The sequence below is a fragment of the Capsicum annuum genome, chromosome 7 (genome assembly GCF_002878395.1).
Source record: "Capsicum annuum cultivar UCD-10X-F1 chromosome 7, UCD10Xv1.1, whole genome shotgun sequence".
NCBI lineage: Eukaryota > Viridiplantae > Streptophyta > Magnoliopsida > Solanales > Solanaceae > Capsicum > Capsicum annuum.
In genome coordinates this window covers 164,678,634-164,750,722 of record NC_061117.1, presented here as the reverse complement: position 1 = coordinate 164,750,722, position 72,089 = coordinate 164,678,634, and positions in this window count along the sequence as shown.

The window sequence follows — 72,089 nt, the reverse complement described above, 5'->3', positions numbered from 1 at the left end:
GCTCACAAAGTTATGCAACCATTTTTTCCCAAATTTTTCACATGTTCTCAACTGCCTAAACACATCATTCTTCTCAGTTAAGCATTAAACAAGACATGTAAGAATAACAAAAACATGCTAGTTCATAAAATTTTTCAGATTGTGGCCTACGGGTTTTGAAACACGATAAGAGTAAGCCATGGTTACTGTTGTACACCCGTCACCCTCAACTAAAACCTATGGACTGTCCTCAGTTCATCTAGCAATAAAATACAAGGGGAATAAGACATACCTGGGTGCCCTAGTCTCCTTCTCAAACTATATCATCTTGGGGGGGACCCTCAGAATGGGCCCCACACTCTTCAACATTGGTTCGATAAACTGTTAGGACCATTTCAATAGTGGCATCGGTTTGGGAAACTACACTCAATGGTATGTCTATTGTCGGAGATACATAACTGCCCCTCTCAGTATTTTCACTTGCTAGTTTTGAGCTACCGACACTTTTTGCCATCTCTTGGACCCTCACCTGCCTGTCCTTCTCACTCTATATACTTGCGTTCTTCGTATTTTTTTATTTTATTTTTTATTTATTTGGGTTTATATTTTATTTCTCTCTGTATGTTTTTCTACTGTAATTCTCCAAATGTTTTCAATTTCTACCTCAAACTCGACCTCCATTATAACACATGCCGGGACAAATAGTGTTTAATACAAATCACCAACCAACTTCCATAAATCAGCTACCTTTTCTTTTCTCTCTTCAATGTCAAGGATTTGGAAACTTTCCAATAAACGTGTGATTCTCTAATCAAGAGCATCTAGTCTTTACTAGATTCTCCAGCTTTGTTCTTCTAGGTTATTTAAACCCAAGCTTGCACACAATTCTCCATCAATTTTACCTTTACTTTGACAGTTCCCAACCTTTTCATAATATCATTTAAACTATCCTAGAAAATAATCACATATCCTGGTGGTGCAGATCTTGATGATGTTGGTCAGGGCGCTGCAGTAGGTGGTGAAACCAGTGTGCTGGATGGGCCTGTTGTGTTAGATTATTGTGTCTCAAACTGTCTACCCTCAAGTAGGACCTCATCTACTTTAGTAGCATCTATACTTTGTCCTCTTCTCTACATCGCCTAAGCTAGCAATGTTGTTCTTGATTAGCCTGTATTGTCATGCGATTAGCTATATCCCGAATAAGCCCCAAGTCTGTGGTATTCTTTAGCTAAATAAACTAGCCGAACATGGGAAGTTCCTTCACCCCTGCTCCCAAGCAGATCTAAGTTATCAACATAGGAATACCATAACAAGTTTTTCTCCACCCACTGCTCAATCCCGTATCTCCCTAGATATAAACTGACCCACGTCGAACTCATAACCGCCATAAGTCCTGCTATTAATGTTTCATGACTGAGAACACCAGTAGTGGAACTCAATCTATGTCAAGCCAACGTCTACCAAACCTTGGCGTTAAAACTCAGAATGTACTTTGCAATATGTTGTGATGTCACTCTAAGCTACCAACTAACCAACTAACGTTTTCCCCATTTATAATAATCAAACCTACTATCCATCTGAAGTGCCTCAGCTTATCCTCCAATCCTATTTTCTTCTTTGTAACTTTCCAAATTTTCTCCATGTAGTACTCTATCTCGGTTGTGTTCACTGATGGCTTGAAATTTGGATCGTTCAACAACCTCAAAATAGTCAGTGGGGAGAAGTTCACCCGCACTACTCGAAGCATCAATGCTGTTATTTTATTCCTACATTTCCACAAATTTTCCTATGGATACCATCTTTTCAACTCTTTTTTGTAGGTAGCGTAGAATTTTACATCAATGCCGGACAAAATTTTCCTGGTTGTTAGGTCACCCACTGAAATTTGCACTGCTAAAGTCTAGCAACTCAGGCATCTTAGACATGCCTACTATGGTTAATTGTCTTTCCAGATAGATTTCTCTCTTTATTTTTCCCATGTAAGGGTTTATATTGATCCCATCATTATAGGTAACCTATATGTTGGGGTACCCCAACCATTTAACAGTGGGTACACAAAGTAGGTTCAATGGGTAGAGGGAGTTGCAGTGGGTCCTGCATGTCAATAGTAGTTAGGTTCTCCTCAGTCTCACTCTTATTTTTTTATTCTACCTAATAGGAACTTAAGTCCTCAGTACCTACATTGCCATTAGATTTGACTTCCTAATCATTAACATCATCCTCAGAAGATGATGGTGAGTGTGTACTCAAGTATATGATAAAATAATGCTAGTAATTTAAAACCAAAGTAAATAAACATATGCAATCACATAGATACATTTATACCATGTCGAGAGAGAGAACTGGGTTTAGAATTAATTTAAATCCTTTATCCGGGCTATGTAGCTTTTTCTTTCTAAAACCACCCACGAGATATACGGCTTAAGTTCCTTTCATGAAAGGGAACCAGTTCGTATTAGCCGCATGACCAAAGAAAAGAAGTTGAGATGACTAGTACGTCTCCCATAATATAAAGTGTGACATTATGCACACAATCACCATGACCAAACCTCACATCGGCAAACATGAGTTTCCAGTATTTGTCCCCTTAGGACCTCCACTTTCCACGACTTTGATATACACGCCCTTTTAAGCCCATATTAAAACCATTAGCACATTCTAACCATTTACCGAGGAGTATTTTATTAGGCCTTAACCATAGATATCATCATACAAAAACTTGAGCTTAAAAGTGTATCCTTTTATACAATACCAAAACCATGTAACCAAGTCGACTCCAAAGTTTCAACTTAAACAAAAATCATAGCCACCAAGGCCTTTCCAAACCATTTAAAACCAACCAAACCATTTTAAGTTCCATTACCATTTATGCAATGCAAGGATATCAAGAGTATTCAAACAATGTGACAAAATCATTCTCATTCATATATTAATAAACAGGTTGAGGGCACATAAGTTTCAAAACCATCACCAAGTAGTTTGGGGAATCCATAATAGCCCAAAATCTATTTACCATTAACATGCATCCCACAATGTCAAAATCATACTAAAAGAATGAAAGAAAGCATAATTAAAACATAAGAACATATTATTCAACCATAAAGATCCAAAACCCCCAACCATTATTTCAAACCATAATAATATCAGGAAAATCATACATTAAAATTCATGCTCTTTGTAAAATAACAATGAGGGTGCAGTAACATGCCTTAGAAACCAAGGAAGACAGAGAGAATAACTCTTGAAAGTCCCTAATTGATTATGTTAAAAATATACTGGCCTCTTTCTTGATAGAGTGTTTGAGAGATATTTTGGTTTCTAAGGCATGTTATTGCACCCTCATTGTTTCTAAGGCATGTTACTGCACCCTCATTGTTACGAGTCAAAAGGAGTTACCAATGCATCTCATTGTTTCACTCTTGCCAATAAGGGTGCAGTAACATGCCTTAGAAACAATGAGGGTGCAGTAACATGCCTTAGAAACCAAGGAAGACAGAGAGAATAACTCTTGAAAGTCCCTAATTGATTATGTTAAAAATATACTGGCCTCTTTCTTGATAGAGTGTTTGAGAGATATTTTGGTTTCTAAGGCATGTTATTGCACCCTCATTGTTTCTAAGGCATGTTACTGCACCCTCATTGTTACGAGTCAAAAGGAGTTACCAATGCATCTCATTGTTTCACTCTTGCCAATAAGGGTGCAGTAACATGCCTTAGAAACTCCTTTTGTTTCTAAGGCATGTTACTCACCCTCATTGTTACGATTTAAAAGGATTTATGAGTAACATGCCTTAGAAACCAAGGAAAACAATGAGGTGGTTACGATTCGACCCCTTGACTCATGATCACAACAGTTATCACCAAGTCATTAAGTTGGACACCCATACACTGTCCACCATATGGCTCTCTGTCCCCTACTCATGATCAAAAATATGACTTGAATAGTCCAGTCGTACCCAAGAAAAATCAAAAGGGATTGACACTGGAAAACATATGACTTGTCGCAATTACTCGTAACTTACCTTTACGTCTCTTAGTTAGACACTCATACTTAGAGCCAAGCTAAGACACTAAGTTTTTAACTGACTAAAGGATCATCTTAACGACTCATCAGCACACCTAAGGACCCATACCGTAAACTCGTAACCACAACAGTAACCCAACCACCAATCACTGTATACCTTATGAGTTGGGTCACTTGACCCGTACAATCAACATATGACTTATTTGGTAAGTCATTATAAGGACGTGAGCTCAAAGATTAGGAATTTTCCGAGGGTCAAAACCCAAAGGTGTTCAATTCTCCCCCACTTAGATCATTCATCCTCAAATGATGGGATAAGGAATTAAAAGAACGATTTTGACTCCACATGCCTCTACTCTTACCTTTAACTAAGTTAAAAAATAAAGATGTTAAAGAAGAACACATAACTTACTTACAAATTTTTGAAGCAAAAAATAGGAATGGATACTTCGACTTCACGTCCTCTTCTGCTTCCCATGGATCCTCTTCAACCTTGTGGTTCCTCTATAGACCCTTTACCGAGGCCACGTCCTTGGTCCACAACCTACAATCCTGCCAATCCAATATCTCAACTGTGATCTGCTCATAAGATAGGGAATCTGAAATACTAATATCCTTGATAGGTAAAATTTATGACGGACCACCCATACACTTCCTCAACATAGAAACATGAAATACCAAGTGAATGGAGCTCAAACTAGAAGAAAACTCCAACTCATACGCAATATTGTCAACACTCTTCAAAATCACGTATGGACCAACATATCAAGGCCAGAGCTTCCCTTTCTTAACAAACCACATTACATCCTTCATGGGTGACACTTTAAGGAACACCCTATCCCCAATCTCAAACTCTAACTTTCTTCGCCTCACATTTATATTGAACTTTTGGAAACTTCGGGAATCCTTAAGTCGATACTGAATCACCTTTACCTTCTCCATGGCTTGGTAAGCCAAATTCGGGCCAAATATCTCTATCTCACCAACCTCAAACCTCCCAATAGGAGATCAACACCACCTACCATACAATGCCTCAAATGGAGCCATTCGAATGCTAGCGTCATAGCTATTATTATTGGCAAACTCTATAATAGGAAAATGCTAAACCACTACTAACACAGTCAATTATGCTAGCTCTAAGAATATCTTTAATATTTAGAGAGTCCTTTGTGCTATCCTATACAACTGTGGGGAAAAGCATTACTAAAACTCACATTTATTCCCAAACCTTTCTAAAATGACTGCAAAAAGTGTGATGAAAATCGTGCACTGTGACCCGAGATGATAGAAACAGGTACCTCATGCAACTTTATAATCTCTTAGAGGTAAAACATTGCAAAATCCTCTATCGAAACCTTTGTCCTCGTGGGCAAGAAATAAGCATACTTTGTTATCCTATCCACGATGATCCAAACTAAATTAAACTAATTTTGAGAACGAGGAAGACCAATAATGAAATCCATGTTGATCAATTCCTATTTCCACACGAGCAACTTAATCTCTTGATACAATTCGGGCCTCATGTGCTCAACTTTCACTTATTGGCACATCATGTAGTTAACAACAAAACTAGCCACATCCCACTTTATATTTTTCCACCAATACATCTCTTTAAGGTCATTATACATTTTAATTAACCTGAGATTGATAGCATAACGTGACTCATGCGAATCAACTAAGATCCTCTCTCGTAATCCATCTATGTTTGTTACATAAAACCTCTCTTAGTACCATAAGGTACCATCACTGCCAATCTCAAAATCCATTACCTTATTCGCATCTACGTCACCCTTGATCCTCATCAAGACAGGATCCAACATTTGTTTCTCCTATATTTCAGCACCAAGAGATAACTGCGCCACCTTTTGTACAAACACATTACCAACCTCAGAGTCCAAGAGAAAAACTCCAAGGATAGCCATATGGTGAATATCTTTCACCAACTCCCACTTTCCTTCTCCCACCTGAGCCAAAATTTCTATGGATAACTTGCTAAGAGCATCAGTAACTATATTTGCTTTACCTTGATGGTAGTAAAGACTCATGTCATAATCCTTGAGCATCTCAAGCTATATCCATTGCCTGAGGTTAAGCTCTTTGGGTGTAAATACATATTGCAGGCTCTTATGACCAAAAAGGATATCCACATGCATGCCATACGAAAACCATTAAACCAAGTCTACTCAAAAGTTTCAAATTAAACATAAACCATGTCCACCATGGTCACTAGGTCTTTCCAAACCATTAAAAACCAACCAAACCAATTTATGTTCCATTTCCATTTATGCAAAGAAAAGGATATAGTGAGTAGTCAAATAATGTGACAAAATCATTCACATTAGCATTTTATCAAATAGGTTGAGGACACAAAATTTTCAAAACCATAACCAAGTAGTTTAGGAAATCCATAATACCCCAAAATCCATTTACCATTAACATGCATCCCACAATGTCAAAATCATACTATAAGCATAACAGAAAACATAATTAAACCATGAGAATCATTATTCAACCATGAACAACAAAAAACCCCAATCATTATTTCAAACAATAATATCATGAAAATCATTTAATAAAGCACATTCACTTTGTTTAATAACAATAAGGGTGGAGTAATATGCCTTAGACACCAAGGAAGATGGAGAGAATCACTATTAAAAGCCCCTAATTGATTATCTTGAAGAAACCCTAGCCACTTGCTTTAAAGAGAGTTTGAGAGAGATTTTAAGAGTGTTTGATTAATAATAACTGGTTAATGAAGTCCTAAAAAATGTTTTATGTCTTGGTATCGAAACGACTTACAAAGGAGAAAATCTCCAGAATACCCCCATCTTAAACTGAAAAAATACCACAAGTGATTATGAGTCGACCTCTTAATGTGCGACCACAACATACGACTCATACCATGGAGTCATCACCAAGTCAGTGAGTTGGACACCCATACACTATCCACCATATGACTCCATGACCCCCACTCATGACAATACTATACAACTCATATGGTCCAGTTGTACCTCAGACAAATCCAAAGGGATTGACAGTGGAAAACATACGGCTTATCACAACGACTTGTAACCTCTCCTCAGAGCTCTTAGTGAGCCACTCCTACTCAGAGCCAAGTCAAGTATCTATGTTTTTTATTATGTAAAGGATCACCTTATCTACTCATCACCACACCTAACATCCCATAACACCATAGCATAACCACAACATAAACCCAACAACCAATTAGTAAACACCTTACAATTTGGGTCAGCTAACCCATACCCACATTATATGACTCGTATGGTAAGTCGTTACAAGGATAAAAAGTTCATAGCTCAGGACCATTCAAAGGGCAAAAACATAGGGTGTTTCAATACTCACTTTTTAAGTGAGCTTATGAGTCGATAGGAGTCCCTTATTTATTACATAATTTGGATTTAGATCAATTAGTTCCAATACTCAATCCCATAACACAATAAAATTAACTACCACTACATTCATCCAAAAATACATATTAAGGGCACAAAGTTTGAGCTCACTCCCAATATCACATTACGAAGTAAAAATTTGAAGAAATAAGGACTCGACCTTCATGCACACACATATTCAATTAAGAAAATCCAAAACCATGAATCATTTTTTGAATTTAACTTGATACATATAGAATTTAAGTAATACAACTTACTTCACTTTAAGAGATTCTGATTTCTTGAGTTTACCCATGTTTTGGGCCCTAATTCCTGATGAGTTTTGAAATATCGAGAGGAACTACTTGATTAATTTGTGTTTTAGAGTAATTTTGCAGATTTTAGAGTTTGAAGCTCGATCAACAATGGAGAAATTAGCCATTTGGAATGTTGGATACCTGATTTTGGTTCCGTATTTTGTTTAAAAATATATTTGAGCCAGGTTGATTCGCGACCCCTTAGCTGGTAAGTTTGGTTATGAGTTATGTATACGACTCGTAACCAGTGCTTATAGGTATCAAATTCCCCTCATAAAGACTTAGAACCTCACTTGGGTCTGGAGTCCTTATGATTAAAGGTTACAGATCATAACTAGAGGTTATGAGAGTCGTATGGACTGCAGTAGCCACTTACCCTAATATGATCTTCCAGGTCCATACGACTCATGCTCACCAGTCGTAATGTTTGGTTATGACTTGTGAAGAGTCCATATGACCTTGTTTATACAGTTTATTATTAAGTCCTGCAATACTTAATCCTGATCACTTAACACACATATTACCCTATAAATTATTATGTAAAAAACATTATTTGCCTCCCACACTGTGCTTGATTTAACATCGTGGCATGATTGGGCTAAGTTGGATACTCAGACTTTACCAACTAGCCTCATATGTTGCCTCACATGTAGCACTTGGTTTTACATCGTGACATGATGTAATTGCCTTGGTTATTCAGACTATACAAATTCCATCTAAACAATCATTTTAATTTCCTTATTGGTACCAATTTAATGCTTTACTCTTTGCCCATTTACTATGAATAGAGCTTCACCATCACTTTTCAATTCCAAAGAACCATATGGAAACATCTTGTCACATAAATGGACCATACTCCCTAGACTTCAACTTACCTAGAAACAAACAAAGTCTTGAGTTATATAGCAATACCTGCTAACCTTACTCAAATATATTTTTCTTAATTTTACGGTCATGTTGCAACTTTATATTCTCCTTCAAAAGTATATAACTCTTATAAGCCCTGAGTCATAATTAATCAAACTTATTCATCTTATCTATCCTTGACATTGTTGCATCTTCCCACTCTAAAATTAACTTTTTCAGCACCCATAGTGCTTTGTGCTCAAGTTCAACAGGTAAGGGACATGTCTTGCCATACATCAGCTGATATGGAGAAGCACCTCTGGGAGTCTTGAAAGTTGTTAGGTAGGCCCATAATGCATCACCTCACTTTCTTGATAAATAAATCCTATTGGCATTCATAGTCTTCACCAAGATGGACTTAATTTCTTAATCTTACACCTCAACCTATCCACTATTCTATGGATATAAGGTCTTTCAACCTTGTGCTTCACTCCATACTTCTTAAGCAGAATCTTAAATAGACGATTTCAGAAATTCAACCCACCATCAATAATGATTGTGCATGATGTGGAAAATCAAGAAAAGACATTTCTTTAAGAAGGAGGTGACACTTCTTCCTTAATTATTCAGGAGCGCAACCGCTTCCACCCATTTCAGCACATAATCCACCACGATAAGAATGTACATCATGCCAATGGAGCTCACAAATAAATCTATGAAAACAATCCCCCATTAGTCAAAGAATTTTAACTCCCGAATAGGTATAATGGGGAGTTCAGGGCATCTAGAGACGTTAGCTTGACATTGACATTGGTCCCATACTACAAAAAAAGTCATGAGCATCCTTGAATATTGTAGGACAATAGAACCCATATTGTAAGATCTTGTGGGTTGGGTGGGCTTCTCCATAGTGACCCCCAACTGGTGAATAATGACAAGCCTCAAGTATGCTTATTAGTGAGGCATCTAAGAATAACCCTATCTACATAGATTTAGAATAACTAAGGCTAATCCAAGAGAAACATACTTAACTCATGCATAGATTTCTTCCTCTATTGGAATGAGAGATCTTTTAGGATAGATCACTGGCTAGATAATTTACATAGTAAACAAACCATGGAATTAGTCTTGAGAAGCAGCCAATACCTGCTCTACTGGAAAACTATCACCAATCTTGATCCAATCTTCTATCTTCTGCCTAGCTTTCTCCTCAAGTCTAGATAAGTGATTTGCAACTTGATTCTCAGTGCCTTATCTATCCTTGACCTCGAAATCAAACTCTTGAAACAAGAGAACCCACATAATCAATATAGGCTTTGCATTTTTCTTTCCATTAAATATCTTAATGTTGCATGATAAATGTGTACTATTACCTTTGTCCCAATCAGATAAGATCAAAATTTCTCAAAAGAAAAACCATTACTAATAATACTTGTTCAGTAATTGTGTAGTTCTTTTGAGAAGGGTTTAACGCCTTATTGGCATAGTAGATGAGATGGGGAATCTTTTATTTTCTTTGGATTAGGACAACACCTAAGGCTACTTCACTTGCATCACACATGGTCTGAAATGGAAAGGACCAATCAAGGGACACGATGATGGGAGCCACATCAACTTCACTTTTATTCATCCAAAATTCTTGAAGAATGCTTCATTGAAATCAAACTTCATATCTTTCTAAAGAATATAACAAATAGGATTGGCAATAATCAACAAATCCTTGATGAATTGCCTATAGAAACCTGCACGTCCTAAAAAACTTTGAATAGCCTTCACAGAAATTGGTAGAGGTAATTTCTCAATCAGTTTAATTTTTTATCTATCTACCTCTATACCATTTTTCAAAATCGTATGCCCAAGCACAATACCTTATTTAATCATAAAATGGTACTTTTCCCAATTAAGTACTAAGTTGTGTTCCTTACATCTACGAAGAGCATTTGCTAAATGTATCAGGAATCCATCAAAAGAATCACCAACTACCAAAAAAAATAATCCATGAATACTTTAATGGAGTCTTCTACCATGTCAGAGAAGATTGACATCATATGACATGACCAAAAATTGGGCCTTGTAATACAGGCATCTTAAGCCCAACATAAGTTGGAGATCACCCTGTCAACCTATCCTAACCATCACATCAATCCACTAGTATCAGAGGAACTCCAACTATATCAAGAACAAAACTAGAAATCATAACCTAGACAATGTCTAAACATTTCATTTACATCAACATACTAACAAACATACGCAAGTCCATAGTAATCCACAATGCCTCTACATAAATTCGATATCTAAATATGTTGGGACAATCCCACAAAAAATATCCAAACCAAATCTAAATAAGTCTATCACCAAAGATAAAAGACTATGAAATGTATTCCTTTTGATATAAGGAAGCTAACAACTTCAAGTCAACACACGATCTACTTCTATTATCTAATGACTGAAGAAGAAGAGAAGAAGAAGCTCTAACCCCTATGTCACATGGGGACATAGCATCCAAAGATGGTTAGTGGTTGGAGAGCTAGCATATAACTCAAGGATAAGGATAACATAGAGTGATCATTAAAAATAAAGTCAAATCATCATTCTTAACCACATTCATATCCATAGGCATACACGAAGATATAATATATATATATATATATTGTATTTTCATAACATGATAAAGGAGACAAGACTTAACAAGCATTCTTGATGCATTTAATCATGAGTCATAAAGTGGAGGACTGCGACCTTCCATACTTATAGATTCAAACATTTCTTAGTAGGCAAGGGACTTCAACCACAAACATTTTTATTAGGCAAGGGACTTTAACCACAATCCATTTTGTTGGGAAAGGGACTCTAACCACAAGCCATATTAGATAAGGGACTCTAACCAAAAGACTGCATATTTAGAAAGGGACTCTAACCATAAGCCGGCGTACTTAGGTAAGGGACTCTTACCTCAAGAAATTTCACTAAGCAAGGGACTTTAACCACAAGCAATCACGACTATCATTAGTCTATATTTGTACTCTAAACCTTTTCCATACTTCCACATTTATTTACTTTCACACTTAGGGACTCTATCTCATTTAACAAATTCATCACCATATAGGACCACGAGGTCATCATAGAATAATTTATCAAACAAACACTTTAATAAGCCAATGTCTTAATTCAATTCAACATTCAATTCAATTTATGAACATCAAGCCCCTTAAAAAGCATTCATTCATCATTATCAATCTTAAACCATACTTTAGTTCAACATACATCAATTTCATGTTTATGGACTTTAACCCCTTTTTATCTATCAAACGAACAAGGTCATAAATGAACTAATTACATGGATAATAAAGCATTTTCAATACCATTTACAAACCATTCACACTTATTGGGCCATTTCCCTAGTTCAAAACATTAACAACATGTGACTAAATATTTTTGCAAACACCTTGTGTGCATGCCTTTACCAAGGCCAAAATCAATGTAGAAATCATCATTATTAGGGTTTCACAAGACCCATTTGTTAAACTATAACAAATAGTTCCCACATATGCAATTAACCACCACTTTCATATAAAAACACAAGTCTAAGTAAGAAAAAACATTTCTCATCATTAGGCAACAAAATCCTTATCATTTGATTTCAATATCATTATTTACAAATATTAATACATGTCTAAAATAGATGGTTTTTGGGTTAATAACAAGGGAAAGAGTCATATTCCTTAAACAAGATGATTCACCAAAGAAACTTGACTTTTATTTGCATTCGATGAACACCCCTTCGAACCCTAGCTTCAATCTTGAGGGAAAAGTCTTTGAAATGAATTTTTTTATGCGTTTTGATCTTGTAATTGTGAAGAATAAAGGGCCAAAAGATATTAGATACTAACGATTTTAAGGATTTTAGGGTAGGGAAATATCCCTAGAGCCCTTAACTTAAAAGCTAGAAAGTGACTTCCCAGGTAGGTAGGACTTACTTAGCTCAACCCTACCCTAGGGTACGCGTGGTACCCTAAATTATACCGTAAACCTAACCACGGACCCCTAGATTAACCAAGGTATGACCACACACCCTTGATTTACATCCAAGGGTATAAATGTACCCATAATTGTACCCATAAACTGTACCTAAAATAGTGTAAAATAGGTCCAAGTACCAAACATCATACGACTTAACTTTGTATGACTCGTACACTAACATATGACCATGTGGAGTATAAGTCATACCTTGAATAGTGTGTAACCCCCACAGACTTCCTATGATATGAGAGGGTGTCACTAAGTCATATATAAGTGTACGACTAGTACCCTAAGTCATTCCTAGTCCAGAAGCATCAATTAAGGGAATATTTCTAAGCGTCCAAAACCTAGGTATTTCATCATAAATCTCTCAAATATTATTGGAGTGTTACACAACCTAAATGGCATACATCTAAATGAAAAAGTCCCATAACGATAAGTGAAGGTTGTCTTCGTTTGGTCTTTAGGAGCAATAGTTATTTCGTTATGCGTGAATAACCATCCAGAAAATAATACCACCCCCTGCTCGTAAGTCTATTTAGCATTTAGTCTGTAAATGGCATAGAAAAGGGGTCTTTTTGTGTCCATGTATTCAGTTTCCTATAATCCATTCACACTCTCCATCCTGCGACTGGTCACATTGTTACTAGCTTATTTTCTCACTAGGAACAATAGTAATACCGCCCTTCCTTGAAACAAATTGTACCAAACTGACCCACTTGCTATTAGTAATAGGATATACTACACCAGCAACTAGCCACTTGATTATCTCTTTTATCTCCACCTACTACATAGGAGGATTAAGACCATTCTGATGTTCTATACTTGGAACACAATCTGGTTTAAGTTTAATTTTGTGAGTAAAAAAACCTAGTAGAATACCAATAATATCTGTAATGGAACAACCAATGGACTTGTTGAATCTTTGTAGAACTGATATTAAAGTTTTCATTGTTGCCTTTATTAGGTCAGTTGTAATTATTACTAGAAAAATGTTTTTATTCCCCAAAATGCATATCGTAAATGTGAAGGGAGGGCCTTCAACTCTAATATTGGTGTCTCCTCAATAGACGGACGAGCAGGTAGAGTAGTTCTATTCTTTAGATCCAAATCAAGTTTTTTTGGTCAAAAATTATAAGAACCTTTCCCATAAAGTGCACACACCATCTTATCATAGTCATCAATACCATCTCTGTTAAAGTTCATAAGCATTATTGCTAAGGCTTCAACCCCAAGTCTTTCTTCAAAAAGGACAACCACAAAAGTATCATCCTAATTAGTTACTGCATCAAGATCATGGTATGAGACCATCTCCTCATCAGAAAAATCAATCATAAATACTACCTTTAACTCATCCTGTTATCGAATGGACTTGCATACATTGAGTATTACCTTCTCATCGTTGAGTCTGAAAATCAAATAGACTAACTTCATGTCAATCAAATTCCTTACTATAGCCAGGAGTGGCATACCTAAAATAATTAAAACATGAAAATCTGCTTCGCAATCTAATATAACAAAATCAGCAGATAAGATGAATGAAGCCTCCTTTACCAATGCATCACATAAAATGTCAACTGGATTTTTCATTATTCGGTCTGTCATCACTAGTATCAAAGATGTGGGCGTGGATACTCCCAACCCCAAATACTAAGACACTACTAGCGGCAAGAGATTGATACTAGCTCTTAGATCACATAGTGCCTGAGCAAAGTTAAAAGATCCAATGGTGCAAGGGAAAGTGAAAGCACCAGGATCCTCCTTATTCTCTACCAATGATCTAGTAGCAACAAAACTATAGTGATATATATTTTCAACTGGCTAATAACTGACTGTCAGCTTCTTGGTGACTAAATTCTTCTTGAACTTTGCATAGCCATGTATTTGTTCCAATTTCTCTACAAGTTGAATGTTAATAGACAACTTTTTGGTCATGATTTCTCTACAAGTCATGGGTCTATTTAAACTATTGTTTAGTAATCAGTACATTTTGGTCATGATTTCCTACGTATCTAAGTGGATAAAAGCGACAATTCTCCCTATTGATCATGCAATGGTAGTGAAATTTGTTAATAAGAAGATTTTTCTAAATTAAAAACCTCAAGAGAAATAATTAGTAATGGAGGATACCATTTTCTGAATAATTGGTTAATATGCTAGAGAAGTAGGGTTGTGACCTAGAATTACTATAGCATACTATCTCCAAACGAGTGATCAGGTTGAAGTGTCAAACTATGAAATCAAGTAAATTCTCTTAAAGACTGTGAATTCTCAATGTAAGGACTTTGCCATCAAATTAGATGATGCATTATAGGCTTATAAAACTGGTTGCAAAATGTCCATTGGAACCTCACTGCATTGATTGGTATATGATAATGTTTGTCATTTATCTATTGAGCTTGAGCATTAAGCTTATTAGGTAGTGAAAATGTTAAATCTCATTCATGAGATTGAAGGGAAAAATGATTGTTTCAGTCACATGAACTTTATGTGGTTTGCTTGCATGCATATGAGAATATAAAAATCTACAATAAGATGAAAGGATGGTATGGCAAACATATCGTGTCCCCAGTCTTTTGAGCTTGCCAAAAGTGTTATTGTTTAGTTTGAGGTTAAAGATTTTCCTAGGAAAGTGATGTAAAAGAGATCTGAACTATTTCAGGTTGTTCAAATGACCCCTCATGCAGATATAGGGTTATTATCTGAGGATAGGAGAGTGAATTTTCTTATAAATAGGCAAAGAGTCAGGCATTATTGGGTCGAGCATGAGGATAGGTAGAAGACCTCTATCACATTTACAAATGAATGATAGTGAGTTATATTGTGCTGGAACATTAAATTATGCGTTACATGAGAGCCAATTCATGAATATAAAGTACTGACATAGGACTTTTATTTGAAAAAAACAAAACAAATGAGAAATATAAAAATACTAAAAATAATATCGAGCCATGACTAAAACTACGATGCATAGTGGGAGGCAACCAACCCTTCTTATTTATTTTTAAATTGTTTTGTAGGGGTTTTATGTGCTATGAGGCAAAAGGTAGCAAGGTGAAGCCAAGATAATAATATAAAGGTATCAAGGTATGCAATAAAACATGAAAAAGTGCCCTTCAATACATGACCAATTCCATGCAATGGACCTACACCGCATGTTTAGAAATATGCAATGGGAACCGCACAACATGTCATAGCACAAGGTTTAACTTGTTGTATCTTGCAATTGGCCTTGTATATAACAGGACCCAAACCAGGTCTTGGCTATATCGGTTATCTCAAGTCCTATGTGAATCAGATTTCACCCCCTTCACCTGACAAAACAAAACTAAAACACCAAAAATCAGATGAATTTCAAACAAATAACAAGATAGCATGCAATAGCTTAACAAATTTTAAATGCATGTCCATGACCAACCACTGTCGATTAGCAACTTGACCAACTGACACCACTCAATAATTAGAGTATTCCAAACAATGCCTTTTAAGCAATGGTCCAAAAATAAATATTAATAAATTATTGGGACATGCTCCTGACTATAGCCAAAAATAGTATCTAATGTTCCAGAACTCAAAAGAAAACATAATCTTGAAATTGAGCCTTCCGAAGCATGGAAGCTCACCATTTCAAGTTGACTCTCGACCAATTCACAATAACTGAACATGAGAAGTAAAAGTAGAAGTATATCCAAATCCTATATCGTGTGAGGATATATCGTATGTAGACGGTTAGCAATTGAAGCGCTAGCATATAACTCTAGGATAAGGGATCACATAATGACATTATCTACAGTTCAAAATCATTCTAAAAATCAATACACAAAAGTAAATGCGTAAACAACTATCTATATATATATATCACATGTTGGGATAGGAAATAAAATTTTACATGCACTTTTAAAACCTTAACCTGGATTGTGTAGATCAACCATTTTGAATATAATACCCATGGGCAATATGGACTCCAACAATCACCCCTTGGTCAGTCCCCAGTATGTGTAGACATACAAATTATAGAATAATCTTATATATAAACACACGGGGGACTTGAATCTCCCAACGTTTACTAAGGTGACTTTAGTACCCAATCATGTAATGATTTATGGGGGATTGAACCAGCCTAATCATGAAATAATAATTAGGGGTACTCAAAATTCCCTGGTCACTTTGACCCCCTTATCATCAACTATGACTTCCAGTATCTATAAATCAAACCTCTACATTCACGACTCAGCTACACCAACCAATTTATAGCCTAGTTAAAGGATTTACAACACAATCTCATTCTTGAACCACATTCAACATTAAGGCATTCCTTGTTGGTATCGCCATACCAATTACACTTGCAAAGTAACAATAACATGCCAAGACTTAGGAAAAATAACTCCCTTTGTTCATTAATACAAGTGGAGAACACCGAATCCTTTTGTTCATTAAATCAGACCAATGTGTTTTAAATACCTCTTTATATCATGCAATAGTTCAAGACTACTTTTATTGTACAAATTCTCACCTTTCTCATAATCAAAACCAATTTCCTATTTTGAGGTTGGGGTCATAACCACTTCAAAAGTCATAAGTTTTAGAAATTCACCATTCTTTAATTCATCCACCATACCCATGCACCCACAAGTTCAAAACCATATTTAAAGCACAAATAATCATGGAAAAATATTGTTCAATAATAAGCATTCAAAACCCACAACCCTTGTTTTCAAAATCAAAATAATTATATGTGAATAACACTTTAATACATATGCTTTTTAAGAAATTGACAATAAGGGAAGAGTCACATGCCCAAAATATTAAGATGTAAAAAGAGAGATTACCCTTGAAAGCACTAATTGATCAACCTTTGAAAACCCTAAGTGTTCTTGACCTTGTGTATTTTGGAGTATTTAAGAAGATAATGTGATGTGTTCTGATTTCTAATGAAACTCTAAAGGGGTTTATCACAAAATCGTGGTTTCCCAGCTTCTAATCGTCTACCTAACTTTGACATTACAACTACATCGTTGAGCAGGGATGCAATAATCCAATTAGATGTATTAAGATATCATCCAATATGTGAACCATTCAAGGCTTCTACATATATCCCTATCCTATTCGCTAATTCAAATTCCTTATTTCATAAAAGAATAAGAACTTACTCTATCTATCCCACGTTCTATCTTCATAATCCCCCTCCTGGGATCACAAGGTTAACCATATATGTATTGTAAGGATAGATACTTCTTAAAATAGTTAAAAAAAATGATAAACAAAAAACCAAACATGATAACCAATCCAAATAATCTTAATGTAAAGTGACAGTAAGCATGTTCTTGTCCTTAACCTCTAAATGGGGGCGTTTAGCAACTAGTAGACATAATCATAATCAAGATTCTTGAATACATAATATAATCCATTAAAACTATAAATTAAAGAGATATAACCCTAAAAAAAGTATTGAACAACCTCTCTCCAAATAACCAAGACATCCTAGGTGAATAAAAATAAGTTCAAGGGTCCGATTTATGGAATAGGGCTTTTTGCCATCGGTGGAACAAGGAATGTGTTGTGGGGGTCATTCCGTCTGGATGGGGGTCGCACCTAATAATGCTTAACTTACTCCCATGATTGAGGGGTGAGGTGTTCATTACCAAGAAACTAATTTGAATCAGGGGTGAATCTCAAAGAGCAAATTATAGACCTCAAACACTATAGGTGCTCAAATTACTACGAGATTACCTAGAATGGTAACAAAAACTACATGTAAAATAAAATGAGAGGATTTTTTGGGGAATTTTTGTGCGATATTTAGCAAATGATCAATAGATAACACTTTTATTTTAAGCAATGATGTTGGGGAAAATCTTGGGATTATGTCTACCTAAAGGTAAAAGCATGTGGGTTAATGATGATTTAGCACGAAATTTAATTGTTAACTAAAGGATAATCTAGGTCGAAGGTCATAGTGGTCCATATTTTGATAAAAGCACAATGATATCACCTATTGACTCTTTTGAGAACCTAATAATTGTGAAATTCGTAATCACCCAAAACCTCAATCACACATCCCTATTTCTAGGATGATGCTCTTGACATGATTTGCACTCCTAATACACTTATTTCTAAGATTGCAAAAGGGAGCAACCCATACGCTTAATTTTCCACCATTGCCTTATACCCCTTGAACTTTATTTTAAGGATGTTATGGGTTACCTCATATTCACTTTCATCTCTCTTTCGATGATGATAAAGGGTTTCTAGAGTTTGGGGTTTTCACCCATCGAACCCATTTGGAGATTTAGGGCTTTAATAAATTAATTTCATCTCATAAGCTCAATCAATAGTGAAATTGTTACTCAACAAATAATAATCATGCAACACAACAGTACCCACAAAAAAACACACTCTAGTTCAACATAATCCCAATACTAAATTACATAGCTACTCATGAAGAAAGTAAAGAGTGATAGACCATAAGGATTATGCAAGGCATTCATTCTTCACAAAAATCCTCAGAAATTCATAGAATTTGTGGAGCAACCATGTAACAACTACTAACACTCTAAAAATGACCAGATGTTGACTATAATTATTTAATACTTCCGATTATATCATTGTGCAGAAGATGAAAAAATAACCCACCATAACTTATTCACATGTCTCCTTACAAGAAAGATAAAATTCACCCACCTTGTCAGCAAGCATGTAACAAGGAATTTTAAGTGTAAACACTTACTCTTTTAAGAAATTTTTCATATTGACAAGTACCATGCCATAAGCTTGCCTCTATTTTCAATCACCACTACAATGACCACACTTAGTTATGAATCACAAAGGGCTTTTTGTGCTTGTAATGTAGGTTTAGGGTTGGGGTGGGATATCATTTAGGAATAACATGCTACACCCCTCCTTGAACATTAACATCACACTTTTTAATCCTCCTTTTTTGATAAGGGCCACTCTTCTTTAATTTCTTTCTTTTCCTATGCCTACTAAAAGCTTTCTTTGTATACCACTTTTCTTTAGTTTATTTTTCTTGCAACTTATGCAAACTTTATTTCTTTGATGGACTCATTCATTTTTCTATTTATTTATTTTCATGTTTCAAGATCATAAGAAATTTCACTAACAACCTTGTGGCTTTACACTTTTTTCCATCAACCTTTACCACCCCAACTAGGCTTTTAGCCTCAAGTTTCATTTTCACGTTCAACGAAGGGTTGGTTCATAAGAGAGATAAAAAAAAAAGGGTCATGAGTTGTAATCAGTTTGCCAAAGAAAGGTCCCATAGCTCAAATTAGGCAGTAAGGATAATTATGCATGGTTAGGCTTTTTAGGTTGGAGTGGGCTTCCAAAATCACAAGATGGCCTATGATCATTTTTGCAACCAAGAACAATCAAAATTTAGCTTTGAAAGATTAATATGGCAAGTTCTAGATGGTACAAGTACCCATGAGACAACGACAATTAACCTAACACACATGGCATGTGAACATTGTTAGCGGGTTCGATTGTTCTACCATCTCGAGACAAAAATAAAATATTCACTATTTTCAAAAGTTACTTTTAGAGTCATAGAAAGAGGAAAAATTTTGTCATAAAGTTGCTCATGTCCATGACTTTGAATTTCATAAAAGTTTTGGATGGAGCAGTTGTTTTGTTTTGTACTCACACCACACATAATTTGTTAATCATTGAAACCACCCAAGATATCATCTCACATTACAAATCATAGTACGGGAGATCCACCATATGGTTACTCAGACTTTACCAATGGACAATAATACAATCCCAAACGATCAATGCTATAGGTACTCAGATTTCCCTTGCATTTTATGGCCTCAGTGCTATGGGTATTCAAACTTTCCCCTACACCTATTCTTAGAAACCCAATCACGAATCATCCATTAGAATTAAAATAAAGTAATAACTCACAGATAAGGTATTTAATACATGCAAGTGTGGGCACAGTCATAGTGACTGAATCTTACAACCCGAATAAGAATAAAGACCATCTAGAAAAGCAAAAGAGTATGCAGAAATATCAATACTAAAACCCTAGTTTGAGTGAATAAGTAAACAACCCCAACTAAAAAGGTAGCAGTGTCTGAACTGTGTAAATAACGAAGAATAATAATGAGATAAGAATGCTCCCTGAAACTCCAACAAAGACCACTATCATTTTTAGATATTTTACCATCACCATTTCCCTTGGGGTCAGGCCATTCCTATATACAAAAACTTGAGCGAGATTGTGAGGGAATTAGGGAGGTACTTTGTGAACCAACTAGCTTCTGTGTTCATGAACGCGGTTGACTGACCGCGATCGTGGATAGTCAGTAACTGCGATTGCGCTTGACAGCCGTGGTCATGGTAACCTTGGGATTTATGCTCCCTAATTTTTACTCTATCTGGATTTTCTACTCACTTGGTGCCTATTTATTCTCCGATTTGTTTTCAACTCAAATTTGCATACTTCTCCCTTTCTAAACTTATTTAAAGTACTCCACAGTGTCACACATGCATGAGTTATTTATATGGAAAAACTAACATCAATACTATAAAAATATGATAAAAAGGATACGAGCCATCCTCGTGGTATTTTTGGGTTGCCTCCTATACAACCCCTTACTTATTGTCGTGGCACAACATTTCTATGCATCAATTTGTCAAGGAGGGTTCATAGTTCCCCACTTATTAAACTCCCCTCCATCAATTAACGTTCCAATAATGCTTTCTACCACTTTTTTCTTTTTGTCGATTAAACTTTGGGACAACCTCTCTTTTCACTGAGTGTTGGCAATTTTTCTTTTCGAGTCCTCTATCAAGTGCTCTACTTTTGTTTTTTCAATCCTCACACGTAATGCCAAAATTTGATCTTCATTTAGGGGGTTAGCAATTTTGTCAATAGTAGGAGTTCCCCTCGGTTTAGCATTCAGTCGTGTGAAGATTTTTCCTATTTGGATCTCAAATTATTTGATATAGGTTGAGTGGGAGACCAAAATTTTAGAGAGTGAAATGAATTCCACTTTTAATTCGCTGACCACTCTGTCCATTCCATCAACTCTATTCGAAGCTCTAGCAAGGATATCCTTCGTTCTACCTCGGTCGACGTCAGTAGAGCTTGCCTCTTTGTTTTAATCCCTAATGGTAAGGCATGAAATGGGAATACTCATGTTTCTAATATCTCAAAACTCAAACCCCACATTGGTTTATCCAACCTTTATTCCCACCTTGCCTACTATAGGCCGGGTGAGAACCCCCCAGTGGTTATCTAGGAACCAAATTTCATCCTCTATTCTCCTAGATTTTTCTTCTTCACAATGGAATCTTGGTGTCACTAAGTTTGGCATTTTCATGGGTGCACCCATAACATACTTGGTTAGGAGCTCATATTGGGTCAAGTTCTTTGCCATGGTTTGCTCTTGATCCTTATCTTGCTATCTTGTTTCTCTACTATCCATGTGCTTGGGTAGAGAGCAATTTGAAATATTAATGTCTTCGGTATGACATTACCAATTATATTTAGTTACCTCTCTCAATAATTTTATAGCCACATGGAAGTAAAAGTGTAAGAGACAACCTTCCACTGCATTGTTTACCACTATTCAGTTCATTGGATCTAGTGCCCGATAGAATATTTAGAGAAGTGCCTTACCCAGAATCTTGTGGTATGGTCATTTAGCCAACTTTCTATGAAATCTCTCCTATACTTCATGAAGTGGCTCCCCATTCCTTTGTCTAAATTCATGATTTCATCTCTAGGGTGGCACCCCTTGGACAAAGTGTAGTGTTGATCTAAAAATATCCTTTTGAGCTCATTCCATGAAGTGAGTGAAGCCTTATGGAGTGTGCAAACCACAACAATGCTTTTCCCATTATTGAGAACGGGAAGAGACGAAGCCAAAAGGACTCTTGAGTGATATGAGAAATGTTTAATGGTGTACACACCTCCGAAAAATTCTTTACGTGAGTATATGGGTCCTCATGAGCTTGACCTCTGTATATCCCCTTTACTTGCTACAAATGAAGCATTATACTAGTCACATGGAATATCACATTTCCATCGTGAGATGGGATGCAGGTTTCACCCATTTGACCCCCTCTATTTAGTTTGATCTACCCAAAAAGGGGAATATCCAATGTCATCACGTGAATAGTTCCTTCACTCATAATTTTGTTCATACTAGGATTACCTACAAAAGATCCAAAAATAGAAACCAGAATAAAGAATGCTACTCTGAGTATTCCTAAGTAAGAATAACAACACACAAGCAAAATCTATATTTCACTCCCCGGAATTGGCGCCATTTTGATAATGCTCAATTCACTCCCATGATCGAGGGGTAAGGCAGTCATTGTCAAGTAACCCAATTCAAATTGGGGTCCAATCTCAAGGAGATAATTATAGACCTCAAACACTATGTGTGCTCAAATTACTACGAGATTAACTGAAGCTAAGAAAAACAATATGTAAAATAAAATGGGGGATTTGTTTGGGAACTTTTTGTACGATCTTTAGAAAATTATCAAGCGATAACACTTTTATTTTAAGCAATGATGTTGGGGGAAATCATGGGATTATGTCAACCAAAATATAAAAGCATGTGGTTTAATGATGGTTTTGTCATGACCCAAACTAGGGCCTGGCCGTGATAAGAATTTTGAACCATGGAGGCCCGAAACACCCCTATCTTTATGGCAATCATGCACCTAATACATATGATCAAAGTAATGAAGAAGAAACATAATATAACAAATACATGGTCAAGAATCATATGAAAACAATAATGGGGAATAATGTCCCATGATCTCAATCAACATCTCAAAAATCATCTGCGAAATCTCTACTACATGATGGAAATAAGTAACTATCTAAAAAATGGGACAAGGTGCCCAGCAGACCCAAAACTAATATAAGATAAAAGGACTGTAAGACATAAGACCTTCCAAAACATAGAAGGTTCACCACTTGTCTCTGCAACTCTGTCTAAATGATCTACTGGTTCTCTTGACCCCTAGACTGGGCCTCTGAACCTAAGAGGCTGGAAAGGGGAGGGGGTCAGTACAAAAGTACTGTCACATAGAGCTATCAAAGTAAAACATAATATTTTTACAAAATATAGTTGAGAGCCATTATAAAGATATTTCGTATCAAATCATTTGAAAGCACAAGGGTGTAACGCAATAGTTTTTCTTAACAGCAGTAAAGTGCAACTGAGTTAGGTGGAATACCCTACATAATTTACACCAACTGTCAAACCTCAGTTTCCACTGAGATTAGAGTATAAGTGAGGGAGATACACTCAAAACCACACATCATGGTGTCTCGACGCAATAGTTCTGCCCAAGATCACTTGGCTCTGGCTCCTACCTATAGTCCCAATTTGGGATTAATATGAAGTCAAGTACACAGATCGCTTAGCCTGGTACCAATATTCCATGTTAGCAAACACGTTATACCAGCAATGAGCCCTTGTGTCTTAAACGCCTTCTTCGGGCATCCACCTTTCTCATGTAAAATCAATGCATACAAATTTCATTTTTTTATTTTCAATCACATATCGTATTTTGAAGGGTATCATCATACCCAAATTGAAAGTCATCAATGTCACTTCCACATATGCATAATCATGTAAAAACCAAGGTTCTTCATCATTTACAAGTCATGAACAATATTTATTTCAAATTCAAGCTCTCTTTTGTTGATCACAATATAATATAGAGTATCGAAACATTATCATGGAAATTTGAAAACAATTTATCATTCATATTTATCAACTTCCATGGAAAATCTAAAATCACATATGCATGGTTTCAACCATTGAAGTATATAGGCAAACAATTCCCATGACATAAAGAAAATGACTTAGAAATCATATTAAAAGCAAGATATTAGCATTTGATTGAAAACCCCCATTTAAGAGCATGCATTTTCATAAACCTACACCCATGAGATTTTTGGATAACCCCACGTACCTCTATTTCCAAGTATAATAGATGTTTCTTGAAGCTTGCGGATTGGTGATTCCAAATATGTAATTATCTTTGAAAACCTACGGTCAAATCTTGAACTATTTGTGTTTTTATTTTTGAAACCCTTAGGAGAATCTTGAGCACTTTTGATGAAAGAATATGTATTTTGGGGTCCTTAGAACTAAATCTCGTGTTTTAGGGCTAAGTAAGGGTGGAAAAGGACCATTTTGTCCTCATAAGCGAGTGTTTAAATCACTAGAATTCCTTACATAGGCGCCGCCCATCCCATTTCCTATGTTCACATAGGCGCCGCCTAAGCTATCGCCTATATTTACATAGGAGCCGCCTAGGCTATCACCTATGTTCACATAGGCGCCGCCTAGGCTATCGCCTATGCTTTCCAGTGGCCATGGGCGATTCGTTAGGTGTCGCTTATCACTTTAAAAGATCATAACTTCTTTCTCGGGTGTCAGATTTTAGCCAAATTTGTATCGTAAGAAATATAACTTGAATACCTATCATTTGACATATAGTAGGTTCCCTAATTCGACATATACAGAGATATATGGTTGGAGGAAGTTGACACACTTTACAACGTCCACTAAAACTTAGTTGATCAAAATAGTTTCGACTCATCCTTGAGTTAAAGGACCTGTATGGTATAAATTCAAGCTTGAGTGGATTTCACATGCCACACGATAATTAACATGCCGTATTGGCATAGGATTTTATGGCTTCGGGATTAACAACGCATCGAAATCATGGTCTATATTGTAGCTCGAATTGAGGAATGTTACATTATGCCCCCCTTAGGATCATTCATCCCCAAATGATGATTCGGGACACAGACAGACACGATTTTAAGCATAATAAAGGACTAGGAAAGATAAGATAGGAATAGTACCTTCTGTCTCCTCCTCCATCGAAGCAAACAAATTGGGATATCTAATTCTCATGTCATCTTCTGACTCCCAAGTTGCTTCTTCAACTCTCTGATTCCTCCACAGTACCTTTACTGAGGCTATCTCCTTGCTTCTCAGCTTTTGTACTTGGCGATCTAAGATTTCAATGGGCTCTTCTTCGTAAGACAAGGAGTTTGTCACTTTGATTCCCTCTACTGGAAATACCATAGAATGTTCTCCAATGCATTTCTTCAACATGGATACATGGAACACCGGATGAACGAAACCCAAACTTGTAGGCAATTCTAACTCATATGCAACTGTACCAATCCTTTTCAAAATCTGATATGGTCCTACATAATGAGGGCTCAATTTACCCCTTTTTCCAAACCGCATAACACCTTTCATAGGAGAAACCTTGAGAAACACCAAATCACCAATTTCAAACTCTAGTTCTCTTCTCCGAACATCGGCTTAGGACTTCTAATGACTTTGGGTAGTCTTAAGTCATTCTCTAATGATCATCACTTTCTCCATCGCCTGATGAATAAGATCTGGCCCATACAACTGAGTCTCACCCTCTTTATACCATCCTATCGGAGACCTACATGTCCTTCCATACAAAGCCTCAAAAGGGGCCATCTTGATGCTGGCATGGTAACTATTATTGTAACCAAATTCAACCAGTTGCAGGAGATCTACCCAACTATCTTTGAAATCAATAAAGCATGCCCTCAACATATCTTTGAGGCTCTGAATGGTACACTCAGATTGCCCATCCATCTGAGGGTGGAAAGCTGTGCTCAAATTCACTTGTGTACCTAAACCCTTCTGAAAAGATCTCCAGAACTGAGATGAAAACTGTGTACCTCTATCGGATATAATAGACACGGGTGCCCCATGCAATCGAACTATCTCCTCAATTTAAATCTTAGCATAAACCTCTCCCGAGTAATTAGTTCTCACAGGAAAAAATTGTGCTGACTTGGTCAACCGATCTACAATCACCTATAAAGAATCATACTGGTTTTAGGATCTCGTAAGTCCTATAATGAAGTCCATATTTATCATCTCCTACTTCCATAAAGGAAGGGCTATCTGTTGGGAAGTACCACCCGGCCTTATGTGTTCCACCTTTACTTGCTGACAATTCAAACACTTGGACACAAAATCAGCTACATCACATTTCATGTTATTCCACCAATACAAGGTTTTCAGATCATGGTACATCTTAGTAGATCTTGGGTGAAGGACATACCTCAAAGTGTGCACCTCATTAAGGATTCTTTCCTATATCCCATCAACATTCAGAATGCACAACTTACCCTAAAATATTAGAATACCCTCGCCACCAATTTCAATTGACATAACCTTTTGTTGACTTACATCTTTCTTAATTTGCATCAAGATGGGATCAGCAACCTACTTCTTCTTAACTTCAGCACAAAGAGATGACTTAACTAACTCATGAACAATCACCCCTCCATCTTCGAAATCTAACCGTCACACTCCTAGATTTGCAAGGCAGTGAATATCCTTCACCATCTCTTTCTTTCTTTCTTCTACATAAGAAAGGTTGCCATAGACAACCTGCTGAGGGCGTCGGCTACAACATTTGCCTTGATCGGATGGTAATGCAGACTCTTATCATAGTATTTCAAAAGCTCTATCCAACGCCTCCGTCTGAGGTTCAATTCTTTTTATGAGAAAACATACAATGAACTCTTATGGTCAATATAAATATCAACATACACTCCATAGATATAGTGCCTCCATATTCAAAGTAGAAACACCACGGCTACTAACTCCAAGTCATGAGTGGGGTAATTGCGCTCATGCACCTTTAGTTTCCTAGATGCATAGCTATCACCTTACCACGCTGCATCAATACACAACCAAGTCCCACATGGGCATATCACAATAAACCACAAAATCATCTACACCCTCGGGAAGGGTCAAAACAGGAGCAGTAGTCAGCTTGTCATTCAATTTCTCAAAACTGTTTACACACAAGTCAGACAACACAAACTTCATCTTTTTCTGAGTCAGTTTAGTAAGCGGAGCAAATATGGAAGAAAAAACTCTCTACGAACCTTCTGTAATACCCCGCCAAACCCAAAAAGATCCGAATATCAGTTGGAGTCGTAGGCCTGGGCCATTTTCTCACTGCTTCAACTTTCTGGGGATCCACTCTTATCTCGTCATTGGACACAATATGCCCCAGGAAGGCAATAATATCTAACCAGAATTCACACTTAGGAAATTTGGCATACAACTGATGATCCTTAAGGGTTTGAAGGATAATTCGGAGGTGATTGGCATGATCTTCTTTACTCTTAGAATAGATAAAAATATCATCAATAAATACAATAACGAACAGGTCAAGAAACTGACAAAACACTCTATTCATAAGATCCATGAAGGCTGCAGGGGCGTTAGTCAACCCGAAGGACATGACTAGAAATTTGTAGTGATCATATCAGGTTCAGAAGGCTGTCTTGGGTATGTCTGACTCCCTAACTTTCAACTGATGATAACCCGAATGAAGGTTTATTTTTGAAAAACACTTGGCACCCTGAAGCTTTTCAAAAAGGTCGTCAATCTTAGGAAGAGGATATTTATTTTTAATTGTGACCTTATTCAGCTAACGGTAGTCTATGCACATTCGAAGGGACCCATCATTCTTTCACACGAAGAGCATGGGTGCACCCCATGGGGAAATACTAGGCCGAATAAAACCTTTGTCTAGGAGGTCTGCAAGCTATTCCTTTAACTCTTTTAGTTCCATGGGAGCCATTCTATAAGGAGAAATAGAAATAGGACGAGTGTCTGGCAACACATCAATGCCAAAATTATCTCCCTATCAGGGGGTATCCCTGGGAGATCTTCAGGAAAGACTTTTGGGAATTCATTCACTATAGGGACTGACTGCAGAGAAAGGTTTCCAACTTTTGAATCCTTTACTCGAATTAGATGATACATACAACCTTTGGAGATAAGCTTTCGGGCTCTAAGATGAGAGATAAAGTGACATCTAGGTTCCACAGAACTCCCTGCCCAAACAACTGGTGTCTCATTTGGGAAAGAAAAGGTGACCTTTCAGGTTCTGTAATCAAGGGTGGCATAACACGAATGGAGCCATTCCATCCCAAGGATGGTATCAAAATCTATCATATCCAGTTCTATAATGTTTGCCACAGTTTCCCTACTATGAATAGGCACGACAAAATTTCTATATACCCTTCTAGCAACAACAGAATCACATACTGGAGTAGAAACAGAGAAGGGTTCTACAATAACTTCGGGCTCAAACCCGAAACCAACAGCCACATAAGGGGTCACATAAGATAAAGTAGATCCAGGATCAAGCAATACATAAACATCACGAGAAAAGATTCGTAACATACCAGTGACAACATCTAGTGAAGCTTCCGCCTCCTAGCGGTTTGTCAAAGAATATAATCGATTGCGATGGCTTTCAGCAGCTGAAGCGGCACCCTTAGGAAAAGGAGCTGTGGAGGCGGCTTAGGACTTAGCCCCCCCCCCCCCCCCCCCCCCCGCCCACTATATTTATTCTAGCAGATGGACAATCTCTTTGAAGGTGACCCACTTTGCCATAAGTATAGCAGTTTCTCCCCTCAAACCAGCACTTCCCCAGATGATTCCTTCCGCAAACCTCACACCACAGATGAGTACGACGCTGCTAGGCCACACTGCCCTAAGACTGCGTACCTAGAGATTTGGACCCATAAAGAGTCTGAAAACTCTGAGTTTGTCTGTCTATAGATGGTTTGGTTGTTGGGGCACTGGACGCTTACTGTGTACTATTCCAAAACTTCTTCTTCTTCGACCACTTATTACCCTAGTTACCACTCTGTGGCTGACTCTGGTGCTGGTCCGCAGATCTAGCTCTCTTAGCCTATCTGTCTTTCTCTCTAGATTCAACAATCTTTTTATTCTTCTCTTCCACTTAATGTATATGAATGGTCCGTCGAGCAAAGTCTAACTCCTTATTCAACATAGCCCCCTGGAACTCAAGTATCAGGTCATCAGTAAGGCCAGATATAAATTTTCTCATTCAGGCCCTCATATTACAAGTCAACTCTGGTGCATAGCGGGCTAGTTTATAAAACTTCAAAGTGTACTCCTAGACACTCATATTGCCCTGCTTCAGATTCATAAACTCTTCTGCTTTGGCCTCCCTCAACTTTAGAGGAAAGAATCGATCAAGCAAGGTGTCCACAAATTTTCCCCAAACTGTGGGCTCAGCACTTTCACCATTTTCATCTTCCCAGTCAGCATACCTCTGACTCGCAATGTCCTTGAGCTGAAGGGTTGCTAACTCTACCCATTCAACCTCATTCACATGCATCACCTTAAAGATCTTTTCCATCTCATCCATAAACTCGTATAGATCTTCCTCTACCTTGGTTCCAATGAACTTAGGTGGGTTCATCTTCATGAAATGTCCGATTCTAGTAGCCTCAGATTAAACAGATACAGACCCAACATCTTCCGATCATTGAGCTTGGTTGGCTACCAACTATGTCAGCATAAGAATAGACCATCTGAATTTTGCATTTGAAATATCTCCCTGAGCAGTTGGGGGACGGTTGACATTAGTCCGCGGAGCTCGAGGTAGACTGGTCGGGACTGGAGGGACTCCCAGAGTAGGGACAAATTTTAGAGTGTGAGCCCTATTATGGGTCTGCATCTTATGGGTGGGACGAACCTCATCTCCCTGAGCATTCTGATCAACTATACGACGTGGAGGCATAACTATATTTTCTGAAACACAAGTGATCATTAATTAGGGGATAGTTCAGACTCAGAAGCACGAACTAAATCACAAAGAAGGGAAATATTTCCTAAATGTATAGTACCATCCTACTTATAAGTGTTGTGCGCTGAACACCCATAAACAAGACTCTACCCGATGCGATTTCGCAGATACCCTGGGACCAGGAATCGTGCTTTGATACCATGTTTGTCACAACCCAAACAAGGGCCTGGACGTGATGAGCATTTCGAACCATGAATGCCCAAAACACCCCTATCTGTGTAATAATCATACACCTAATTCATTTGATCAAAGTAATGCAGAAGAAACATAATATAACAGAAACATGGTCAAGAATCATATGAAAACAATAATGGGGAATGTTGTCCCACAATCTTAATCAACATCTCGAAAATCGTCTGCGAAATCTCTACTACATGACAGAAACAAGTAACTACCTGAAAACTGGGACAAGGCCCCCAGCAGACCCAAAACTAATATAAGGTAAAAGGACTACTGGACATAAGACCTTCTGAAACATAGATGGCTCACCACTTGTCTCTGTAACTCTGTCTGAATGATCTTACTGGTTCTCTGGACCCCTAGACTGGGCCTTGAACCTAAGAGGTTGGAGGGGGGGGTCAGCATAAATGTACTGCCACGCGGAGATATCAAAGAAACACATACTATTTTTACAAAATATAGTTGAGAGCCATTATAAAGCAATTTTGTATCAAATCATTTGAAAGCACGTGGCTGTAATGCAATAGTTTTTCTCAATAGTAATGAAATGCAACTGAGCTCGGTGGAATACCCTACATAATTTACACCAACTGTCCAACCTCGGTTGCCACTGAGATTAGAGTATAAGTGAGGAAGAGACACTCAAGACCACACAGCATGGTGTCTCGACCCAATGGTAGTGCCAAAGATCACTTGGCTCGGGTTCCTACCTATAGTCCCAATTTGGGAATGACATGAAGTCAAGTACACAAATCGCATAGCCTATTACCAATATTCCATGTCGGCAAACACGTTATTCCAGCGATGAGCCCTTGTGTCTTAAACGTCTTCTTCGGGCATCCACCTTTCTTATGTAAAATCAATGCATTCAAATTTCATTTTTTAATTTTTAATCACATATCGTATTTTGAAGGGTATCGTCATACCCGACTTGAAAGTCATCAATGTCACATCCACATATGCATAATCATGTAAAAACCAAGGTTCTTCATCATTTACAAGTCATGAACAATATTTATTTCAAATTCAAGCTCTCTTTTGTTGATCACAATATAATATAGAGTATCGAAACATTATCATGGAAATTTGAAAACAATTTATCATTCATATTTATCAACTTCCATGGAAAATCTAAAATCACATATGCATGGTTTCAACCATTGAAGTATATAGGCAAACAATTCCCATGACATAAAGAAAATGACTTAGAAATCATATTAAAAGCAAGATATTAGCATTTGATTGAAAACCCCCATTTAAGAGCATGCATTTTCATAAACCTACACCCATGAGATTTTTGGATAACCCCACGTACCTCTATTTCCAAGTATAATAGATGTTTCTTGAAGCTTGCGGATTGGTGATTCCAAATATGTAATTATCTTTGAAAACCTACGGTCAAATCTTGAACTATTTGTGTTTTTATTTTTGAAACCCTTAGGAGAATCTTGAGCACTTTTGATGAAAGAATATGTATTTTGGGGTCCTTAGAACTAAATCTCGTGTTTTAGGGCTAAGTAAGGGTGGAAAAGGACCACTTTGTCCTCATAAGCGAGTGTTTAAATCACTAGAATTCCTTACATAGGCGCCGCCCATCCCATTGCCTATGTTCACATAGGCGCTGCCTGGGCTATCGCCTATGCTTTCCAGTGGCCATAGGTGATTGGTTAGGCGTCACTTATCATTTTGAAAGGTCTTAACTCCTTGCTCTGGTGTCGAATTTCAGCCAAATTGGTATTGTTGGAAAGCTAACTCGAGTACCTATCATTTGACACATAGTAGGTTCCTTAATTCGATATATACAGAGAGTTATGGTCGAAGGAATCTGACACACTTTATAATGTCCACTAAAACTTAGTCGATCAAAATAGTTTTGACTCATCCTTGAGTTGAAGGACCTCTATGGTCTAAATTCAAGCTTGAGTGGATTTCACATGCTACACGATAATTAACATGCCGTATTGGCATAGGATTTTATGGATTTGGGATTAACAACGCATCAAAATCATGGTCTATATTATTGCCCAAATTGTGAGGCGTTATAGGTTTATTATGAAATTTAGTTGTTAACTAAAGAATAGGCTAGATTAATGGTCATTGTGTTCAATCTTTTGATAAAACCACAATGATTTCACCCGTTGGCTCTTTCGAGCGCATAACAAGTGTGAAATTGTAATCACCCAAAACCTCAATCAAGCAGCCTTATTTCTAGGACGATGCTCTTGAAATGATTTGCACTTCTAATATACTTATTTTTAATATTGTAAAAGAGAGCAAAACATAGGCTTAATTGTCCACCATTGCCTTGTCCCCCTATAACCTGCTTTCAAGGACGTTATGGGTTACCTCATATTCAACATCATCCCTCTTTTGAGGATGATAAAGGGTTTCTAGAGTTTGATATTTTCATCCATCAAACCCATTTACAGATTTAGGGATTTCACCCATCAAATTCCATCTCATAAGCTCAAGCAATGGTGAAAATAATACTCAAAAACTAATAATTATACAAACACAACAATACCCACAGACAAATACACTCTAGTTTAACATAATCCCAAGACTAAATTACTTATCTACTCATGAAGAATGTAAAGAGAGATATACCATACGGATTATCCAAAGCATTCATTCTTCACAAAAATTTTAAGAAACTTAGTCTCCAAAGATAATTACACACTTTCCCAATTATGGTTTCAAGTATAGAATTCAAAGATATCTTATGAGGTAAGCAATACCCAATGAAGAAAGGGTTTTGCTTATTATGCTTTGGGATTCGTCTAAGTACTTTTGCAAACCTACCCTTGGTCAAATACCTATGTGACAGCGATCACGCATGTCTATCTACGAACACGTCCACACTACTGCGAATGTGTTCTCGACCACATTGTGTTGACCATCTTGACAAACTATGACCGCGGATTGAGGATCGCGGTCGTGGTAACTGAGGCTAATGTAGTCCAGGTCTTCAGTTGCACTCTTCTTTGCTTCCTTTTTATCATTTTCAACTCCATCCCACATCTTTTTATATCCTTAACTCTATTCTTACAAAGAGTGGATATTAGTGCATTTTGTCACGAATATGTCTCATTTATTCATTCAAAACAAGGTAATGTACACGAATGTTGAGTGAAAATAAGTGGTAAATTCACCACTCATCAACGTCGTAGATTCATCGTGAGGGAAAACGATATTTGGTCCCTTAGGAAGCTTTCTATGTATATCACACACCCCACAGACCTTGGTAAAATCCTACACACGCTGGTGACAAAAAAAGTTTCCACTTTACAGCAAGTTGTGCCTTGTGCTTCCGTTGATATATTCCAAGACTTGTGTTGTTGTTTCCACTTGATTTCCATATTTTATATCATACATATATCATTATAATAAACTTATCAAGAATCCTATATCATATAATACCGCATATTAGAGCTCAAAACAACACAATATCAAGGACGGTGAACTAGAAACTCGAGCTAATACTAGGCTTTCCCACGTTGATCTTTAACTTATTGTTTTGACTCTTAGCTTTATTTAATTGACCCTTGAACGTTATAACAAGTTTGTACACACATAATTACACAATAATACAATTATTAACTCATTAAACATAATAGAATCCATCGTGATCAACTAGACAAATACCTAGATCAAGCTAGTAACACTAATTTTCACATTTGAACTCTGACTAACCAATTTAAGTATAAACTTGTTTGAATAACACCATGAACATTGTAATCAAATACTTAGGCACTTAGATGATCAGTTAGATCATCATTTACTCATTAAGAACAAAAGAAGTTCTCAAAAAAATAATGCATAAGCTATGATAACAACACTATGGTGCATAAATCCACCTCAGATCACCGCCCCACACTTAAAACCTTGTTCGTCCTCAAATAACTCTTTACTCTGAGAATCATATAGTGAGGTGACCCTAAACTTCTACTAATGCAAGACACTGAAGATATTACTACAATGATAACATAGAATTCATGTTTCTACACTAAGCATGTTACATACACAATTGACAGTTCAAGTATACTAACTCAAAACATCCTAGCCTAAAGAATTGACTCACCTAGTTAGCAAACTCATGAACTTTGTTCAATCAAAACATCATATAATTCACTCAACATTCATCAACCATGTGCCCTAAAAATAATAGAGTTACCCAGAATAACTCACAATCATGCAATCCATAACAGAATAGGTACAAAAATCAAATTGCACTCACTCTCATGAAGAATTCTCACGTTACAAATGATGAACCATATGTTTACCCTTAGTGTGGTACTCCACTAATATCAGATTGCTAAGCTTAGGATCAAATAGGTCTGTAAGGGTGGTAATGTAGGCTAAGGGATGGGTATAACTATTATGGCCAGTAATAGTGAATATCTTCCCTAAGTGCTTCAATACAAAACCATATACAATTAAAAACAAATTTCATCTCTACTACCTTCACACAGCTTTTGTTTTATCCTATTTCATTAATTTCATTCACATACAATATGGTAGGATTATTCTTTATTCACAACTTATTCAATTTGAACAAATTTTTTTTCTTTACATTACTCAACTCCCAACCACAACACATAACATTTTAACACATCAATAACTATCACTTTGGGGATTCAATTTCACCTTTCTCCTACTTAAAATTCCAACTCCTCACTTAATTAATTTTACCCTAAAGTACTTAGGAGCTTTAGATTCATAATAAGGTCAATCAATAATGAGGATTAGACTACATATAAGCTGCGAAAGAATAATCTAAAGACTCAATGTAGTTAACTAGGATAATGCACAAGGGTAGGTAAAAAGAAAGGAATAAACTTGGCTATCAAAGAAATACCTATATCATCTCCTAAACCCACACTATTTATTTTGCTTTACACACACAGCCGAAAATTTTTAGACATCGCATGCAACAAGAAATAAACTACAACCTCATATTACACATCGCACATGCTCAACACTAGTAGGATCATCATAGACACTCAATCAAACAATAGCATGAATTCCAATTAAGCCAATTAGTACAAGAGTCATAAACATCAGCCTGGGAGTCTTAACAGTAGCAATTAACATAATGAACATGCTTTATACCATCAAAACACTTGCATCATGTAATAAAATATGGAACCAACAAAAATATCTCACATATTCCTAACACAAAAAATTTTAGAGTTACCCTAAGAATGGAAATTTCTCCACCCCACACTTAAAAATCTACTTTATCCCTAAAGTATACTTCAAAGTAGAGATAGAAAATATTTATTGAGGCCTTCAGGCTTATCTAGTAGCATCATTACACATCAAAGGGGTCTAGGGACCCCACACTTAGTCTCCATCATGCTCCTTAGCTCAGGTTTTCTGGTGCTCAAACATCCCATCAACCTGTAACTCAACAAAAATAAAATCTAGTAAAGTATAAACTAAAATACTAAAAATAAAACATACCTTAATTTGGGTTGCCTCCTAAGAAATACCTGATTTAGTATCACGGCATGACGCAATCAACGTTTTCCTCCACCCTGAGGATATGAATTTCACCTCCAAATTCACATCTATCTTCGTGCTTCGCGCGTAGGACGATGGTACAAAGATTATGGAATCAAGTAATGTATGGTACATGGTAAACCACTCGGCCTTAAAGTGAGGTGTATTTTTATGTTGCTTATCTGATGCAAAATCAAGAATAGAGGATTCTTATTCCTCTTCATCACACTTTTCCACTATTTTAGATGACTCCACAGATAAGAAATCATCTAAACATAACATAGAAAAGTGCTTTGAGTTATGTCAAACCAATCCAACTTCAAAATTTACATAATCCACAACCCCTTCACTATTATTCACTTTCTCAATTTTAGACTTAGAAAGAAAGATGACAACTGAATGGTTGTGATTCTTGTGTTCATTCCACACATTGGATAGTATCCTCCTTTTCTTTATTGGTCTTCTGTAGAGATGGTATTGGTTGTATCTCCTTAACCTATTTTACAATTTTAGTTTTTGAGTACTCATACTTCCTTGAATTATCAGCAACTTTGTCTGCATTTGGTTGGAGAATCAACTCTGCATCTACCTCTTTAGTTGTCTTTGGAGGTTCTTTATTAAGCTCTTTATCATTCCTCAAAGTTATTGTTACTACTTGGTTGGAAAATTCAGTGTCACTTGGCAAACCACCTTGAGTTCTGGTATTTTTTGCCTGCTGCATCTGCCCTAGCTTATTCTCCAACTATTTTACAGTCACCTGCTGGTTCTTCATATTTATTGCCAACTATGCATAAGATGCAAAAATTTGATTTAGCATATCTTTCATATTGCTAGTTTGAGTCATGGCCTGATTTCCTTGAACCTGTTGTTGCTGAACTGTTGTTACCGGTTGTTCTATGATTGAATTAGTCAATGATTTTACCACGTTTGATTGTAGTTGTTTACATAATATGTCCATTGAGCATATCCCATAAACATTTTGAATTGGGATTCATAGAACACATTGCTGCACAATGACCACTGTTACCACAAACCATACACCATCTTATGGTATGCTTCACAGATAGGAAAGTATCCACCTCATATTGTGAAGGTCCTGTCCACGTGTTTCCATCAAAATCTGGACAAAAAGCTTCTCGATGCGATTCCTACAAAAATAACAAGAATCGACATCACTTGAAAACATCTATCCTAGGTTGACATATCAAGAAGTGTGAGAAAAAAAGTAAAAGAAACTAAAACGAAGAATTACTAAATTATGTACAACTCAATATAGCAAAACTAAAAACAAGATAGTTGTATACATAGAAGTCCCTGGCAATGGAGCCAAAAACTTGTTACTAAACTAACAGACATGCAAGTGCATACGATCGTACAAGTAATATAGTGACTAGAATAGTCGGATAACATACCCACAAGGACTATGTAACTAGAAATTCAACAAACTTTCATTTTTGACAAGAATGTATTAAGTGTTCAAAGTATCAAGATGATTTTGAAGTTTCAAGTAAAAATATAATTGATAACGAAATAACAAAATGGGACAATAGCAATGTAAGCAGGGTTGTGAACAATAATAGTGAGAATTCCATGGTTGAGACACTTTCAACAATCTTATAAATGTTTATTCTTATTGTAGTTTAGTTGATTATCGGGATATTGATTTGTAGTGTTTGTAGTATAATTGAGTCACTTTCAACAATCCTACAAAGCTTTATTCTTATTTTAGTTTAGTTGATTATCGTGATATTGATTTGTAGTGTTTATGTATAATTATAGCCTCCCGACCTCTAAACGTCTAACTAACTAGGACATTACAGCTACATCATTCAGCGAGGATGCAATAATCCAAACAGATGCATTAAGATATCATCATATATGTGAACAATGCAAGGCTTCTAGGTATATCCCTATCATAGTCGCTAATTCAAAATCATTATTTCATAAAAGAATAAAAACCTTACTCTATCTATCCCCATATTCTATCTTCCTACTACCCCTCCCCAAGATCACAAGGTCAAAAATATATGTATTCTAAAGTTAGATACTCCTTAAAATAGTTAAAACAAGATTAAAAAAACAACCAAATATGAGAAGTAATCCCAAAAAACTCAATTCAAAGCGAAAGTAAACAAGTTCTTGGCCTTAACCCCTGAAAGGGGGCATTTACCCACTAATAGATATAACCGCAATCAAGGTTCATAAATATATGATATAATCCATTAAAAAGTTAATGTAAAGAGATATAAACCCTAAAAGAACTGTATATCATCCCCTCTCAAAATAAACACGATGTCAAAGGTGAATAACAATAAGTTTATGTGTCCTATTTATAGGACAAGGCTTTTTGTCATCTGTGGAACAAGGGGTGCGTCGCGGTGGTCATTCCGCCGGGATGGGGATCACACCATAGGTTCATCATGAGGGAACACTATTTTGGGTCCCTTAGTAATCTTCCTATGCATATAACGTACCCTACTACCCTTGCTAATATCCTATATGCAATGGTGACATCAAAATTATCCATTTTACATCAAGTTATGTATTGTGCTTCCGTTGATCCATTCTAGTCCTTGTGGTGTTGTTTCCACTTGATTCCCAGAATTTATATCATTCATATATCATCATAATCAACAGAAAAAGAATGTTATATCATCTAACATCACGTATTAGAGCTCAAAATAACACAATATAAAGAACGGTGAACTAGAAACTTTAGCTAAGACTAGGCTTTCTCACGTTGATCTTTAACTTACTGTTTTGACTCTTGGCTTGATTCAATTAACCCTTGAACATTATAAACAAGTGTTTCCATAAAAAATTACACAATAATACCATTATGAAGTCGTTAAACACAATAGATTCCATCGAGATCAATTAGACAAACACCTAGCTCAAGCTAGTAACACTAGTTTTTACATTTGAACTCTAAGTGACCAATTTAAGTACAAACTTGTTTGAAAGACACCATGAACATTGTAATCAAATACTTAGACACTTAGATTCTCAATTATACCATCATTCACTCATTAATCACAAAATAAGTCCTAAAAAAGGTTAAATAAGCTATGATAACAACACTAAGGGGCATAAATCCACCTCAGATAAAATACCATTAGCAAAGCACATATTGTAGCTCGTTAAACTAGTAAAACGCTGAATCTTGATGCGAGAAGTAGGTCTATCCCATTCACGAACCACTGAAATATCATATGGATCGACCATAATACCATCATTGGTTATCACATGAACCAAGAAAGAAATGATTTCCGAACAAAACTCACACTTGGAGAACTTAGTATACAACTTCTCACCCCTCAATCTCTGAAGCGCCAGGCTCAAATGCTCCTCAAGATTGGCCTCGCTCTTGGAATAATCAAATATATCATCTAAAATACAATGATAAAAGAGTCAATATACTATCGAAAACGTAGTTCATCAACTCCATGAGTATCACTGGGGCATTGGTTAAATCAAATGACATGGAGAAGAACTCATGATGACTTTATCAAATCTGAAAAGTTGTCTTTCGAATATCTAAAGATCTAATCCTTAACTGGTGTACCCAAACCTCAAACCAATCTTTGGAAACACCAAAACAACCTGAAGATGGACAAATAAATAATTAATATAAGAAAGAGGATACTTATTCTTAATCGTAACCTTGTTCAACTATTAATAATTAATACATATATGCATAGACCCGTTCTTTTTCTTCATAAACAAGATAGGCTCACCCTAAGGCGATACACTAGGTTGGATAAATCCCTCATCCAACAACTACTGCAACTAATTTATTAATTTCTTCAACTTTACTGGGCTATCCTATAAGAAGTAATAGAAATGGGCTTAGTATAACTCAACATCAACCGAAAAGTCAATATCACAATTCGGAGGCATACCAGGCAAATCCATAGAGAAAATATCCATGAACTCAAAGACAACATCAACAGAATCTAAAGAAGGAGAGGAAACAATACTATTATCATGAATATATGCAAAATATGAAAAACATCCCCTCTCTACCAAATGAGTATCCCGAAGGAAAGATATGATTCTCTAGGGATTCGAATGAAGCACACCCTTATAAGTTATCTATGGCACACCCGAATAAGGTAAAGTCATGGTTTTAGGATAAGAATTTAGGCTAGCAGGATACGGAGCTAACCAATCCATAACTAACAAGAAATCAAAATTTACCATATCAAGGACAATCAGGTCTACCTAAGTTTCACGCCCAAAAGAAGTCACAACTCAAGATTAGTACACCTGATCAACCACCGAAGATTCTCCTATAGGGGTAGATACACGGATAGGCACATCAAGAGGATCATAAGTAAAATCAAAACCCAAAGTAAAATATGCAGACAGATAGGAGAAAGTTGATCCTGAATCAAATAACATTAATACAGATCTAAAATAAATAGAGATGCTGCCTTTGATAAAAGAATCGGAAGCCTCTACCTCTAGCCTAGAAGGTATATCATAGCACTGGCCATGACTACCACCACTACCTCTTTCTCGCATACACCTAATAGAACCTCTACATCTCACAGTTGATATAGGAGTACCTTTGAAAACTCAATGGGGACAGTCCTTGGCCAAATAGACAATCTCATTAGACAAATAGCAAACCCTGCGATCCGACTTAATGAAAAAAGGTCTGGCTAAACTAGGAAGACCACCCAAAGCAACAAAAATAGAATACCGACTACCTAATTCTTCAATTATGTCTACACTGGTTATTATGATACCTGCAGAAGCCTATAGAATCTCTACCTCAAGAAGTGTGAACTCAGAACTCGCCCTAATAATGGACTTCTTGGTACCTCCCTAAGACACTTGAAGGATAGACTTAGTCATCTTAGCATAATCCATAATGATCTGAAATGATTATCCATACACACCATATGATTCATATAAAGTTGAAGAGAAATATCAAACCCCTTCACAAACTTCTGAATCTTCTCAAAATCAGTGGTAATGCTAGCATAAGAATAACTAGGCAAGGCATAGAAATATACCTCATACTCTACAACATCATGGAGCCATTCTGAAAGCGATCAAATAGCATCTAATATCTGATCCCTCAAATTAAATGGCATAAACCTATCCAAAGAGGCCTCAGTAAATTGATCCTAAGTCATCTCAGGAGAATTGAGAGGTCTGCAACTTAAAAGCAACCTACAACAATCTTTAGTTCCATCACTCAACTTATAAGTAGCATAAGAAATCCTATGTAACTTAAGCGAACCAAGGTTATATGACTTCTCGCTACAGTCAATCAAGAATCCATAAGCTTCCTCGCCTACAACTCCACTAAACATAGAAGGACCTAAGCGAGTGTAAAACTCTTTTAATTCTCATAATACATAAAAATACTCATAATAAGAGGAGGCATAGTGAATCTGTCTATCTGAAACCCGACCTAAGGAGGTAACACATACAAAGGTTGAACTCCTAATCTTGAAATACCATACTCAAATATAGGCACCAAAAATATTAAAACATTATTTAGACCACAAGGTATGGAGATCCGCACAACGAGGAACAAAATAAGGAAAGTTTCTTAAAGAAATCTTATAGCCTCTGAAAAATAGATACGAATGCCTATGTATCGATCTACGAGACTCTATTAGACATCCCATTCTTACACTGTTGAGACTAATAAACCTGACAGCTTTGATAGAAATTTATCATAACCCAAAAACCAAGGTCATGATGGCACTTGTCACAACAAGCCTTGAAAACTATGCCGATCAGCCAAATTAATATTAAATGGGAAATTAATGCTAAAAACCTAAGGAAAAGCTTCTAGAGTTAAGTCATATCATACAAACACAATAGTAGCAAAAATATAATCAACAGAACTAACCAAATCCCAAAACCTATTGTTACAGTGTAAGAACTAGTAAATATATCTCTAATGTCAAATATACAATAATAGTCTAAAAAGGATAAAATACATCTTTAAGTATTAAATAAGATATGAAAATAGAGAGGAAGAGGTAGTAGACTAACTGCTGAAGCATAGAACGTGCCTGAATCTGCTATTCATATAGTGTACTCATACCTAGATCTGCACCAAAAGGCCACTGTAGGGATGAGTATGATCTACTTGTACTCAATAGGTATAGTAGGCCAACTCAGTACAGTAGAAAATAAAGCATATAAACACAAACAATAGGTACATCACATACAATCAAAAATATCCCAAATGGTAGCACATAACGTCTTCACTAATAATTCTACTATATACACGTATAAAAAAATTAATACTATAAAAAACATAGATTTACTCATATAGCAGGTACAATTAGGAGAAAGGAATTCAAATACATAGATCAAGAATAGTAATACAACGTAGAATAAGCATAATATATATGGAATACAATAAATCTAACGATGATGATGATGATACACGAGGTCATCATACAACCTCCATATACACCTATAGAGTTGTGCTCCTAAGGTAGGACCTATGGGGGTTCATCAACCAGTATGTAACAAATATATAATACCAATATCCATAACTTTTTTAGCACATAAATCGATAGAAGGTTTGTAAAGAATTAACATTTTAGTATTTCCAGTATTTTCATAGTGGTACCAATGTTTCATGAATGAATATGATATGAGGATGTAATGGTCCCAACCAACTAAAAATGATAATATCTAATATCTAACTAACATACCAACCATGTGAGCTAAAATCCAGCAAAAGTAACCAACCATCAATGACCCAATATAATCCATAAACCATCATGGAAAACATGCAAAAAAATATCATTAATATCATATACATCCCAAAATCTAGGTATTTTCCCACCAAAAAGAATGCAGTCAATCATAAATATATCAATACCAAACAAATAACATCATAAAAGACCTCACACAGTCACACGTAGCAAATAATGTCTCAAAACCACTAAATGTTATCCACGTAGGCCCCACATGGGTACATATATCACCTAAACACATTTACCATGATATAACCCCATACCCATAGAATAATATTACATTATTATTAGCTACCTCATCTAGTCTAAAGAACTTAAGCCATAACCTACCTCAAATGCCAAAACTAAAATAAATAAGCCTTTATCACTAGGATTTCACCACACGTACGAACTTGGAATCAGCTAAAACACACAAATATTGAATCTACACATCAAAAGAAAGCCAATAATTCCCATTATATCCACTTCAAAGTCACAGTCAAAATGGACCCTGAAATGGGTATTCAAAAATAGAGGGTAAAACTAATGTTTTTTCCAAAAACATATTTTTCAAGATTAAAGGAAACCATAATTGAAATTAGGGTTTGAATCAAAGAAAATACTAACTTAGGCTTTCCATGCCAAAATCCCTAAATTCCACCTTTAAATTCAAGTTTAAATATGATCTAAATGGTAAAGATCAAAGGAAAATAGTTGAAATAGGAATTTGGAGCTTAGTCAAGCTTAAAAATAGAAAAACTTCCTAAAAACTTAAATCCCAAGCTCAAAGTTTAGAAAATAGTGAAGAAATCTTAAAAATGAGGTGTAATCCACCCACACATCACCTAAGAAACAATCGTGTCACTAAGATACTATTACTTAAGAAACCAAGCATCACATAAGTGAAGCACGCCTTATTGCGTAGGGGACTTGGTTATTGCTTTAGCGACAACTTTCTAGCATACTAGTGTTGCTTAAGTGACCAAGCTATCGGTTAAGTGGAAACTGCTTGAGCGAGTCTGGTGTAACTTATGTGACACTTTGGATGTTAGGTCAAGTCGCTTAAAAAACCAAAGCATTGCTTAAGCGAGTGCACCAGTTGAGCGATGCACCAATTGGAAACTTAGAGAATTCCAAATCTCCGTAGATTCATCTGGAATCTCGAGTACACAAAGTAAATATGCCCCCTACTAAGTTTGATTCTCTAGAATCAATGGTGATTTTAGATTTTAGAAAAAAATTCATTTTCACAAAATTGACCCTCTAGACCTATTCTGCAACTTTCCAAATCGAGGATCAAAATGAGATATTAAAGTCATAAAATCACACCAACCATGTTACCAACCTAAAATCAATATTTGGATCTAGTGGCATAATCTTTTTTCCATATAATGCACAGATCAAAATACGTTGTTCGAAGTCATCTAATTTGCCTTTTAGACCATCAAAATTCACAATCTTGCATAAAATGCACTGAAATGCATTAGGAACCATGTCAATCATCCCCACACCTCAAAAATACTACAACGCAACCATGGAAAGGCTTAAAATGGTCAAATTACATAGAAATAAATATTTTACACTAAACTCACTAAAAATTAGTTCATTACAAAGCTTGTGGGAATCAAGTGTTATGTGTTGGTAAAGGTAGAATCTTTTATATTTCTAGATAATTATATCATTAATGATTGTGAGGTTTACTTAGAGAAGAATACCTTTCCTCTCGAATGTGCGGGCATTAGTTGACATGGATATGGGATAAATGAATTTTGGTTAAATAATGACCATGATTTTTAATGTATATCAGTACATAAATCAACCAATGATATATGTATGAGCTCTTTTATAAATACCATAGATAAAGATGAGTTGGTAGACCTTATTAAAGAAAGAATCAGTGTTGAGGCACTTGTAGTAGTAATAATGAATTTTTATAATGATGGTATTAATGAGTATGATGAGATGGTGAGTACACGTATTGCTAGTGGCTCATACATTTTTGCATCAAAGAAGATAGATCTTGATTTGAATAATAGATTAATTGAACCAGCTAAACCATTAATTAAGGAACCACTTATTTGAGAGATTAATTCCCTTTATTCTTATATGTGATATATATTTTTAAGGGTGACAATACCTTGTCAGTTATCATTGTAGTTGATTTATTCGAATGTCAGTTTGAGGCCTTAATATCAATTTTGTAAAGGCTTAAAAGGGCCATTGGTTAGTCCATTGTCAACATTGTTGGAATTCTACTAAGGATTTGTACTCACAAGATCAACTCGAGCTAGATTGCATACCTATAATTATGCACCAACATGGATTAAATCCACCCATTTAAAAGGTTATGAAAAAAATATCATTAAGTGGTTAGATGCAAGAGTGGTTTATCCAATTAATGACAACCAGTGGGTGTGCCCAAATCAATGTATGCTAAAGAAGGGTTGAATAATTATGGTTACTAATAAAAAATATGAGCTAATTCCTATGAGGCCAATCACCAAGTGGTAAGTTTGTATAGGACATAGGAAGTTGAAATCATAGATTGAGAAGGATTATTTTCTTATTCCCTTTATGGACCAAATCCTATAATTTCTTGTTGGTAAGGGATGGTATTATTTTCTAGATGGTTATTCAAGGTATAATCAAATATCTATTACCCCTAAAGACCAAGATAAGACCACTTTCACTTGTCCATATGTGATATTTTTATTTAGGGAAATATCTTTTGGCCTATGTAACACCCCCACAACATGTTAGCTTTATCTAATATCTATATTTTCTGACATGGTAGAGGACACTAGTTAGGTTTTCATGGATGACTTTTAGTTATGGATGACTCATTAATAATTTTTTGGTATATTTTACTAATATTTTGAGGTGATGTGAGGAATGTAAGATGGTGCTAAACTGGGAAAAGTATCATTTCGTCATTAAAGAATGAATAACACTTGTTCAAATGGTTTCTAACAAGGGAATGCAAACATTCATAATTTTAAGACACGCAGGTTTCTATAAATGATTCATCCATGTTATTAGAGATAGACGTAAAATTTGTGCTTGATGAAACATGTCTAAAAGGAATTTGAAAGTCTGAATAAGAAGTATATTTAATCCCCAATAATTGTTTCTTTAGAGGGGTTTTTTCCATTTGAGGTAATATGTGATGCTACTGGTGTGTCACTGGGAGAATTCCTAAGCCAAAGGTGAGAGAAGATCTTACATCCCATCTACTATGCTAGTAAAGCACTAAATCCTGCTTAGAAGAATTACATTATGACTGAAGAAGAGTTGCTTGTTGTGGTTCTTACATTCATGAAATTTTGATCTTACTAGGTTAGAAAAAAATTCATTATGCATACTAACCATGCAGCTCTTTAGATAACTTATAATGAAGAAATATACAAAGCAAAGGTTGATTAAATGGGTACTTTTAAAGTAATTCAACTTTGAGGTTGAGGATCAAATAAGGACTAAGAAATATGTGAAGCCAATGTTGATTGGATATGTACTTCTATTATAGGAGTCCAACTTTAAGGTCAAGGATCAAAAATGGATTGAAAATTAGGTGGCCAGCCACTTGTCATACCTTGAGAAGGAGGCAATTGTAAAACTTGGGGATGCTCTTAAAATTTATGATATTTTTCTAGATGAGCAGTTCTTGGCAACATCACATAACTTAATCCTTTGGTTTGTAGATTTTGCCAACTATTTGGAAAGTGATCTAGTGCCAAATGATATGTCATTACAATAGTAAAAGTGGTTTATGCATAAGGTGAAGAAGTTCTTTAGTGATTATTTGTACTAGTGTTTAGTTTGTGTGGATGGGGTAATATTAAGATGTGTTTCAGAGATTGAAATGATGTGTATCTTAGAGGAATGTCACTCCATTCCCGTTGGGAGTCATCATAGAGGTGTAAAAGTCGCAAATAAGATCTTGTAATATATATATTGTTAGCCCACCATTAAAAAAGATAGCGATAATTAGGCTAGGACATGTGACCAATGTGAAAGGATAGGGAACATCTCATGAAGATATTAACTTCTTATGATTGCTATCCTTGAGCTCAAACTATTTGATGTTTAGGGTATTGACTTTATATGGCTATTGGTAAGCTTGTGTGGCATGAAGTAAACATTTGTTTTGTCAACTATGTTTTTAAGTGGATGGAGGCAGCTATGTTTCCCAAAGAAGGAAAAAGTGTCATAACTCTGTTAAAAATAACATATTTTCCAAATTTAGGACATTAAGAGTTATCCCTAGAGATGGAGACTCCTATTTTTAAAATTGTCTATTTAAGGCCCTACTTAAAAAATACAAAGTTAAAAACAAGGTGGAGACACATTACCTTCCTCAAAAAATTGGGCAAGTTGTGGTATCCAATCGGGAGAAAAAGTGTATTTTGGCAAAGATTTTAAATGCCAATAGGATGGATTGGACTAGGAAATTATATGACCAATTATGGTCATATAGGACAACATTCAAAAACCCCATTGGTGCATCCCCATATTAGTTCATATATTGCAAAACATGTCGATTGCCTATCGAATATGAGCATAAAGAATTGTAGGCATTAAAGAGGCTTAATTTTGAAATGAGTGATGTGGCAAAGATGAGATTACAACAAATTAATGAGATGGATGAATTTTATCTATGTTCTTATTAGATCTCAACCTTATATAAGGAAAAAATAAAATTCTATCATGGTGACAATATTAAATGAAGAGAATTTGATGTGGGCGATATGGTACTCTTGTTTGACTCATGGCTAAAGCTATTAACTAGGAAGTTGAACTTAAAATGGAAAGACATATATAGAGTGGTTACTGTGTTTCCCTATTGCACAGTCAAACTTGAAAACAAAGAGGGGATGAAATTTAAGGTCAACGGCCAAAGGATGAAGCAATACTTGGGTGAAAATAAGGAATCAAGATTGGTAAGTGTAGCAGATTTAAAGGAGGCTTCAGTAATCAAGCTTAATTGAGCCATGTCATGATGCTAATTTAGACACTTAAGGGGAGGCGACCCATGGGTTATTTAGTGAAGCCTTAGTAACCAACTTAGCCACGTTACGATGCAACGTTTAATCAAGTGCTTCTTGAGAGGCAACCCATGTTTTGTACTTTATACTTTATTAGGTAATATTTGTTGTTGGTGTAGGGAATATATAGGAGAGAGAAAATATTAAATTAGTCTTTGGACTAAACCCACAAAAGGATTGTACGATCGTGGAAAGATTCCATGATCAAGGGTTCAGGCATTTAAGCAACATGGATGAAATTCCTGTGTATTTCTAAATTAAGAGTTATCCAATGATGGGTCATCATGATCAAACATATAGTATCATGATTGTTCTACCGATCATCTGACCGAATTCCTATAAGTCATCAATATGGTAGTTTAACCGATGAGTTTAATGAACAATCGTGGTCCGATATCATAATTGTCCTTAAGTTTTGTAGGTTATCAAGTAAGTTTTCTTAAATGCCCATTATTCGAGAGAAATACATGATTGTTATTATTATGATGGTGGTATAATTGCTCCATCTTTCGGGCCCTTTAGTTAAATAAAATTGCGACCCGACACAACCCGACTTGATTCTATAACCCTAAGACGCAAGATGCATCTCAAATAACACAGAATTACAATTTCTCTCAATTCTGATTACATTTATGGCTAAATATACGTATTTGATACACATTTAAATCAAATTATAGATTTAATTAAAATTTAGTGAGAGAATTACCAAGCTTTGTAAGTTCCATTAAACTTTGTCAACTTTCTCTTCTTACCCATTTTTGCGTGTAAATTTTTTTGCGTAAATTATAATTAATTATGTATACTTGTTTATTTGTGACTGATAACCAATGGAGAAGTCTTGAGTTCTCTTTGTTAAATTATGGTCAACGAGGTTTGAATTATAAGAGATTATGGTCAACTGATAAGTTTGAAATCTGTTAATTGTTATTTAACTCCACGACACAACCTACTATCGTGGTATCTATATATGGTCATAATTTAGGTACATTGTGAGGTGATAGCTCAGATCCTATATGTACTTATCCAACGAGAACATTCCACGATCATCTTATCTAGGTACGATCATGATATGTTCTCATCTAATGTAACATATCCTCAGTACCTTAGTGATGATCTTATGATCAAAAGGTACGATCATACCTTCATTGCATGATCATAAAATCTTTTTATTTCAGGGATTGTTTTTCCAGTACTTTTGGGGAACTTTTCCTTTGACAAAGAGGTATGATCGTGCCTGTATTACACGATCGTGTGAAGGATCATCTGATACAACTGCTGAACATGCTTAAATTTTTTCAAAATGGATATTAACTTTTTACGATGCATGTATGATATCGCTCACCTATACCATGTAAAGGGGTAGAGGATGGTCGTTGTCAATATCCCAACTCAATTTGAGTCGAATCCACAAGGAGTGAAAGATAGAGTTCTAGTAGTGTGGGTAATTATGTCCTATTAGTATTAGTAAATTAAATAACATTATTGAAAATTTGGTGGGGGGGGGGGGTCTTAATTAATGGAGAGTGCATATCGCTAGTAACTTAGTTTCACAAAATAAGCAACAAACTTTGATTAAAATACGATATTTGATTGATCCTGGGATCATGTCTACCTAAGGGAAACTTAGGTATGGGTGTGTGAGATTTGATTCATATGCTAGTAAACTTCTAATATGGTAGGCTAGGTATTGGGCACTTGAGGCTAATTTCTGAATAAAACCTTAAGGATTTCAATTTTTGACCCTTTCGAGTACCTAACAAGTGTGACAATCATATTCACCCACTACATCAATGAGGGCATCCCTATTTCTAGGATGATACCCAAGGAAAAAATCACCCTTATGTCTAAGATAGTGACAATGAGTAGATTAAACCCAACAATTGTATTCTATTTACTTAGTTCCCAAATCCCTCTATTAAGGATGATGAGGGTTCCTATATTTTACCCAAAACCCTTTTTCAATGATTATTTGGGCTTTCAAGGGCATGGAGATTTCACTCACAAACCCATGTTGGTATTTGGAGTTTTCACCCACAAATCCTAAACAATTTAATCAAGTAATAGTATAACCCATATCTAACTAGCATGTATACAAATACATCCCAACCCATAACTAATTTTCACCTTAGTTCAACATAATCCTAAGACTAAAAGATTTAGCTACTCATGAAGAAAAGAGAGAAACATATACCAAATGGGTTGTTCAAAGAATCCATTCTTCACAAATATCAAAATCAAAGTCTTCAAATCAACTTTACAATTCTTGCCCAATTTAGGGTTTAAATTTCAAATTGGAATTTTTGCTACTCTCAAGAATACCCAAAATGGGCAAGGGTTTGAAGCTTTTACAGGATTTAGGGTCAGCTGCTAAAAATAATGAAACTGCCCTTGAGCTATATCCCGCATGAATGCGATCGCACTAGATTCAGTACGATCATGGCTACCACGATTGCATGTAGATCAATGCAATCGCAGTTTCTGACCATCTTCACTAGCTGCAATCATGATAACTGAGGCCCATTTTTGCTCCAAGTCTTCTAGCTGCACTTTTTATCTCTTTCTATTATCCTGATGATAATTGGATATTAGTGCATTTAATCATACACATCAGGAGTAAATAAGCGGTAAATTCACTGCTCATCAACACCCCCAACTTAAAGCTTTGCTTTTCCTCAAGCCACATTACCCCTTGCCATGTGACTATGCATATTTATGCCCACATTGAATGACCCATGTGATCATCATGACTTCAAGCCTAGTTAATACCATAATTTAGCTCTTCAAACATGGACAAAACTATTTACACAACACCCCTCAACATAAAATGTGATTTTTCAAGGACGCATGAGGTTGTAAAAAGATACTATGCAACAACTAATAAAACTCTAAAATTGATTGGTTTTTTACCCCAACTACATTATACTCCTTTTTGTGCATTTTTGGGGAGATGAAAAAATTATCCACCTCAAATTATTTAAATACCTCCTAAAAAAAAAAAATTCACACACAAAGTCACCAATTATGAAACAAGGAATTTATGTGTAGAACACTTCCCCTCTTTCCCAAGAACTCTCAATGCTAACAAGTACCATGCCATATGATTGCCCCTATTTTCAATTGCCACTGCAATAAAATACTAGGTTTGGAATCACGAAGGCTTTTTGTCCTTGTAATGTATCTACAGGGTAGGGTAAGATTTATTTTAGGAACAACATGGCTAAACCCTCCTTGAATACCTACATCACATAGGCCACTTCTTTTGTTTTCACTCTTCAAACATTTGCCCACTATTTCTTCCTTGTTTCACCCATTTTCTTTCTTTTCTTTTTCTTGCAATTCTTATGCAATTTGATCCTTTATTGGGTCCTTTTTTTTTTCTCATTCATTTGATTCAATGATTAAGCACATAGGCATTCACTTAACACTTTGTGTCCCAAAGTTTCCTCTTTCAACCATCACCAGCCCCAACTTTAGGTTTTAGCCTCAAGTTATAATTTTATGTTCAATAAGGGTAGGTTTCAAAGAAAGTATAAAGATTGAAAGGCTCACGGCTTGTAATTTGTTTACCAAGGAAAGGTTTAAAGGCTCACAATGGTTACTAGGGATAAAACTATGCATGGGTAGGTATTTAAGGCTAAAGTGGACTTTCAATATCCCAAAGATGGCCTAAGATCATCACACCAACCAAGTAGAATCAAAATTAGTCTTGAGAGACCAATGGGGCAAGTTCTAGATGGAACAAGTACACATGAGATTTGGACAAACAAGCTCACCATACACGGCATGTCAAATTTGCCAAGGAGGTTCAGTTACCTCTTCTGCTAGAGATAAAAAGTGGAGTATTTGCCAATATTCACAGTCAAAATTTTGGAGTCACTATAAGGGGAAAACATTTGTTACAAGGATGTTCATGTCCATGCCCTCGATCTTTTTAAAAAAAATTTGGACAAAGGAGTTGTTCACTTTGCATGGGTACGACCCATGATTTGCTAATTATGGAACCAACCCAAGCCTTAATATCATATTCTAGTTTTCAGATGGGACAACTAGTTATTCGATATTTTCCATAGGTATAAATGTGATCCCAAAATCCAAAGTGCTACAGGTACTCAGACTTCCCTTGCATTTGTTACTTTGATGCCATGGATACTAAGACTTTCCCTGAATCCATGGCTCCAAACTCAAACATGATGCTTTCCCCATAAGAATGTCATCACTTAATCTATCATTGGGAAAATATTGCTCAATTTATAATCTAAAGAAAAAGTAGAAATCTAAGAACAAAACAATTAATCCATGCAAATGTGGGCACCATCAGAGTGCCAGTATATTACAACCCAAGTCATGAAAAAGAAACATAAGAAAAATTACCAGAAATATCAATACTAAAGGCCCGGATCAAATGAAACGGAGATAGGAACCACCAACCAAAGAGGTAACAGTGTCCTCACTATATAAATAATAAATCATAAAGAGAGATAAGGGTGCTCCCTGAAACCACATCAAGAGTTGATGCCGCTGTCAAACTCTGCATCATCATCAGCCTTCTTAGGATTAGACCACTCGGTTGGGGCCTCATCATCACTCTCCACTTGGGATGAAGAAAGTCGATCACGGGGTTTCAGGACCTTTCAAAGGCCCTTCACCCCCTTTCACATCTTATTAAAGAAACTATCTCTCTTTTTCTCCCTTATGACCATCTTTTCATGTGAAACCCGAAGATCACGATATGATGCCACTAAGGCTGATTAGCCTTTCTTAATCCTAGTAATGCTAGCTCCCTGTGTCTTCTGTTTCTCTTGATACATTGAATTGTCAGCCTGTGACACATATGAATGTTAAGTTATGGAAGGTTCTCCCGGTCCCCGGGGTAAACCTAACACGAGTTCCTCAATGGCTTCAATATCAACTCCAATGTCCTTAAGAGGTCCAGCGGTGGATGGCCTACAAGACTCAGGCTCCTCGCATGTTGACTTTTCCAAGTTTATCTTTCTCATCTAGCTTTTACCTGCTGTGCCCTCGACTTGAATTATCAGAGGATAGATGAGGGTACCAAGGCGCACCCAAGTATCTTTGAAGTATTCTTAAACCCCAACTTTTCTAAAAATCTCAATAATAAAATAGCGGAAGAAAATATATGAACCACATTGATTCTAGGGGAACTTCATATTTGAAATCATAAGCTGACCAACATTCAAAGAAATGTCATCTAGAATACAAACAATCATCCAAGACTCTAAGTTGGGAATTGATTTCATGTGGGTGCAAAAGGAGACTCGGCTACATAATATGTTCAACCAAATACGTTCCTCAAAAGTGAAGTCATTCATTTGGATGTTACTCTTGCTTTCCTTCAATGAGACCTCCTTTTTGGGACATAATTTTCCTGCCAACCAGCTTCTCGGTTCATACCCTTTTTCATCAAACTCACCTATGTTTTCATTTGGGATCCTATAAATATCATTAATTTGCTCCACCCCAAAGTTCACCATTTTCCCCTAGATCTTGATAGCCATGTTAGATGGATCCGAGAAAGACACTACACTAAGTTTGGCGTAGAATTCACCGACTCATTGCTCATTTTCCTTACACGAATCTGGGGAAAAATGCCACCACCTTGTGGCCTCAAGCCTATCATGAAATGCCGAAAGATTTTTTGGTAAATATCCAAATATATTCCTCTCTCGGGGAGTAGCTTTTTCCTCAAAAGATCACCATAGTAGTGAGTGTGGCACTCGAATGCCATAATTCAGATGTGGTCGTATTTGTCAATTAGTTTATCCTAAAAACAAGCATACAACACACAACACACACAACCATCATTATCGTTTTTATGTACAAGTATGCTATATAGCTCACCAAAGCCTATTAGATAGTTGCTTGGTGGTGTTCATGCAAAAATTTAAAGTGTAGGATTTTTGTGCAGGGCAGCAAATTATACTCGATTACCTCGATCGCGGACCATGAAGTTGTGATCGTGTGGCTGCAAACACAGCCCTCAGACCATGATTATGGTAATTGAGAAGAGTTTCTGACAAATTTTCCATGTCCCAAATGTTCAACTTTAAGGGCACAAGCATGCTCTACAAGTAGACTCCACAATAACAGCGCGGACCAGGCCTACTAGGTACTCGATTATTCCTTTAAAATTCAAAACCATTAGTGAGCATTCATTTGGGCATTATATCGAGCATTTGGTGTGTACTCTTTATTTATCTCTACTTCCACACATATTTTAGGTACTAAATACTTCCCCACTTATGTGCACACCATAATCCAGCATCTAAACACCACACAAGAACAATTTATGAAACAATTAAGCATGAAAATAAAGGATTCAGGCCCTCTCTACAGCATGCATTCTATGTCCTATATTCAACAATTAAAGCATAGATTCATAACACCTTTTGAGTATGTGATGAAAAAGGGATGCAAGGATATTGTTGGAGAGCTTACAATCTTGGCCAGAAATAGGTCCAATTAGTGAGTAAATTTGAAATAGAGTGTGAGAAAATTAGTGCATTAGATGGCTATATAGATAAGACCGCGATCACAGTTAAGTTTTTGCGATCGCAGATATGTAAGTGATAGCAATCGTGGCCTAGGTCCCACAATCTCAGTAACTGACGGAATTTTTGCACCTTTTTTTCCCCTATTCAGCTTATTTCACAATTTGACGGATTTTCTATCTGACCCGAATGAGGGCCAGGCCGTGAGGGACATCCCGAACCATAAATGCTCAGAATGCCCTTCTCTATCTAGTAATCATGTACAACATTCATATAATAAAAGAAGATGCGGAAACATAATCTCCTATGGAAACATGGTCAATTCTGAACTTAACACAAATATGGAAACTATAAATCAACTACATCTAAATAATATCAGACTCAAACTGCGAAATCTCTACTATATGAAAATCTGACCACTATATAAAATGGTGACAAGGCCCCCTGTAGACCAAAACTAAAATAAGTGACATAATCTGAAAAAACAGGCCTTCTAGAATAGAGAAGGCTCACCACTGCACAATCTGATCAGCTGTCTAAATTATCTACTGCTTATCTAGACCCCTAGACTGAGTCTCAAAACCTCAGAGATAGAAGAGAGGGGGGGTCAATACTGATGTACGGGTACATAGAGCATATCCAAAATAATCATTTATTATTCAATATATATGAGAGTAATTTAAAATAGTTCATAAGTCTATCATATAGTAACAATTCACTTGGGCATTTTAAAGACTGTAAAAATCATCTCAACTCTGAGAAATCTGTGTTACTTAGGCGCTAGGTGGTATACCCTACAACTCTAAAAATTTCCATAGGCTATATGGAAATTTCCATTAACTCGGCAGCAAAGGCCCCAACCCAAGTGTGCTGCAAGGGTCGGATTATCTAAATCTACTATGCCAGACGACCGTCGCCAGTGTACAATATAGTTGACCTATATCGGGAAATACAATTCCAGGCTAAGAGTTTCTTGAACTCGCGCCTTCTTCGGGTAACCACCTTACCCTATTTAAGACACTTTTTAAAACTCTATTAAAACATATAGTCTCTGACAACATATTTTGAAAACATGCTCTGAAAACATATTCTGTTATGGCATAAATACATATAGTATTGTCATACCATTGACTTGCAAGCAACATCTCAGAACCATTATTAGTCTATTGTACATCTCTATTTTAAAACACAAGTTTTGGGACCACCATTTCAATAATTAAATTCAAAGAAACTCTCTCAAACCTCATGTAAACACATGTAAGGAACTCATCTTTGTCCAGCATTTCAGTAGAACAGCACAAGGTGGTTATGTTAAAGTTCTCAATTCATATGCAATCCTTTCTCTTAAATACAAAAACATATTTATATCAAGAAACACCCTCTCAACAATTTCAAATCATGCTCAAATGCTATAATATTGAGAAAATATTTTTCAAATCACAAAACCATAATCTTTAATTCAATACACGAGAGGGTATTTATAATTTATGCTCTCAATGATCTTAAATCACAAATTCCATACATATATGTATACATGTAAATCAATTTAGGGGATAGGACCACAAGGTCAAAACAATAGTAACATTAAAACATTCGAAGTACGCAATTTAGAACATAGATTCAAAAACTCTTCGAAATTCATGCATAAAAATCTTAAAATCATCCTCTAATGGTTTTAAGCCAATGTAGTTTTTAGGATAAACCCCACATACCTCTATCTAGAAATTTAAAGAATTCTTCTTGATGCCCACGGCTTGGGGATTCCAAATCCTTAATATGTTTCAAAAACCCACGGTTGAATCTTGATTTATTTGGATTATTAATATGGAATCGTACAGAGTGTTCTTGAATATTTTTGGTAAACGTATGAGTAATATGCTCAATTAGGGTTGAAGTCTCATGTTTGGACTGATAAGGGTGTGGGAAAATACCCAATATACCCTTAATAAGACTAGTATTAAAATATAATTAGGAGCCCAAGTTCACGGGCCACCACAATGCGCCACTTTCGAGGTGGCTCACTAAAAATTGACGAATGGGAATTTGGCCCACTCCGCGATGTGCCACCATCGCGGAGTCCTACTAGAAATTGACCATCGTCATTTACACCATCTCCACATTGTGCTAAGGACAGGAATGATGGTGTTTTATGAATAGGACTTAAATTAGCCATAACTCCTTCACCGAGTGTCCGTTTTGGACGCATCTTATGTTGACGGAAAACTTATTCAATTATCTAAAAAATCAAAAAGTTAAAATCTAAGGGATTCCAGTGGGAAAGAAAGTATAAATCTTTATAGAAGCCAATGCTTGATATTTTAGGGACAAGATTTAGCTAAGAAAAACTTTGGGGCGTTACAATATCCCCCCTTTGGAACATTCATCCCCTAATGTTGACGCGGGATACAAACAAGTATAATTTCAAGCATACTAAGGCATAGAAAGAATAATGAAAGGATTGCACCTTCGATTTCGTCCTCCATTGGATCAAAAAGGTTTGGGTATCTAGCTATCATGTCAACTTCTGATTCCCAAGTCGCTTCTTCAATTTTCAGGTTTCTCTACAACTCTTTACTTGAGGCTATCTCTTTGTTCCTCAATCTTCTAATTTGGCGATCCAAAATCTATATAGGCTCTTCTTCATAGGATAAGGAGTCTGTCACTTTTATTCCTTCGACAGGCAATACTAAAGAATGTTCTCCAATACACTTCTTCAACATAGATATACGAAATACCGAATGAACCAAACCCAAACTTGTTGGCAATTCTGACTCATACGCAACTCCACCCATCCTTCTCACAATCTGATATGGTCCTATATAGCGAGGACTCAGCTTACCTTTCTTCCTGAATTGCATGACTCCCTTCATAGCAGAAACCTTAAGAAACACCCAATCTCCAACCTTAAACTCTAGATCTCTTCTCCTAACATTGGCGTAGGACTTCTAATGACTCTAAGTTGTCTTAAGTCGTTCTCTACTGACTTTCACATCCTTTATTTCCTGATGAACAAGATAAGGCGCAAATATTTGTGTCTTACCTACTTCATACCATCCTATCGGGGACCTACATCTTCTCTCATACAATACCTCAAAAGGAGGCATCTTAATATTAGAATAGAAACTATTATTATATGCGAACTCTATAAATGGAAAGTGCTCTACCTAAATACCTTTAAAATTAATCACACAAGCCCTCAACATATTCTCAAGGGTCTGAATGGTGTGCTCAGCTTGCCCATCTGTCTAAGGGTGGAAAGCTGTGCTCAAATTCACTTTGGTACCTAAACCCTTTTGAAACGATCTCCAAAACTATTTACCTCTGTCAGATATGATGGACACAGGTACCCCATGCAAATGAACTATTTCTGCAATGAACATCTTGGAATAATCCTCTCTTGAATAATTTGTCCTGACAGGTAGAAAGTGAGCTGACTTGGTCAACCTATCTACAATCACCCAAATGGAATCATACTAGTTTCGGGACCTCGGAAGTCTTGTAATAAAGTCCATATTAATCATCTCCTACTTCCACAAAGGGAAAGCTATCTCTTGAGAAGAACCACCTGGCCTCAAATGTTCCACTTTAACTTGTTGGCAATTCAAACACTTGGCAACATAGTTAGCCACATCATGCTTTATATTATTCCACCAATAAATGGTTTTCAAATCCTGATACATCTTAGTAGAGCCAAGATGAACAACATACCTCGACGTGTGAACTTCATCAAGGATTCTCCTCCTCAGACAATCTACATCTGGCACACACAATCTACCCTGGTATCTAAAAACACCATCACTAATAATTTCAAAAGACAGTACCTTTTGTTGACCTACATCTTTCTTGATCTGCATCAAGATGGGATCTTCAACCTGCTTCTCTTTGACTTATGCAAAAAGGAAAGATTTAGCAATCTCATGAACAACCACTTCTCCATCCTCCGACTCCAAAAGTCGCATTCCTAGATTTGCAAGTCGGTGAATATACTTCACTATCTCCCTCTTTTATTTCCCCACATGATAAATACTGCCCATAGATAACCTGCTAAGGGCATCGGCTACCACATTCGCCTTCCCGGATGATAGTGCAGGCCTATGTCATTGTTTTTTTAAAGTTCCAATCACTGCCTCTGCCTGAGATTCAGTTCTTTCTATGAGAAAACATACTGTAAACTCTTATGGAGGGTAAATATATTAATATGTACCCCATACAAACAGTGCTGCCAGATCTTAAGTGCAAAAACCACAGCCGCTAACTCTAAGTCATGAGTAGGGTAGTTTCGCTCATGCACCTTCAACTGCCTAGATGCATAAGCCACTACCTTATGATGCTGCATAAGAACACACCCAAGTACCACTCAGCATACATGACAGTATATAACGAAATATTTTGTACCCTTCGGAAGAGTCATAACAAGAGCAGTAGTCAAATTGTCTTTAAACTTTTCAAAACTATTCTCGCAAGAGTCAGACCATAAAAACATTACCTTTTTCTGAGTCAACTTAGTAAGTGGTGCAGCTATTGAAGAAAAGCTCTTGACTAACCTTCTATAATAACCCACCAAAACCAAGAAGCTTCGAATGTCGGTTGGAGTCGTGGGTCTGGGCCATTTTCTCAATGCCTCAATCTTTTGGGGATCAACCTTTATCTCTTCATTAGACACAATATGCCCCAAGAATGCAATAACATTCAACCAGAATTCACACTTGCAAAATTTTACATAAAACTTATGATCTTTAAGGGTCTGAAGGATGATTCGGAGGACATTCGCATGGTCTTCCTCACTCTTAGAATATACCAAAATGTCATCAATGAATACAATGTCAAACAGATTAAGAAACTAATGGAAAACCCTATTCATTAGATCCATGAAAACTGTAGGGGCGTTAGTCAACCCGAAGTACATGACTAAGAATTCATAATGGTTGTATCTGGTTCGAAAAGCTATTTTGGGAATATCTAACTCTCTAATTTTCAACTGGGGATATCCCAAATGAAGGTTTATCTTTGAAAAACATTTAGCACCCTGAAGTTGATCAAACCGATCATCAATCCTAGGAAGGGAATATTTATTTCTAATCATGACCTTATTTAACTGATGAGAACCTATGCACACACGGAGGGAACCAACTTTCTTTCGCACGAAAAGTACAGGTGCACCCTAGGGAGACACACTGGGGCGGATAAAACCTTTATCTTGAAGATCTGTTAGCTATTCTTTCAACTCTTTTAGCTATGTAGGAGCCATCCTATATGGCGGAAATAGAAATAGGACGGGTATCTGGCAATAAATCAATACCAAAATCTATCTCCCTATAAGGTGGTATTCCTCAGAGATCATCTGGAAAGACTTCTAAAAATTTATTCATTATGGGGACAGACTGAAGAATGAGACTTTCGACACTAGAATCTTTAACCAAAATAAGATGATACAAGCAACCTTTGGAAATATGTTTACGGGCCCTAAGATAAGATATGAAGTGTACTCTAGGTGCTAGAAAATCTCTCTCCTATTCTATCACAGACCCATTCAGAAAAGAAAAGGTGACTCTTTAGGTCCTACAATTCAAGGTAGCATAGCGCGAATAGAACCAGTCCATCCCTAAGATGGCATCAAAATCAACCATGTCAAGTTCTTTGAGATCTTCCTTACTATCCTGACTAAAAACAGACACAACACAATTTCTATACACCCTCCTAGCCAAAACAGAATCTCCCATTGGGGTGGAAACCAAAAAGGTTCAACAATCACATCAGGCTCAAACCCAAAACCAATAGCCACGTATGGGGTCACATAAGACAAGGTAGACCGGGATTAAGTAATACATACACATCATGAGAAATGATTTGAAACATACCAGTGACTACATCTGGTGAGGCCTCTTCCTCCTGGCGGTCGGTCAAAGCATACATCATTTTTTATCATTTCTGGCGACTGAAGTGGCACCCTTCAGAGGTGGTGGTGCAGATGAATTTTCTTGTAAGTTGGATCCTCCAACATTATTATTTGCTGATGGATAGTCTCTCTAGATATAGCCTAGCTAGCCGCATGAATAACACAACAAAGCACTAAACTTATATCTCCCTAGATGATTTCTCCTGCATCTCCCACAGGGCAAATAGGACCGAGAGGTATGGGCTACACTTCCCTGCGACTGCGTACACTACATCCTTGGCCCCTAACTGGACTAAAAATTATAGGTGCGCTGCTCAGCTATGGGTATGGACACTAGAGCACTAGCTACTGATTGTGCATTACCCTAATTATTTTTCTTTGTCATTTGCCGCCCCAATTACCGCTCTGCTACTAACTATGACTCTGGTATGTCGCTCTAGCTCTCTTTGCCTGCCTGTCCTTTTCCCTAGATTCAGTTATCTTTTTTTCCTTCTCCTCAACTTGCTGCATGTGAATTGACAGTCTAGCAAAGTCTATATCCTTGTTCAGAATAGCTCCCTGACACTTAAGCACCAGATCATCTGAAAGGCCAGAAGCAAACTTCCTCATTTGGGCCCTCATACAACTCATCATCTCAGGAAATTAACAGGCCAGTTGGTTAAACTTTAAAGTATACTCCTGAACAATCATCTTACCCTACTTAAGTTTCATGAACTTCTCTGCTTTAGATTCACTCAACTCCAGAGAAATGAATCGGTCAAAAAAACTTCCATGAACTCATCCTAAACTGTGGGTTCAGCACTGTCACCCTTCGCATCTTCCCACTTATTGTACCATTGGTTTGCTATATCCTTTAGCTGGTATGCTGCTAGCTCAAAACCCTCCACCTAATAAACATGCATTACTTTTAAAATCTTCTCCATTTTATCTACGTGCTTTTAATTTGAGGGCTTTTAAAGACTCCTTGGTAAATGGTTGAAATATGTAATTAGTTTTAATATAGGCTTAAAGAGGGTTGTGTTAGCAAATCCATGGAAGGTGGAGGTATCGAGGGCCCAATACTGGAAACTCATGTTTGTCGATATAAGGTTTGTTCATGGTGACTGTGTGTATGATGTCACACTTATATTTGAGGAGATGTACTAGTCATCTCCAGTTTTTCTTCAGTTTGCGTGGTTAACATACACTGAGGCCATTTCAACTAGGAAAATAGAACCCATATAGCCCGTGGGTGTACATATAGGATGCAAAGCTACACAGCAAATGCTAAGGTTTTAAATGCATGTGAAACCCAGTTTCCTATCTCAGCACGATATATAAGTATGTGTGTAATTGCATATGGTTATTTTAATTGGTTTTGAATAATGGAATTATTTAATCTTTATTGTTGATTACATGATAGCATTCAATCCACTAACTACCTTTGGGAGTTGTATCCCCACACGATGTAGGAACCGACCATAATACCATTCCTCCTACTCTATGACATGGATTTGGGGATACCTTAAAGTCATATTGAAGTGGTGATCTTCCATACTCCGGAAGGCTCCATGTCATGCTATGTATTTCTTTTTATTATTTTTGTTTCTTGGATTTTGGTTTTGGCTATGGTTGGGGGCATGTACCAACCGGACGTTACTTAATTCTGGTTAGAGGCTTTGTCAAACTATATGGGCATGGGCGGTATTCGTATTAGTGTTAGCATTGGTAATGGTATTAGTGGAATATTTTTTATAGTTGTTTAGCTACGGTTAAAGAATTATCTTATAGTCTTTAAATTATCATTATTTTATCTTGATATATTCTAGGAATTCTTCCAACAGGGGGAGTAAAGTGGTTATGGTTAGGGTGTTAGTGGTGGTCTCTAATAATGCTTAACTTACACGTCAATTTCAGTGCAATACGGTAGTTGTCAATATATTTACCCATCTAAGGGTAAGGGTTGAATCCACGAGGGAACAATGGGACTGATGATTGAGTAAATTTGAAATAAAAGTTGCTTGCTAGGGTTAATCCTACAATATAAAATAGTTTGGGGGTTTTAGATGTTTTCAAATGTGAAAGTAATTCTTGGGCTTCTAAGGAATTAATTTGAGACTAAGAATAATTAATGTGCAACTAATTATGCATGAATCTTGGGATTATGCTACCTTAGGGGTAAGTTATGCATGGGTACATGATGATTCCATGGATATTCTAATCATTGATGATGTGGTAGGATAGGTTTATGGTCCTTGAGGCTAGTTCTTCAACAAAAACTTGAAAATGTCACTTATTGACCCTTTTGAGTACCTAACAAGTGTGATACTTAAAGCCAACCAACATATCAATTATGTATCCCTATTTCTAGGATGATACCCAAGGTATAGACAACCTCATAATAACCCTTACATATAAGATGGTGAAAATTAGTAAACTATGCCCACAATTGTCTACTATTTCCTTGGTTCCCACATCCCTTTAAAAGGAAGATATGGGTTCTGAAAGTTCACCTAATCCTCTCTTTCATAGATGGTTTGATCTTTCAAGAGTTTAGGATTTTGACCCATCAAACCCATTTGGTTATTAGGGGATTTCACCCATAAATCCCAACAAATTTAGTCAAGCAATAGAAGAACCCATCACCAACAAAGTAGCATATGCACATATGAATCACAATCCACACACAATTGTACCCTATTCTAACATAATCAACAGAGGAAGAACTAGCTAATCATAATGATAATAAACAAAAATAAACCAAAATGTCCATTAAATTGATTCATAAAAAATAAAGAGAATGCAACCACACTTTAAGTTTCGCGAATCCTCAATGGAATTTGTCAATTCTCCACTTAGAAGTCACTCTAATGTCTTCATAGCTCAAGATTAGTACTCCAAGCTCTAAGAAATTACAACCACCCTTAACTATGGATGGGATGTAGGGTTGTATAATGTTGGATAATCCCTAGAATTAATGGATATTAACTCTTAAATGGGATTTGGGATCGGCTGGCCAAATGTCATTTTTGCCCCGGGGTGATTTTCTGCCCTCACACGATTGTAGAGGCTTGATCATGATTGCACCTATAGCGATCGCAGGGGATAGATCTCAATCATTTTTAGTTAAATAGCTTTACTTATTGTGATTGCCTCCCTCATACAGCAATCGCGGTAACTGAGGGCCAGATTCTGCTGCCTTTTTCAACTTGTCCAACTCTTGTACTTTTATTCCCTTTTTGATTTTTTTTAGCTCAAAGTTGTTTCTTTTCTTTTCAGCACTTGTATACCTGTAAAATATGGCAATTAGTGAATTTAACCAAAAATATGTCTCACTTAGACATTTAAATTATAGCAGTGTGCTTGAATATTGAGTGCGAATGAGTGGTAAATTCATCACTAATCAACGCCCCCAACTTAAAGTTGTGCTTGTCCTCAAGCAACACTCCCTTTTACCATTGGAAAATACACTTCTATTCTTAAATTAGATGATCCAAATGATCATGATGACTTCAATTTGCTTACTACCACAAATAGCTCTTCAAACATGGGCAAGACTATTTTCACGACACCACTCAACAGAACATATAATTTGTAAGAATGCAAAGGACTTCAAAGAGCAATAATGCAACAATCACTTATACTTAAGAAATGACTCCTCTTTGACCCTAACTACATTATACTCCTTTTTCCTTATTTTTCAGGAGATGAAAAAATCACCCACCTCAACTTGTTTGCATTCATTCTCAAAAGAAGGAAAGTTCCACACACCAAGTTATCAAATATGCAACAAAGAATTTAAGTATGCAACTCTCTCTTTTTCAAGAATTCTAAATGTTAACAAGTACCATGCGAAAGGCTTCCCTAATTTTCAATTACCACTACATTGAATGCACTTGGTTGGAGATCTCAAAAGGTTTTTTGAGCATGTAATGTAGGTTCGGGGTAGGGTAGGATATTATTTGGGAACAAACATTATACTTTTTCATCAAACTTTTGACCATGGGCCACTTCTTTTGTTTTCATTCTTTAAGCATGTGCTTACTTTTACAACCTTGATTCACCCATGTTTTGGAAAGCAACTTATTTTCACCTCTTTGCCTTGTACATTTCATGCTTTTCTTTCCTTTCTTGGGTGACTTCTTTTTCCTATTCATTTGTTCTCAAAATTTAGCTCTTAGGCACTAACTTATATTCTTATGGCACAAATTTACCTCTTCCAATCTTTACCACCCCCAACTAAGGATTTTAGCCTCAATTTATATTTTTAAGTCCAAGAAGAATAAGGTTCAAAAGAGGGATAAGAATTAAAAGGCTCACGGCCTGTAATGTGATTGCCATAGAAAGGTATAAAGGCTCAAAGTGGGTGACTAGGGATAATATCTGTGCAAGGGTAGTGTTTTTAGGCTAAATTGGATTTCCAATGTTGCAAATATGGCCTAAGATTATCTCTCTAACGAAACACAATCAAAATTAGCTTTGAGAAACTAATGTGACAAGTTCTAGATGGTACAAATATACATGATATTCAAAAAAATAAGCTCACCACGCATGGCATACATATTCACCAAGGAGGCTCAATTTACCAACCTGCTAGAGACAAAAATAGAGTATATGCAAATTTTTACTGGTCAAATAGTTGGAGTTACAAAGAGTAACAGAATTGTTATAATGATGCTCACATACATGCCCTTGAATTTTTAAAAAGTTTGGAAGGAAGGGGGTGTTTGGTTTGTATTTCCACTATGCACAATTAGCTAACCATGGCAATAACCTAAGTCTCGATCTCATATTTTGGCTTCATATGGGAAAACAACCATATGGCTACTCAGACTTTGCCTATGGTATGAGTACAATCCCAAATCCATAATGCCATAGATACTCAAACTTCCCCTGCATCTGTGGATCAAGACCCAATAAAAATGAGTTTTCCTTAAGAATGTCTTCAATCAATCTTTCATAGGGAAAGGCTCGCCCAATATCATTATTAAAATAAATAGAAAAATTCAAGTGTTTCAATCCAATGTGTATTCACACAAGGGTAGGGCCATACCCCAAACTATAAGAATTGTAGTGACCTCACTATGTAACATAAAAGCATAAGAAGGGTTAAAGAACTCCCTAAAACTACAGTGATAACCAAGGTGCATGCGAGAGAAGCTACCATAATTAGGGCATACTTGACGTGATCGTGGTATTGCTATTACAATCCTCACGCTGCAATCATAATATTTGAGGTGTTTTACTCCCCTATTTTCCCTATTTGGACAATCACTCCAATGTCCATCTCGCCACCTCATAGAGAACAACCATTCTCTGTATAAGATGGAAATAGTGCATGCATCTCTCTCTAGGAAGCATATCTATAATCTAGCCAAAAAGTGGGGTCCGCCACAATATGGACATGGATCATGAAGATAAGATCTCCAAACACTAAACTCATATTCATTCCAAGATGCTATCATAATAATTAATTCAAAATAAAAATTTATCTAACACAATAAATAAAACAAAATCACAAATAAATATTTACAATTTTGAACCAAAGCAGGTAAGCTAAAATTTCAAACTAACTCAATAAGCCAAATTGTACCCTGGCAAGGATGCCATTTTTTATAACGCTTAACTTACACGTCAATTTAAGTGCTAGGTGGTCGTTGTCTATAAATTTACCCAACTAAGAGTCAGGGTCGAATCCACGATGAACAATGTGAGTGATGATTAAGTTAATTCAAAATAAAAATTGTTCTCTAGGATCAAACCTATAATACAAATAGTTTGGGGGTTTTAAATGTTTTCAAATATGAAAGTAATTCTTGGGCTTCTAAGGAACTAATTTGAAACTAAGAATAATTAAAGTGTAATTAATTAGGAATGGATATTGGGATTACGTTATCCTAGGGGCAAGTTATGCATAGGAACGTGATGATTCAATGTAAATTCTAATTATGATGATGTGGTAGGCTAGTTTTAAGGTCCTTGAGGCTAGTTCTTCAATAAAACCTCAAAGATGTAACTCATTGACCAAGTAATTGTTCTATCAATAGGTTTAGGGACCAGATGCCTGACTTTGCTTCTTTTATATTGCTGGAGTTATTCTAACATTGCATTGATCTAATAATCATATTTCAAAGCTACTTTCACATTCTTTGGCTCAATTTGGAATAAAAATGCTAAAAATACCATATAATTTTTGGCTTGAGCTCTTATTTGGACTCCTATTTCCAAAAGGTGTAGTCAGATTCTTAATGGGATAGAAGGATTTGTGCCTCTGGTTTTTCTTTGTGAGATTGATTCCACTAGGACAAAGTCCTTATGAATTTTGGCTAGTTTCCTTTTGTTGTTCTTCTACTTGAGCTGCGATCTGTGCCTGAGTTTATGGATCACTGTGGCTTTCATCATTCTGATCTGAATCATTTAACCCTTGTTCATTATCTTCATCAATATCATCCCTTTGAATAGGAATAAGTTCTTCAACTTCTGAATCATCATCTTCTTCTAACTTCAATTAATTTCTTGACTCATCAAAAATCACATAAACACTTTCTTCAATACACAAAGTTCTTTTATTGAAAACTCTATAAGCTTTGCTTGTTGAGAAATAGCCTATAAACACTGTTTCATCACTTTTGGAGTCAAATTTTCCCAATTCGTTCTTGCCATTGTTCAGCACAAAACACTTGTACCCAAATGGTCTGAAGCAGTCTATCCCAGGCTTTCTATTGAATACCAGCTCATATGATGTCTTATTCGAAAGTGATTTGATCAAGCACCTATTAGTCACTTAGAAAGCAGTATTTACTACTTCAACCCAGAAATTCTTTGAAAGATCACTACCAATTAACATGGTCCTAACAATCTCTATGAGTGTTCTATTCTTTCTTTTAACAACTCTCTTTTTCTTTGGAGTTCAAGGAGTAGAAAAGTTGTGACATATCCATGCTCAACACAAAATTCAACAACTTAAGATTTTTCAAATTCAGTTCCATGATCAGATCTAAATTCAACAATTTTACAATTTAGCTTTATTTGAATTCGCTTGGAAAAAGCCACAAGAACCTCATATGTTTCACCCTTGTTTCTAATAAACATTATCCAAGTGAACCTGTAGTATTCATCTACAATAACAATAACATATTTCTTTATTCTCTACTTTGGACATTAATAGGTCCACATAAATTCATGTGTAGTATTTTAAGAGGACTGGAAGTACTCACCTATTTCTTTAGTTTGAAGGAGGATCTGGTTTGTTTACCTTGAAATTAACTTGTTTAACAAAGAGGAACCTATATGTGCCAGTCTTCTGGGACATAAATTAGCACCTTCACTTTAAGCACTTAAACAAGTTAGTTCCCCATCAACCATAGACTCCAAATCAGCTATATGCATGTTTTTTATCCTTTTGGCTTTGAGAATAATTCTTCCAGATTTAATGATTGATACACTACATCCATTAGAAGACTGTAGTCAAGGCCATTCACATAATATGCATCTTCTATTACATGATGAGGTGATTTTCTACTCCTTCCAACAGCTTGGATATACCCCTTTTTAACATTTCCAAAAGGCACATCTCCCACTTGAAGTGTCTTGCGACCGAGAAAACAATCAATCCTTCCAGTCATGTATCTTGAACAACCATTATTCATAAACTTTTTCTAGGTGAAGTCCCATTATTCTAATCCATTTTTTCTTTATCTTTAGTAGTTTCCATTAGGGAAAACAAGGAATCTAAGATGATTTTCTAATCATATTTTTTAGCATAAAACCATCTCCATACTCTTTATCATTCTCAAATTTACTGGAGGAGTCTTTCCATGTAGCCAACACATTCTTTACTATATATCTAGTTGCATCCTTTCTTCTTAACTTTTTAGGATTCTAATCCTTCTTTTGCATTGGGAATTCCAAGTGAAATCTTCAAAACAACCACCATTGTGGCAAACTTTAATTTTGCCATTCCTTTTACTAAGATGACCACATTTCTTTATTGCTCTAACAATACTTATTGTCAAGTGAGCAATATCAGTATCTTCCTAACTTGAGTCAAACTCTAAAGACTTTAGAGTCAGGCATCTCTCTCATTTTTCTTCCTTTCTCTTTACTTTTAGTTCAATTATAGCATATGCTTTACTTTCCCAGGATTTTGGAATATCTCCCAATAATTTTCTTACCTCTTTGTATAAGGAAACCTTTTCACCTGTTTCCAGATTCAATAAGGTTGCCATAATGACCAAACCACTCTAGGTATAAACCTTTTAAAGTAAACCGATTCTAATATAAATTGTTGGAACCCTTGGGGGTTGCACTATACAGTAAGGGACCTAGTCCCTCAAAATCAGTCGTAGGCAATAGAACAATAAAGCAACTAGCTAGAAAACCTATAGGCTTTGCAGGAAATTAACAGCACAAAGATTTAACATGGAAACCCCCTTGCTCAAGGGAGGAAAAATCACGACTTTCCCTTATAAGATCCTCAAAAATCCACTATAATCTACCTCTTAATTACAGACTCGATTTAAGTGTAACTCTAGGCTTCTTCTTCTTGTAGTAACTCTACTACAGCCTAACCTAGACAACTCTACCAAGACTTTCTCAAAACTGATTAACTCTAATAGTATCAAACTTAGACAACTCTACCGAATCACTCTCTAAACAAGGAAAACAAAATAGCATTACTCGTACAGAATTAGTAATTTTGTGACAAATAAAGCTTCACTCAAAAACACTTTCTATTTAAGCACACACATATAGCTAAGAGCTTGAGCAATGTTGAAATTAAGTTTTTACCTTTCTTTCACTGTTCAATTTTTTAGATTTTCAAAAGCCACTTGATAAAGAAGTATTCTTTTTTATTTTATAGATTAGTGATGAATAGAGTTGAAATATAATTGGACCAGGTGTCCTCAATAGTATAATCAGTACCTTTATAGTTTGTTACATAAGAGGAAAAATTATGCAAACATTTGCTAGTTTTATTATATCTTTGGACATCCAGGGATCTGGTCCCTTACAGTCATCTACTCATCATAAAAACAAGATATAATAATAATCTAAAAAGTGTAAATAAGATGTGTATAGATGATAAAGTAATGTAATATAGGTAGTTAGTGGCCCATATTGCTAAAACTGATAAAAATGCCCCTTAGATCAACAAGGCTACAATCTATAAATATAGAATAAAGTTTATTATAGAACTCTGGTGGTCAATGGTAAGGTAGTAGATTGCACCCACTACCAATAAAAATATATTAGCAGTGACCAATGCATTCTTGGTGTCTATGTTTCTATCTGGATAGGAGTTGAACATCTCGCAGATCAATGTAGAGGAAGTATGAGATAGCATGCTCTAGTTTTGCACCATACTACATTTTCTCTGTCTTGTTACTCCGTTAATAAGTATTGATTACGCTTCGATAATTGGTATAGTAGACTGGGTGATTCAACTGACTAAGGTTGCTGATATGTCATTGATAAAGAATATCTACAACTTTGCTACCCCAACAAGAGGTCTTGAGATACTGATCCTAGTTAGGGTACCCTATCTAGTGACTTATCGACATCTGATATCGGTGACTCTTTCTCATCTGCACTATCGGCATTTGCTCACAGTAGACCATTTGTCGAACATAGTGGTTAAGCCCTATGTTGGTGATGAGATTTAGGGTGCAGATAGGATAGTGCAAAATTAAGTAGATAGATTTAAAAGCTGGATGACAGCTATGATAGATACAATTTAGGCACCAGATCTGATAAATATTAGGTTAGGCCTAACTAAACTTAAGGAAGCAGTCGAGGTATTTACTGAAAGGCATGATGTTGAAAATTCTCCACTATTTGCTATACCTTCACTGGAAGCTCTTACGGTGGATGTGTATTCCTTAGTTCATAATTACTACACTCCCTCCCTGTATATTAAGGATATGGGGGATATTTAGAACCTCAAAAGTGGAAGAGAGGTTTTGAGAGTGATAGAGTGAAAATAGGTAGTCAGAAAAGAAGAAGAAGAAATAAAAGTAAAAGACAATTGGTCAAACCTTCAAGGAAGTAATTCCAAATGGTGATGAGACACTACCTACCACTGAGGTGGTTGCACAGACTTAAGGGGGTATAGAGATAGCCCTTGATGTGAGTACACTAGATAAACTGACTGTTATTAGTACCAACTTATCTATGAGTGTCACAGCCATAGCCAAGGCTACCAGAGCTAAGGAGCCCATATGGGACCCACATGTAACCCTATGTGATAAAATTTTTATAAGCATCTAGAGAACCATGTGGATGTAATTTACTCTAGTTATTTGATTACTATGATTTCATGCAATAGGGACATTGCATTATTTCAAAGTTAGGGGTAGAGAAGTGTAATACTCTATCTTTTTTTCTAACTTAAATTCATTCCTAGAATGCCAAAGATTAGCTTTAAAAGGAATAATATTTATTTAAAGTGAAATTATATAGATTTGGACCTTGCATGGTATGGGAAATTGAATAAGATTTCCATCAATACTAAATTCTCCCAAATTTGACACTCGGTCGATAAGTTATGGTGCTTCTAGTGTTGATAGTATTTAGACCTTCATTTCAGAAATCCACTGCATTGCGGTGGAAATAGTGATGGAAGCCTCATCCCGTTGCGAGGGAGGACAATTCAACATTTGTCAATTTCCAGAGTGTCACTGCGATTTCACTGCATCATGGTGAATCCCAAAACAACAATTGTCACAATCTAGTGTGTCACCGTGATTTCATCGCATCGCAGTGGGTATCATGATGACCCACTCACCGTGTCATGGTAAGGCCTCAATCGAAAACTCAGTTATGAATTTTAAATCCCAAGGGCAGTTTAGTCTTTTGCCTACATCCCCAAATCATGAAAACAAATGATTAAGCATATTATTGATCACAATATACTCATTATTCATCATGTCTTTCTTAAATAAAATCCTAGGCTTCAATATTCACCTTTAAGAATCCCCTAAATTCCACCATTGTTTCTTCAAGAAAGCTCTAAATTGAGGATTCCCAAATCAATACAATCAAGAATCCATCTTCAATAATTCAAATAGGAATCGAAATTCAAGTTTCTCCATTTAGTCATTAATCAAGGTATTTGGGGGATTATGAACAAGGACAATCCTTTCGTCCTTGTACCCAAAACCTATTTCAAATTCCAATTATTACTGAATCTTATATGATTTTCCATGAAATTCAAGTTAGGGTTTATACCCATTATTGTTATTTACAAGCTTATGAGATTTTCAGTGATTTAGACATTGAAGTACATGATTATGTTCATATTTTCATGCATATTCTAGAAATTTCTAGATTTTTAGTTGATTTATCAATATTTACACTATCAAGCATAAATATTTAGATGTTTTGACTTGAGTTTTATACATGGGTCATTAAGACCTAATCAAAGATTGCTATTTTGATATTTTTGTTGTGCTATAAGCACCCTATGACTTGATTCCTCTCAGATTATAGATTAAGATTTGACCTTTTTGGTCTTCGACTAGATATGAAATACACTTTACAGATTTAGATTACACATTTAGCTTTACATATATACAGTTGGTTTTGATTATAAGTTATTACACTATTTTAAAAGTTGATTTCCCTCAGAATGAGCATACAGATTTAATGGGAGTAGTATTTAGCACCAACATGAGTACGTTACTATGGTTTCATACCCTAGAATTATGTGCTAATGTAGGATTCAGATTACTCCCACTTCTACGTAGATGAAGATATGTGATCACTTAGATAGGTTATACTTCCTGGCAAGAGTATAACTTCTCTCCCCAATGTGAGAATTCCTCCTTAGAGGGACAAGAACGTTGGACTCCATGAATCCTCATATGGTTTATGTCATTTAGAAAAATCTCCCTTTAGATAAAGTATTTTTCCTATGTAGAATAAGTTTTCAGATTTATAAACCCTTAGAATATAGTATTTTCTCTATA